We start from the raw sequence: 71,367 nt of genomic DNA on the forward strand, positions 1-71,367 counted from the left end.
AAAGGAATGGGTTGCTGAGAGTGACATCATCGCCCCTGATCTAATTAAAAAATTCAATCAAAAGCCCGCCGCGGGTGGGGTGGAGGCGGCTTAGGGGGGGCAGTATGTCAAGTCTGTGCATAACTCTGGCTCAGGCAGAGCATTCTGGGAAAGAATCAAAGTATATTCAAGTGCTGCTAGCTAAACTCTGACCGACCCCCTCCCTTTTGTTATGTAGTATTGCTTTGGGAAATGGGAGTGTGAAGCGATAATCGGTGCCTTCTCAGGCTAGAGGCAATGTAGGAGTCAGGAGTCTGCCTTGTTCAAGGCCAAAGAGCCTGAGAATGAAATTGTAACATCTATGTGTGAATGTGCCCTGCATAGTGCCCCTCCCTCAGGAATCCTTTTGATGTATCCCTTATAGCTTGATACCTACTGTATGAACTTCAGTCTTTCAATACTGGCATTGCCACAAGTACCAGACTTTAATAAACTAGTTACTTTTATCAACAAGGACTCGTTATTGAATCTGCAGACTTGACAGGTCCCTTGCACCTGGGGATGCCAACAGCCTCCAGGAGGGGCCTGGTGATCCTTCAGAATCACAGCTCATCTCTGTACTAGAGAGATCAGCCCTCCCCAACCCCGGAGAAAATGGAGGCTTTGTGGGGGAGCTCGATGGCTTTGGACAGCTCTGAGGTCCCTGCCCTCCTTCTGCTTCATCCCCAAATCCCCAGGAGTTTCCCCACCCAAACCTGGCAGCCCTACTTGACCCCCCTGGGGGGAACCCCTGGCAGCCCTACAGGATGTGCTGGGGGGGGGCTCCCCTGCCTGCTGTGGAGCTTGTTCCTTGGAGAGGCTGCTTGGTCTTCTGAGAGGGGAGGAGGCCTTTGGGCTCCCCCCCCACAGAGGAACACCCCCAAGCTGCCTTCTGCTGAATCAGGCCATCAAGGTCAGTTGGGTCTAGGCTCTCGGGGGGGGGGAGGAGGGGAGGTCTCCAGCAGAGAAAGGCCTTTCCCATCCCCTCTTCCCTGGCCCTTTAAACTGGAGGGGCTGCTGCAGATTGAACCGGGGACCTTCGGCCCCTCAGCCACGACCTTCTTGCTAGGTTTTCCCATTTCTAAACTACACACACACACACACACACCCAGCTTGCCCCTTTCTGTGGCTCCATGGATTGAAGGATCCTGTGACTCAGGACAGATGTGGAGCTGGAGAAAGGCACTACGAGGCTCCCCTTTGTGGGTCTTTCAGCTTACAAGACAAATAGCCCCAAAGGAAGGCCTGATTCCCCTCCCTCCTGAGCCCCCTCTCTGAGCAAGGAAGCCCTTCAGCAGGGGAGGTGCCAGCTAGGCCAGGGCCCTTTACATGACTCATGCCAGACCTTCCATAGAATCAGAGAACCATAGAGTTGGAAGGGACCTCCAGGTCATCTAGTCCAACCCCCTGCACAATGCAGGAAATTCACAAACAACTCCCCCTAAATTCACAGGATCATCATTGCTGTCAGATGGCCATCTAGCCTCTGTTTCAAAACCTCCAAGGAAGGAGAGCCCACCACCTCCCCAGGAGGAAGGCTGTAACACTGAGGAACTGTTCTAATGGTCAGGAAATTCTTCCTAATATTGAGTCGGAACCTCTTTTGATTTAATTTCAACCCATTGGTTCTGGTCCTACCTTCTGGGGCCGCAGAAAACAATTCCACACCATCCTCTAGATGACAGCCTTTCAAGTCCTTGAAGATGGTGATCATATCACCTCTCAGCTGCCTCCTTTCCAGACTAAACATCCCCAGCTCCTTCAACCTTTCCTCATAAGACTTGGTCTCCAGACCCCTCACCATCTTCGTTGCCCTCCTCTGGACCCATTCCAGCTTGTCTATATCCTTCTTAAAATTTGATGCCCAAAACTGAACACAATACTCCTGGTGAGGTCTTACTTCACATGATCTGGACACTACGGTTGATACAGCCCAAAATTGCATTTGCCTTTTTAGCCACCACATCACACTGTTGACAACTCATGTTTAGCGTATGATCCACTAAGACTTCTAGATCCTTTTTGTACATACTACTGCTAAGACAAGTCTCCCCCATCCTATAACCATGCATTGGATTTTTCCTACCTAAATGAAGAACTTTACATTTATCCCTGTTAAAATTCATTGTATTGGTTTTAGCCCAGTTTTCCAGCCTGTCAAGGTCATCCTGTTTCTGTCTTCAACTGTATTTGCAACCCCTCCCAATTTAGTATCATCGGCAAATTTAATAAGCATTCCCTCTATTCCTTCATCCAAATCATTGATAAAGATGTTGAACAAAACAGGTCCCAGGACAGATCCTTGAGGCACTCCACTTGTCACTCCTCTCCAAGAGGATGAGGAACTATTCACAAGCACTCTTTGGGTGTGATCTGTCAACCAGTTACAGATCTACCTAATGGTAACAGGATCAAAACCACATTTTACCAACTTGTCAACAAGGATAGTATGTGGAACCTTATCAAAAGCCTTACTAAAAACAAGATAAACTATGTTTACAGTATTCCCCTGATCCAGCAAGGTAGTCACTTTCTCAAAAAAGATCAGGTTAGTCTGACATGACTTATTCTTGAGAAACCCATGCTTGCTCTTAGTAATCACAGGCATCCTTTCTAAATGTTCCAGGACTGACTGAATGATGATTTGTTCTAAAACTTTTCCAGGTATAGGCATCAAGCTGACAGGTCGGTAGTTACCCGGATCCTCCTTTTACCCCTTCTTAAAGATGGGGACAACATTCACCCACCTCCAGTCTTCCAGCATCTCTTTTGCTCTTCAAGAATCCTCAAAAATAATACCCAGAGGCTCAGAAATTACATCCGCAAGCTCTTTTAGAACCCTTGGATGCAGTCCATCTGGCCCTGAGGACTTCGTTTCATTTAAATCCAATATCTTCTTCTTCTTCTTAACGAAACTAGGTGTTTATGTATTACCCCTATGCTGATCCTAGGTTGGAACTTCATACCCTCCTTATATGTTCTGTTTTTGCCATGTTGAGCACCATTTCCCTCAGAAGAGAAGACTGAGGAAAAGTCGGAATTGAGCAGTTCCGTCTTCTTTTCATTACCTGTTACAATTTCACTTTCTTACCATGTCCTACCATGTCCTTGCTCTTTTTCTTACTCTGAACCCTTTTTTTGTTTTTAGCATCTTTGGCCAGCCTAAGCTCATACTGAGCTTTAGCTTTCCTAACTATTTCTCTAAAAGCACTGATGATTTATTTATATTCATCCTTGGTTATAAGACCCTCCTTCCAATTCCTAAAGAAGTCTTTTTTATTTCTCAAGGCTTTAGAGAGCTGTTTATGGAGCCACTTCGGCTTCTTTAGGCTTTTTCCATTTTTTCTTCTCATAGGAATCATCTGTGATTGTGCTTTCAGAATTTCCCTTTTAAGAAGCTCTCACCCCTCTTGAATCCCCTTTTTCCTAAGTATTTCTGACCATGCGATTTTACTCAGCTTAGTTCTAAGTTTATCTAAGTTTGCCTTTCTGAAGTCCAACCTATAAGTCTGACTACGTATAGCTTTTCCCTTCCCTAAAACTGTAAATGGTCGAGGACCTGCCTACCTGAAGGACCATCTCTCCCCATATGAACCACAGAGAGCACTGAGGTCAGCTGGGAAGAACCAGCTAACTATCCCCGGGCCAAAGGAGGCAAAATTAAAGAATACCCGTACACGAGCCTTCTCCATTGCAGCTCCACACCTATGGAACCAGCTCCCGGAAGAAGTGCGGGCCCTGCGAAGCCTTGAACAGTTCCGCAGGGCCTGCAAGACCTTCCTTTTAAAGATGGCCTTTACCTGACTGAACAACTGATGATTCGCCTTAAGTGATTCCGCCATAGTATTTACACCTAATAGAGTAGCACTAGGAATGTTAATTTTAATTGGAATGTTTTTAAGTGAATGTGATTTTAAAACCTGTTGTATAATTTATTGTATGGATTGAGATGTTGTTAGCCGCCCTGAGCCTGCTTCGGCGTGGAGGGCGGGATAGAAATAAAATTATTATTATTATTATTATTAATTCGAAAATCACATGTCACTACTGCCCAGCATGCCCACTATTTCCACTTCTTCAATCAATTCTTTCTTGTTGGTGAGAATCAAATCCAAGATAGCAGATCCCCTTGTTTGCTTCTTCACTTTCTGGAAAAAGAAATTGTCAGCAATACAAATCAGGAATCTATTAAACTTTTCATTTTTAGCAGAGTTGGACTTCCAACAAATGTCTGCGTAATTGAAATCTCCCATGATCACTGTATCCCTTCTCTTGAAGAACTGTTGTTGTTGTAGGAGTATCTGTTGTAGGAGTATCTCATCCAAGTCCTCTGCCTGGCTTGGTGGTCTATAGCAAACCCCCACAATAATAGCACTGTTTTTTCTTACTCCTTTTATTTTTACCCAGAGACTCTCAGCTGCACTGCCATGCTCAGATTCACATATTTCCTCACAAGTATATACCTCCTTCACATATACTGCTACGTCTCCGCCCTTTCTCATTTGCCTGTCCCTTTTAAATAAGTTGTACCCCTGAATCCTAATATTCCAGTTGTGAGTGTAATTCCACCAAGTTTCAGTAAGGCCTACTATGTCATAGTCTCCTTCCTGTATTAGGACTTCCAGTTCCTCCTGTTTGTTTCCCATTCTCTGTGCATTAGTGTAGAGACATCGGAGTCCATGTTTTATGCATCCTGAGGGTTTAGTTTCCATACATACCTACAAGTTAACATTACCTAGCGTATGCGCTACTCTCTGCAAGTCTTTAGTGTTCTTATCCCCAGTTTCTGGCATCATACGAGGCTTTGAATTATTGTCTCGCTCCCACATACAATTTAGTTTAAAGCCCTCCTTGTTAGGTTAGCAAGGCTGTTACCAAACACCCTTTTTTCTACCGCTGTAAGGTGCAAACCATCCAGTTCTGCCAGGACCCTGGGCTTCGAGGCCACAAGAAAGCCAGGCAGGAAGGGCAGGATTGGTAGGAAGAGCTGCAAAGCCACCACCACCCCTGTCCACCACCCCGGGCCACCCGCACTGTGTCTCGCGGAGCAGGACAGGCACCAGCACACTTGAAGCCTTCTCCTCCGCCCCGCCCCCCCCCCCCACCAGCATGTCTTTTAGCTCAGTCAATGAGTTGCCACAAGGGGGAGTTTAGCTTCAAAGCTTTATTAAAGATCATGAGAGATGGTTCCAGCAAGAATCATTTCATGCCCTCTGAGTCACAAGGTTGACACCTGACAGGGAAGCCATGATGTGGGGTATCCTGGACTCGGTTCGCACCTTTCGACTGTTGCAGGACTAGATGGGAAGACAAGAGCAAAGGATTACTTTAGGAGCACAAAACATGAACAAGCAATGAAGCCCTTGGAGAAGAGACCTTGCAGGGGGACTTCAGAGGGCACAGAGGTGGGCCGATGTGGGGAAGGGAGGGAGGGATGGAAGGTTCCCACTTCAGCCCCGGGAGAAGAGAGCTTTGGCGGGGGGACTTTGGAGGGCACAGAGGTGGGCTGATGTGGGGGAGGCAAGGAGGGACAGAGGGTTCCCACTGCAATCCTGGGAGAAGAGAGCTTGGGGGGCACCTTGGAGGGCACAGAGGTGGGCAGATGTGGGGGAGGCAGAGAGGAAGGAAGGGACAGAGGGTCCCCAGTGCAGCCCTGGGAGAAGAGAGCTGGGGGAGGGACTTTGGAGGTCACAGAGGTGGGCCAATGAGGGGGAGGGACAGAGGGTTCCCACTGCAGCCCTGGGAGATGAGAGCTTGGGGGGGACTTTGGAGGGCACAGAGGTGGGCCGATGTGGGGGAGGCAGGGAGGAATGGAGGGTTCCCACTGCAGCCCTGGGAGAAGAGAGCTTGGGGGGGGGACCTTGGAGGGCACAGAGGTGGGCTGATGAGGGGGAGGCAGTGTCAAGTAATGTTTTATCTTAGTATGACTGTCTATGTTTATCAGACTATAACTGCCATACTGTAACTGTTACTAAACCAAAGCTGAGGCACATCAAAGTAGAGAATTAGCCGGCGCCTCTTTCACACCTCTTCGCTTTTACTAACAAATACAGGAATGCGCTCTTTGAAGATAAAGCCTCCAGGGACAATTTCCCAGGCAGAGCCTGGACCCAGGAAGAATAACCACAGAGGAGATAAAGAAGGGAACCATGTGAACTTTCACACATGAATACAGAAATGTTTAGTAATTGTAGCAATGTTTAGGGAACCTTTGATGTGCCACCTTTAAGCATGCATTTTACTGTTACTCTGTATCAGTTCCAATTCTTGGCTCAATAGAAGCACATGGATTATCAATAAAACCATACTTTGTTTCAACTCAAGGATTGGTTACTTTGAGAACTGCTTGCTTGACATTTTGGAACTGATCCATTAATAGAGTTTATCTGCACTGGCAACTTTTAAGCCAGATGGCTGAAAAAGTTCCGGATAACAGAGAACCTACTGATCCCTTTGAAGGAGTAGAAGTAAAGACTCCCACCTGGCACATCGTCGGGGCTCGGAGAGTTGGGGGCCATGGGTCCCCACTACACATCCAGGAGCTGTTCATCACCCCTCGGAAGTGGGAGCCCCGCACCTCCACCACCCTGATGGATGAAGCTCCAGCACACCACGAGACCTTCCTGATGAGGCCCATGAAAGGAGGGAAGAGAGGGAACCCTGGAGAACACGGGGACAAATGCCCCATCCGAGACAAGGAAGAACGGGGAGGACCGCGATCCGACGAGGGGGATGGGTTGGACTCAGAGGAGGAAGACGGGGGTCCCCCGAAAGAAAAGGGAGTCCTAAAGACCGTAAGGGGAGAGATGGCAGCCATGGCCCGAGAACTGCGGGATGAGATCCAAGTGAACGCCACCTTCATGGCGCGAGAGATGCAGAGGCAAATCAACCGGCTGTTACTGCATGACTCCTCCAGCACCACCAGCTCTGCCAGCGGCACCAGCAGCTTCAGCCCACCAGCGGTTCCAGTGATCCCAGCCCCAACCGGGGTTCCAGCGCCAGCACCAGCATTCCCCGGGCCACGAGACAATGGGAGAGGCCGGGAGCTAGACGCCACCTTCGACAGTGACCTGGAGAAGGTGGAATATTTCACCATCCAAGCCAATAGCTACATGCACTATTGGGGGAACACGTTCCCATATGACTTCAGCCGAGTGGACTATCTCAGCTCCAAGTTAAAGGGAGCTGACATATGTTGGTATGTGAGCCTTTACGAGACATGGGGTCCCGAACTCGACAGTGTGGCTGGGTTCCTACAAGCCCTACTAGTCCAGAATGAGGACCCCCTCCAAGAGACTCGGGCCATCACGGCCCTAAGAGATATGCACCAGGGGTCGAAATCAGTGCGCGAATACACGGCCAACTTCTGAGCACAATGCGCCAAAATTCGAGGCTGGAGTGAGATGATGAAGATCGAGGCTTACCAGCGGGGCTTGAATGCCAGCCTCCTGGATCGGGCCCTTCAGCAAGCCTGCCCCACAACTCTCGTGGGATGGGTGCAACTAGCCGGTGAGGTGGACACCAACATGAAGCGAATGGCCCTCCAGCGCCAACTGCAGCAAGGGAGAAAGGGGGGACGTGAGGCTCGGTCAGGGGGCAAAGCAGAGCCGAAGAAAGGATCGGTCCCAGGGGGGAACCACCAAGCCCCCCACGGGTCGTAAGTGCTTTTGCTTTTTACTTTTTGATGTAGTACTGGGAGTCGGATGGTTAGCCAAGCACCAGCCGGACATACAATGGGGGGATCAAACCATAGACTTTACTGACAAAAGGTGCACACAACATCATTGGCTGGGGGACTGGGGACCTAATCTGCCCCCCCAGGAATGAAAGAATGTGTGTATCCATGGAAGAGGTTCAATCCATCCCCAGGGAGTACCAGGACTTGCGCAGGGTGTTTAGCGAGGAGGAGGCGAATGAGCTCCCCCCACACCGGAACACCGAACTTATCCCTGGCCAGGACCTACCCAAACTGTACTCTATGGGGTGGGCAGAAAAAGCGGAACTAAGGAAATTCATAGACAAGAATTTAAAAAGAGGCTTCATTAGACCGGCCACCGCCCCACATGCTGCCCCCATCCTGTTCAGGAAAAAGAAGGATGGGAGCCTTAGACTTTGCACCATCTTTCGGGGGATAAATGGGATCTTGATGTCCAATGCCTACCCCATCCCCCTGATCAAAGATCTGTTAAGCACGGTGTCGGAGGGGTCCATATTCACGAAACTGGACCTGAGGGACGCCCACTTTAGAGTACGAATCAAAGAGGGGGACAAGTGGAAGACGGCGTTTAACACTCCCATGGGACAGTTTGAGTTCTTAGTGATGCCTTTTGGACTACAAAGGGCCCTGGGAGTATTCATGAACTTTATAAATGAGGTCTTGAGAGAGTACTTGTACAAGGGGGTGGTCATGTACCTGGATGACACCATTATTTATTCAAAAGACCTAGACTCCCACGTACAACTGGTGAGAAAGGTGCTCACTACCTTGTATGAACATAAACTGTATGCCAAACTGTCGAAGTGTGAGTTCCACCAATCAGAACTCAACTATTTGGGGTTTTGTGTCTCTGGGAAGGGGTTGGCGATGGACCCTGCCAAGATACAAGCCGTGCTAGATTGGGAACCCCCAAGGACACGTAGACAGCTACAATCTTTCATCGGGTTCGCCAATTTCTATAGGGGCTTCATTCAGGGGTTCGCCCAGGTGATGTTGCCCCTAACAGACTTGCTAAAGACTAAAGGAAAGGGGCCCGAAGCGAAAAAAACCGGGGGCAAAATTAGTTTGGACCCCTACTTGCCAAAAAGCCTTCGAACGACTCAAACGCTTATTTACAAGTGAACCGGTGTTAGCTCATCCCGACGAGCTTAAACCCTTTGTGGTCCAATGTGATGCTTCTGACATGGCTGTAGGAGCCATATTAATGCAAAAAGACTCAGTGGGGAGGTTAAGACTGTGCGGCTATATCTCTAAAAAATTCTCGCAGGAACAGCGCAACTGGTCAGTGTGGGACAAGGAAGCGTTTGCAGTGACTTTTGCATTGAAAACATGGCGGTCCTGGCTCGAAGGAGCAAGGGTGCCATTTGAAATCTGGACTGACCACAAGAACCTAGAAGCGCTTACCAGGCATAGGGAATTGACCAAAAAACAGATTCGGTGGGCCGGGTTCTTTGCAAAGTTTGACTTTACTCTCAAGCATATTCCCAGGTCGAAAAACTTTTTAGCTGATGCGGTATCAAGGCTGCTCCAGCACGAGAGTCAAAAGGAGGAGGTGGTGGACTCTATCATCCCCCCTAGCGCCATAGCAGGCGCGGTGACCACACGATCGGAGAAAAAGTCTAGAGCGCCTGAGCCATGGGGGGCAATAGATTGATGAAGGAAACGGAGCACAAGGGCGAAGGGAGACCAGAAGGACTTACAAAAGGGGCAGGAGGGTTTTGGTATTATGATGATAAACTGTATGTCCCAAAACTCTGCGCAGGGAGGTTTTACAGCACTGCCACTGTAACAAACTGTCCGCCCACTTTGGATACGTAAAAACCCTGCACTTAGCCAACAGGCAGTTCTGGTGGAAACACATGAAAAAGGACATTTCAGAATTCGTGGCTACCTGCCTGGTGTGCATAATGGCAAAGAAAAGGGGGGGGGGGACACCAGGTCTCCTCCAGCCAACCCCCATGGCTGAACGCCCTTGGTCACTAGTCTCTATGGATTTCATAGTGGAATTACCGGTGTCCCAGGGACGAACTGTGATATTAGTAGTGGTGGACACCTTTTCAAAGCAAGCCCACTTTATCCCCTGCAAAAAACTGCCCACTGCAAAGAAGCTGGCCTATTTGTTCTTTCAAGACATTGTTAAAGTACACTCATTCCTGGACAAGGTGATTAGCGACCGTGGGCCACAGTTCGTTGCCAACTTCTGGCGGGAGTTTTGCAAGCTAACAGGCATGGAACAAGGGCTAAGCTCTGCATATCACCCCCAAACGGACAGACAGACGGAACAAGTGAACGCCCTTCTAGAACAATATTTACGGTGCTATGTTAACTACCAGCAGTCCAACTGGGTGGAGTTACTGCCATTTACTGAATATGGGTACAATAATAGCCTCCACAGCTCCACCAAAACAACACCATTTAAAATTGTAAATGGCTATGAGGGGGAACCCTTTCCACTGTTACCCAGCAACAGTGGAGCCCAACCCCCCACTTCTTGCCAGCAGTGGTGGGAGACGTTGGGAAAAGGATAGGCTGTAATCCAAGACAACCCGGAAATGGCAAAAAGGGATTACAAAGCACACTTTGACAAAAAGCACTCTCCGGAGTGGGAATTCAAAGTGGGAGAGACAGTATTTTTATCTACCAAGAACTTACCGTTGCCACAAACATCCAAAAAGCTAGCCTACAAATACTTGGGGCCATGCAAGATAAAACAGGTGATCAATAAAGTGACAGTGGAGTTAGAGCTGCCTAAACTGTTTAGTAAAATTCACCCTGTTTTTCATTGCAGCCTTCTTCAGAAAGATCCGGGGGCTACGAGCTGGCACTCCCGTCCTCCAGAGCCCAAACCTATTCAAGTGAAGGGTCAGAGTCACCATGAGGTCCAGGAGGTGTTGGATGCCAAGAAGAAGAGGGGGTACTATATTACTTAGTCTGTTGGAAATATTTCCCCCCTAGCTGTGATGAATGGGTAAAATCCTTAGGGCCCCCAGTTTGGTGTAGTGGTTAAGTGTGCGGACTCTTATCTGGGAGAACCGGGTTTGATTCCCCACTCCTCCACTTGCACCTGCTGGAATGGCCTTGGGTCAGCCATAGCTCTGGCAGGGGTTGTCCTTGAAAGGGCAGCTGCTGTGAGAGCCCTCTCCAGCCCCACCCACCTCACAGGGTGTCTGTTGTGGGGGAGGAAGGTAAAGGAGATTGTGAGCCGCTCTGAGACTCTTCGGAGTGGAGGGCGGGATATAAATCCAATATCTTCTTCTTCTCAAAAGATTTTATCTACTGCACCCAGACAAACCCCGAGCAGGAGCTTAGGGGGGGCAGTATGTCAAGCAATGTTTTATCTTACTATGACTGTCTACGTTTATCAGAATATAACTGCCATACAGTAAATGTTACTAACCCTAAACCAAAGCTGAGGCACATCAAAGTAGAGAATTAGCCGGCGCCTCTTTCGCACATCTTTTGCTTTTACTAACAAATGCAGGAATGCGCTCTTTGAAGATAAAGCCTCCAGGGACAATTTCCCAGGCAGAGCCTGGACCCAGGAAGGCTAACCACAGAGGAGATAAAGAAGGGAACCGTGTGAACTGTCACACATGAATAGAGAAATGTTTAGTAATTGTAGCAATGTTTAGGGAACCTTTGATGTGCCACCTTTAAGCATGCATTTTACTGTTACTCTGTATCAGTTCCAATTCTTGGCTCAATAGAAGCACATGGATTATCAATAAAACCATACTTTGTTTCAACTCAAGGACTGGTTACTTTGAGATCTGCTTGCTTGACAGGCAGAGAGGAAGGAAGGAACGGAGGGTTCCCACTGCAGCCCTGGGAGAAGAGAGCTGCGGGGGGGGGACTTTGGAGGTCACAGAGGTGGGCCGATGAGGGGGAGGGACAGAGGGTTCCCACAGCAGCCCTAGGAGATGAGCGCTTGGGTGGGACTTCGGGGGGCACAGAGGTGGGCCGATGTGGAGGAGGCAGGGAGGGACGGAGGGTTCCCACTGCAGCCCTGAGAGATAAGATTTTTGGGGGGACTTCAAGGCGCACAGAGGTGGGCCGATGTGGGGGAGGCAGGGAGGGACAGAGGGTTCCCACTGCAGCCCTGGGAGATAAGATTTTTGGGGGGACTTCGAGGGGCACAGAGGTGGGCCGATGTGGGGGAGGCAGCTATGGACGGTGGGTTCCCACTGCAGCCCTGGGAGATAAGAGCTTGGGGGGGACTTCGGGGGGCACAGAGGTGGGCCAATGTGGGGGATGGAGGGTTCCCACTGCAGCCCTGGGAGAAGAGAGTTTGGGGGGGGGGACTTAAGAGGGCACAGAGGTGGGCCAATATGGGGGAGGCAGGGAGGGATGGAGGGTTCCCACTGCAGCCCTGGGAGAAGAGAGCTTGGGGGGGACTTCGATGCGCACAGAGGTGGGCCAATGTGGGGGAGGCAGGGAGGGACGGAGGGTTCCTACTACAGCCCTGGGAGATGAGAGTTTGGGGGGGGCTTCGGGGGGTCACAGAGATAGGCCGATGTGGGGGAGGGAGGGACGGAGGTTTCCCACTGCAGACCTGCGAGAAGAGAGCTTGGGGGGGACTTCATAAGAACATAAGAGAAGCCATGTTGGATCAGGCCAATTGCCCATCCAGTCCAACACTCTGTGTCACACAGTGACCAAAAAAATTATATACATATATATACACACACACACTGTGGCTAATAGCCACTGATGGACCTCTGCACCATATTTTTATCTAACCTCCTCTTGAAGCTGGCTATGCTTGTAGCCGCCACCATCTCCTGTGGCAGTGAATTCCACACGTTAATCACCCTTTGGGTGAAGAAGCACTTCCTTTTATACGTTTTAACCTGACTGCTCAGCAATTTCATTGAATGCTCATAAGTTCTTGTATTGTGAGAAAGGGAGAAAAGTACTTCTTTCTCTACTTTCTCCATCCCATGCATTATCTTGTAAACCTCTATCATGTCACCCCGCAGTCGACGTTTCTCCAAGCTAAAGAGCCACAAGCGTTTTAACCTTTCTTCATAGGGAAAGTGTTCTAACCCTTTAATCATTCTAGTTGCCCTTTTCTGCACTTTTTCCAATGCTATAATATCCTTTTTGAGGTGTGGTGACCAGAATTGTACATAGTATTCCAAATGAGACTGCACCATCGATTTATACAGGGGCATTATGATACTGGCTAATTTGTTTTCAATTCCCTTCCTAATAATTCCCAGCATGGCGTTCGCCTTTTTTATTGCAATCGCACACTGTCTTGACATTTTCAGTGAGTTATCTACCACGACCCCAAAATCTCTCTCTCAGTCAGTCTCCGCCAGTGCACAACCCATCAACTTGTATTTGTAGCTGGGATTCTTGGCCCCAATGTGCATTACTTTGCACTTGGCCACATTGAACGTCATCCGCCATGTTGACGCCCACTCACCCAGCCTCAACAGATCCCTTTGGAGTGCCTCACAATCCTCCCTGGTTCTCACCACCCTGAACAATTTAGTGTCATCTGCAAACGTGGCCACTTCACTGCTTACTCCCAACTCCAAATCATTTATGAACAAGTTAAAGAGCATGGGGCCCAGTACTGAGCCCTGCGGCGCCCCACTGCTTCGTCCTCCACTGCGAAGACTGCCCATTTATACTCATTCTCTGCTTCCTATTAATTAGCCAGTTTTTGATCTACAAGAGGACCGGTCCTTTTACTCCATGACTCTCGAGCTTTCTAAGAAGTCTTTGATGAGGAACTTTATCAAAAGCTTTCTGGAAGTCAAGGTAAACAACATCTATCGGGTCTCCTTTGTCCACATGTTTGTTCACCCCCTCAAAGAAATGTAACAGGTTAGTGAGGCAAGATCTCTCCTTACAGAACTCATGCTGAATCTTCCTCAATAACTCGTGTTCATCAATGTGCCTACTCATTCTGTCCTTGATAATGGTTTCTACCAACTTTCCCGGTATTGAAGTCAGACTGACTGGTCTGTAATTTCCTGGATCTCCTCTGGAACCATTTTTAAAGATGGGGGTGACATTTGCTACCTTCCAGTCCTCAGGAACGGAGGCAGATTTCAATGAAAGATTACATATTTTTGTCAGAAGATCCACAAGTTCAACTTTGAGTTCTTTCAGAACTCTTGGATGTATGCCATCCAGACCTGGTGACTTCAGATGGCACAAAGGTGAGCTGATGTTGGGGAGGCAGTGAGGAACAGAGGGAGGGAGGGTTCCCACTGCTGCCCTGGGAAAAGAGATCTTGGGGGGGACTTCAGAGGGCACAGAGGTGGGCCGTTGTGGGGGAGGCAGGGAGGGAGAGTTCCCACTGCAGCCCTGGGAGAAGAGAGCTTGGGGGGGGGGACTTCAGGGGACACAGAGGTGGGCCAATGTGGGGGAGGCAGGGAGGGACGGAGGGTTCATACTGTAGCCCTGGGAGAAGAAAGCTTGGGGGGGGGACTTCAGAGGGCACAGAAGTGGGCCAATGTGGGGGAGGCTGGGAGGGACAGAGGGTTCACACTGTAGCCCTGGGAGAAGAAAGCTTGGGGAGGGGGACTTCAGAGGGCACAGAGGTGGGCCAATGTGGGGGAGGCAGAGAGGGCTCCCACTGCAGCCCTGGGAGAAAAGAGCTTGGGGGGGGGGACTTCAGAGGGCACAGAGATGGGATGGAGGGTTCCCACTGCAGCTTGGGGGGGGGGACTTTTGAGGGCACAGAGATGGGCCGATGTGGGGGTGGGAGGTATGGAGGGTTCCCACTGCAGCCCTGGGAGGTCCTCCCCTGCTGCTCCAGCATCTGGCATGTTCCCGTCCCACCCAAGGGGAGGGGTCCAGGGTTCAGGCCAATTAACCCCACATTTCTGAGTCAGGGATTTTTGAGAAGCTGCAGAACTGGGAGATGTGACATAAAACCCCAATACTCCGCTCCCTGTTGCCCAACAACAATGTTAAGTGAGGCTCTGTCAGTATCTCTCCAGCCATACAGGAGAAGATCATCTGGGATGATACAAACAGATCACTGACTGCTTGAATGAACAACTTTCAGGCTAAAAACACACTATTAAAATGTGTTCCTATTAAGATCCTGTTAATTAAGAGCCATGCAATCAGTCAGTCCTAAGGGAAATCAACCCAGACTGTTCCCTGGAAGGTCAGATGCTGAAGCTCAAATCCTTTGGCCACCAAATGAGAAGGGAGCACTCCCTGGAGAAGCCCCTGATGCTGGGAAAAACAGAAGGCAAAAGAAGAAGGGGACGGCAAAAGATGAGATGGCTGGACATCGTTACTGATGCAACTAACATGAACTTGAGCAGACTTCGGAGGATGGTGGAAGACAGGAGGGCCTGGCGGTCTTGGTCCAGGGGGTCGCAAAGAGTGCAACTGAACAATAATAAATTAAGAGCCTAGGTGAACAGAAACATTTTGGCCTGGTGCCAAGAGAAAGCAACCTCAGCACCAAGAGAGCCTGAAGGGGAAGGGCATTCCACAGGCGAGGGGCCACTGCTGAAAAGGCCCTTCTCTAACTGTCACCTGCCTCCCCTCTGAAGGGAGGGGCACAGAGAGCAGAACTGGAGAGGCAGCTCTGAGCTGGCGGGATGTTCACCTGAATTCCCAACTTCTTTAAAATAGGGGAAGTATTTATCCAGCCCTTCGATCTCTGCAATTAAAAGGCTTACTTTTTAAATATGAGCACTGGTAATTCCAAGGAGCACGGAGGTCATGGCACTAGACTGGCACAGTGCCGGAATGGCCTCACATCCTAACAAGTCCCAGGGGTTTCGCTAGCAAGTCCCAAGGGGGGAGGGGGGAGGGGCCAGGCACAACCAGGTGTTGTTTTTCAGCTGACCTTTTCAGCTCAGAGCAGCTTGACTCCGTTCAACCAGTTTGGGACCCTAAAAGAAAAGACACTAAGTAAGTAAAAGGTTTACTAAGTAAAACGTTAGCCAGACACATCTCTTCAGCTGATAATTCAGTCATGCCAATTCTAGTCACTTTTATGATTTTCAGTTACCTGCAAGCAGGGGTCGTTTTGTAGAAAAATAGGTGGTGGAGCAGGCATCCAAGTCACTTGGTGCCGATCCCTGAAGAGAGCCAGGGAGCGGCTCACTCCGCACAAGGCAAGTTGAGGTGTCAAATGCTCAGTCCTCATGTTCGCAATCATGCTAATCCCATTCTCACCAGGCAGAGCCACAGCCACTTACTCCAGTGTATTTCTCTTTTAGAAGAGTGTATCAGGATAATGTCTTTTTTGTATTGACAAACTGGAACAAGGGATACTGGCTGTTTATCTCATTACATGCTAAACCCATCTTCCACTGTCTTCTAATGCATTTTTTTTGTATGGGCAAACTGGGGTGATATTTATAATGCTACACTGCATGTTAAAAAGTATATTGGTTGTTGGGTGGGTAGAAACACCTCGGAGAAAAAGATGGTCTCAGTTTAGCCCAGGATTGAGGAGAAACAGTGTAATTAACATTGATGGCCATTCTCCAATTCCGACATGGTTGTTGCCTTTTGCTGCTTTCCCAGGCAACTTTACTATCCAGACCAAACTGTTATTCCTTCAGTTTGTTAATTTCACTATCTTGCCAGTGGATTCTAACTTTGTACTATTTAGAATGCTTAACCACAAGCTATATGTAGCACTGCTATAACCGTACCCCATTTCATTGTCTGGTGAAGTGGGCTTTTAGCACACAAAAGCTCACAGCCTGAATAGAACTGTTGGTCTTCAAGGTGCTCCTGGACTCCAACTTTGTTCTATTGCCTCAGACCAACACAGCGGCCTGCCTGGGCCTGTGTACATGGGATAGGTGGGGGTTTTGTTTTCTAAAGCGTACCTCTTCATGAAAGCACTGCTCATGATTTTCAGCTTGGCAACATTTATCCTTTACTCCATTAAAATCAGCGAGAGTAGTATTCAGTTGTTCAGCTGTGATGTTAGGCTTGCATTTAACCAAGTTGACAAGCAGCCTGCAGGGAGACCAAAAGTTAGTTGCAGGTTCAGTAATGAGGCAAAGGTGCCCCTTGAAGCCAAACCCCCTTTGTGGGATTAGAGAGAGGGAAGATTTTCTGTGCTGATTCTCAACACTGAGGTCTGCTGGCAAAGCCATTAATACGGCAAGGGTGCACAGCCCGACTAAATAGTAGATAAAAATTTACTCAGAAACTAACATACTTGACAGACAAGAGGAGAGACAAAGATAAGAGGCCAGACTGTATCTCTGGCTGGGAGAGAGAGGAAACTGAGTGTGGAACTTCCCGAGAAGGAAGAGGAAACTGCCCTAAAAGTAGCAATCTGGAGACAGACAAGGAATTACCCTGAACATCCTAATTGTCTTCTTGCCACCCCCTTCAGGGTCTTCTTGTCTTCCTCTTTGTCTTTTCCAACAAAGTCAATAAAAGCTGTTTAAAAACTGCTTTAAAAAGATGCAAAAACCCTTCCCCCAAAAGTAATCCAAGGATTTGCCAAACCCACAAGGGGAAGGACAAGAAGAGAAAATGTGCTGTGGTGTTCTCCCCCCTTCCCCCTCCCCAGAGCCTGTGGAACTCCTCCTTTCAGTGCCTGCCCTTCAGGTGTGCTGGCCTCTCAGCAGGTGAGCTGGAGCCTCTGAAGCCCAAGGTAGATCTTTCATCTTCTGAGGTCCTGCTGGAGATCATGGGAAGGAGGGGATGAGGGCTTGAATCAGGTGACCATCTTGGAAGGCCGACTCTGAGGTGGCCTTCACAAGGAAGATTCCTCCACTCACCAGCAATGCCTCTGTCCAGGGCCACGGGGCACAAACTGCACAAACTGCTACTCTTCACTGGAAAGTAAAGCCCACTGGGTTTCTTGAGCTGATTTTCAGCTAAGCTGCTCTAGGATAACAGCTAAGAGATTTAAAAAACCTCCACTCCTCAAATTGCTAGAATTGTGTTGGGATTTACTAGTGAAGATTTCACCGTTGGGGGAGGAGGGGGGAACTATAGAATTCAAACTTGGATGCAGCATTACTTTCAAGTTCTCAGCTTGGATCTCTGTTAGACTTTGCCAATCACTATTGCAGTAGTTAGTTTCAATTGATTTCACATGAAGAATTCTAGGAGATGCGTGGGGAAGTCTGCCATACCATGCCGTTTTCCTAGAACTAGCGGCAAGGGGTAGCTCTAGAAATTGTCAAGAACTCTGGTCAGACCTTCCTGTGAGTAGATAAGGCCTTGTTCTCCTTTCTGTCATTTTCTCCCTGGGATGACCACACCCTTCTCTTGGCCCCCCATTTCTGCTGGCCAGCCCAGTGAGCATCGGGGGCAAGGTCTGCAATTGCCTGAAGGTCTTCCACTACAGGCAAACAAACGGGAGCCTTGTCTCTTGAGCTCCTCTGGGTATTGCCAGATGTGAGGGAGTGTGAGGCTGGGTGTGAAGCTGGGGCTGCTGCCAGGACACAGGCTGGGGGGGGGAGGGGTGTACCAGCAGGCCCTGGCCAGTGGGAAGGACTGCAGAAAACATTGCATTGCTCAATACGAGAACACTCTGCTGTGGCCTGGAGTTCTTCCCGTGACCACAGCTCCTTGAAGGAGCTTCCAGCTTCCTTCTTTCCTGACAGCCCTCTGGGTCGCCAGCCAGGGTTCCTTGGCCTCAACCAGGCATCAGACAGCCTGGCCCATCTCTTCCTCCTGGCCTCCCATGCCCAGGCCCTTTCCAGGGTGCAGCATGCAGCGTGCAGGAGCAAAACCAGTTCTGTTCACCCCTTCCAGACCGTCTGTCCCCATCCATGCATGAAGCAGTTGCATAAGGCTCAAATAAGCAGTTATCCTATTTTCACTCAACTATGTATAAGATTTCCTTCCTTGTGCTTGAGGACAAGTCTTATAATATCACTGATTTAGTGTAATCTTACACCTCTTTCAAAAGAGGTCTTCAAACAAAATGCTAAGGATTCTGGTGAGCAACATGACACAACTTTGCAGAGAAGTGTGGCAAATTGCCTCAGCCTCCCCCCTCCGAAATAAAGTAGCAAAGTTCCCATTCCAGAAGAAGAAGAAGCCCCCCCACCCCCCCTGCCCCGATGCAGGCCTGTTCCAAAGCTGTCTTTGGGAGCCCAAGTATTTCAGAGCTGCAGCAGATCAAGTGAATTCTCTGGATTCACTTGATCGGGGTTGAGAGTCAGATCCAATATGGGCCTGAAGAAGCAACAGCCCAGGAGGGGGGCGGGCAAAAGGGAGACAGCAGGCTGAGGGAAACAGAGGGCCTCTGCTGCCATGTGTTGGGGTTGCCACAATGTAAACGGGACCACGGAAGAGACACATGGCCACAACAAAAAGAAAAAACTCTCCCTGGAAAATGCAATTTTAACTTGTTGTGAATAATAAATATCAAAATACAAAACGAATATTATCAGTACATATCACCAAGTTATACATATCACCTCATAAGTTAATCAATGCTCCTACTGTCCTTATGTGGCTGAAAGCCACTAAATTACATTCAGTCCAATATTAAAAGTAGGTGGTCCAATGGAGAACCGGTCCACTTTGCAAGCCTTTTCGGATCTCAAATCCATCTTCCAGGCGCCTGCATTGCTGATGATAGTACTTACTATGGTGTTCCCACTATTATGCGTGCTAATTAGAGAAAGCTAGGAATTCTTTTGTTACTACTGGACCTGGGAAACTGTACAATACTTATAAGAATGGTCCCTGGAAGAAGGATTTGATATCCGAAAAGGCTTGCAAAGCGGACCAGTTCTCCATTGGACCACCTACTTTTAATACTGGACTGAATGTAATTTAGTGGCTTTCAGCCATATAAGGGCAGTAGGAGCATTGAGTAACTTGAGGTTTTAACTTGGTGATATGTACTGATATTATTCGTTTTCGTATTGTATTTTGATACTTTTATTCACAACAAGTTAAAATTGCATTTTCCACGGAGAGTTTTCCCTTTTTGTGTTGGGGTGGCAAATGAGGCTCCATGCCTGCATGCTGTGGCCATTCAGCCACACCACCAGCCCAGTCCCTGGCTGCAGCCCTTACTTGCGCTTTGTTGTTTCCGTATCAGAGTTATCTGTGCATAGATCTTCATGGAAGGAGAATAATTCCGGGCTGTAGGGGGCAGGAGAGTATCCGTCATCTACGCCGATGGCACTGAAGCACTCCCGCAAGAAAGCGTAGCTGCTGCTGCAGCACTGGCAGATTTTGCTGTTTATGGGGTGTTCTCCATGCCGCATACAGATATTTACCAACACAGTGACCGTCTTGATGGAAAGAGGGAGACATTTTGGTTGCAAAACTGACAAATAGATTCAAATGCAAATAGCATAACGCGTTTCGAGGAAGAGTTCTTAACCTTATCACAGGCAATATTGGTAGCATGTCTCCTGTTAGCTTTTGTTTTATAAAGTCCCCCCCCACCAGAGCGAATCAAGAGAAGCTCCTTCACACTCCCTAGAAGTGGGGGGGGGGCTGATGGACCAGGAGGCTTCCGTGGGGGCCGGGCGGGGCTGAGCAATTCCTATGCCTCATCCCAGGAGGCCAGAGTGTGACTTGCCTGCCCAGCCCTCCGAGGACCTATGTGGAGGGTGATTAGCCAGTCCCCTTCAGAACTGAGTGGGGATGGCAGGGCCTCCCATTCTGGGCTTTCAGCTGTTCCACACTGCTAGTAGAACTGGGTGAGGCACCCTCTAGGGAGGGAGGGAGGGCAGGAGTTGTGGGTGGGTGGCTGGCAGAGAGGCAGGCCTCTGTGGAGAGCGCCCTGGGCCTGGGGCAACATTGGGAGGTTTCCCTGTGGTGGGACCATTGTGCAGCCGGGGGGGGGGGGGGTTGAGGAGGAGATCCCCCCCCCCAAAGCTCAGTTGTCTGAATAGCAAAGGGCAGGAGTACTCAGCAGCTCTTGCATCGTTTCCTGTGCTCAGGCGGTCCAGGTGGAATGGCCTAAATATCAGCTGTTCCTAGTAACCTGTACTGGGATCCAGATGTCTTTGTAGCAACATAGGCAGGGCTGCTCAGTCCCCTCATTGCACTGGTGGGGGGTGGGGGGGAAGTTCCAGGAGTGGGTGGGGCAATGCATGATGTGCTGATGTCACCCAGAAGAGTCATCATCATGTCAGTGATGTCAGGAGCGACAACCTGGTTTTTGGGCATGTCCCTATAGTAAAACTGGCCTCAACCCCTAGAGTTTGCCCCATCACCAGAGAGGTACCACATGATGTCCCCAACGTGATGACCTCCCTTACATGTGATGTCATCACTTCAGAGACATTGTGCAGCAACATCACTGTAGAAGCCCCCCAAAGCAGGGGATTCCCCACCTGGAGCTGGGGACCACCAGCCCGGAATGCCGACCCTTTCAGAGGGCAGCCCTCTTGCTCGAGTTCAGGAGCCCCTCGGAGACGACACAGCCATGCAGGGGCCCTGAACCCATCACTGGAGGGCTGGGTGCTCCTTCTGGGGGACAAGAGGGGCAATGCAAGGAGAAGTCTCGCTTGTGTCCCGTGGGACCAGGCAGTGCTACTGCAGGGGACATTAAACCTGCCTTCTCATTGCTTCACAATGAGAGAAGTGCACATCCCTAGGATTTCTCGTCCTGCTTTCCAGGAAAAAACATTTCTCCCCAAAGGGCAAGTGCAGGGTGTTGCTTCAGGCATCCATCTTCCAGCAGAAAGCATTCCTGCCGTTGTTCCTTAGCACAGGCACCCTCCCCTTCAGGACCCTGTCCCTGAACTCTGCAGTGCTGGCTGTGCGCCCCCCCCCCCCCCGGCATTCTGCACTGCCCACTCCTTCCTCTTCCCCCTGCAGTGTCATATCCCAGTGCTGTCGGTTCATGCAACTCCGCCCCCCACCCAGGAGGACCCAGCTGCCCAGTGCCTCCCCCCACCAGGGCCACATGCAGGGGTCAGAAAACAGCAGGAAAGGCTCTACTCACATGGCTCTCAGCACAGGTCATCTTTTTGTCCTCCCCAAGCGAGCAACACTTGGCAGCCACGGCCAGCAGCTGGCTCGTGTAGTGCACCAGTTCTTCAGAGGACAGCTGCGGGGCTTTCTTGGTGTAGTGGACGAGAAGCCTACAAAGGGAGGGCTTGGTGAGTTCCCGGCAGAAGGGCTTTGGGATGAGCTCTAGGCCAGAGGGAGACAGCCGCCACAGCTAGCAGCTCTCAGGTCAGGTCTGGGGGGTGGAGTGCCACATGAGCATTGGGGCTTGCCACAAGGTCGTGCCACAAGAGTGGCCACACTTCTGTCACGGCCCTTCAGGAGCTCCTCCCATTCCATTTCTCTCCCCGAGGAAATGTGCCTGCCTCTAAGGGCTCCCCTGAATCCGGGACATTCACCGTGGAGCTTCATCTGCCCCAGCACTGGAAGTGGCAGCCCTCCACAGCCCCCATGTCAGAAACAGAGAAGGGCAACATACATAGTTTGGAACGCATAGTCTCCCATTTTTGCATAAAGTTCACAGTTGGTCCTTATCACGTCCATGGTGTCAGCAACGTGTTTTCTGAGAAGAGGTTCCTGCAAGAAAGTGGAACTATTGAGGACAACTGGAAATGGCTCTTCCTGGAGAGGAAGCATTAGAGAATCTCCAAGAGCAGCAGGACTCCTCTGCAATAAAGACAGGCAGCATTGTTCCTTTTGTAAAAAGCCGGGTCTGGGATGACGAAGGCCTCTCCCGTGTTCAAGTCCTTCTGTAGGGTGGCCACCCCTTTGCTAGCAACTGGCAGGAGCTTGGGAGCAGGCTGAGACTAGCAAAGGTGGCGTCACACAATGTTGCAGGCCAGCAAGTGACAGGAGGAGGAGGCCACAAGACCTTGCAGAAGACCCCCTCCCCACCTCCCCTGCCTCTTCGGGCAGGGAGCTGCAGCAGAAGGCCATCTGCAAGAGCAGAGCAGGCAGGGGGCAGCCCTATGCTTCTGCTGCTGCCAGATGACATTGGGGTTTCTGCTGCCGCCAGATGACATCGGTCCACAGCACAATCCAAATCCAAAGGGCAACCCAAATAACATGGCATGAGATGCTCACGTCAGAACTCTTCCGCAAACTGGATTTAAAACCGAAAAAAACCAGGGTTGTGGGTTGGTCTTGCTATTTCCAGCCAGGACATGCCTTGTCTCTTTATTTCCCAGCCCCCTCCCTCTCCATGCCAACCTCCCAGGCCACGGGCTGAGAGCAGCCCCCATCAGCTCCACCCTGCCCAGGACACGATGCCATGTTTGGTTCTCTAGGGACAAGAAGCCCATGAAACTCTTGGTCCGGAAACAACACATGTACATGTCTAGGCGTCACAAGGACACCATTTTGTCTTGCAGGAACCAGGGCCAGAACGGCTCCTCTGAGAGCACCTGCAGGACCGGATCTACATGCTTTTTGAGGGGGGGGGGCAAAATTAAAAAATGATGCCCCCTTATGGGCCCATTCTATCTAATGGGCCCACAGATAGGATGGACTCCATACCCAGTTTGCCACCCCGCACACTCCTGTAGCAGCACCCAGGGCAAGCACCCCCCTCTGCTCTGCCCCCTAGATCCGGCCCTGGGCACCTGGAAGCAAAAGTCCCATAGCCATGGACCTCTGACCTGGGCCGCTTCCCCCTTCCAGCTTCCCCGTGCAGAGGCTGAGGCTGCCACTTTCTTCACACCCAGGAAAGGGAACTGCAGTTCGGTGGAAAGGAGAGGGAGGGAGTTGCTCCAAGAGAGTTTGCAGTTCCACATGTGGTGGCAGCTCCACCCTGCCTGGAGCAACCCGATCGCATCAGACCTGAGGAGGAAACCCTGCACTGCCCAAACAGCCCGGAAGGGCTTTTCATCACTCCACTCTCTTTCAGGCCTCCTGCAAACCCTGCTTAAAGGGAACTGGACTGCATTTTCCCTGTTTGTGCCCACCCCTAATCGTGACATGGGTCATTTCTCTGCCTTTGCTGTGGAGCACGGCTTGTCACCACAGGGGGCACAGAAATACAGTGCGGCAGCTGGATCTGACAATGGGGCTGGATTTTGGATTTGGGGGCCCTGTGATTCTATAGCGTCTAGTTTCATCCTCTGGGAAAGCATTTGGAACCTGCTTGCGACTACAATCCCCTCCTCCCCCCGCCCATTGCATGAAACCCACCCCTTCCAAGAGGCAGTTCTCCGGGGTCTCTGGCTGGCAGCACTTCTCCAGCAAATCGTGATACCCCTTCTGGATTCTTAGGAGAGACTGAGCTGACAACTCTGGGTGCCTCCGGGCATACTCGTACAGAAACCTAGAAATGTTAGAGAATAAAACCAAGAATAAACATTTCCCAGTGTTCCCAGTGCTTACAACACCAGCACTGGAGTTCATGCACAACTTCAGGGCAATGGTCCCCAGGGCTGAATAAGGACATGGGATTTTTTTTTATCTCACTACAGATACTGATGTTCTGCCTCTCAGCATTTCTGCCCTTGCTCTAGTCAAGCTGATCACAGCAGTCTGCCTTGGCCCTCTGGGTCTGGAATCCCTTCTTTGCAAGAGCCCTCCCACCTTCAAGGCTCAGAGAGCTCCAGTCTGGCTCATAGCTGAAGAAGGGACTGCTGGGATTCTTGATAGTTCATCCTCCCCCCTCAAAAGAAACCCCTGCTGGTCTCAAGGGGGCTGCTGGACTCCAGTCTCACTCCTCTTCTGCAGCCAAACAGGGATAGACCACCTTCCTCTGGAACTCAAGAGGCCTCTCATCTTCGTGAAACTCTGCCAGGGAGGGAAAGAGGGCCTTTCCCCAGGCTGAAATCTCAGAAGGAGGTGCAAGAACTGAAATCTAAAACCAGGGTTGCAAAAGTAGTTATGTGACCACCGAGCACATTCTGAATAAAACTAATTGGTCAAAGGTGCAATTAACTCTGGTTTTGTTCTACTACTTCAGACCAACACGGCTGCCTATTTGGATCTATCTCACCTGTGCCTGGGGACAAAACCCTTGAGGGTCCAGGGTGTAGGAAGGAGCCTGGCTCTGTGCCCTCTCTCTGCCCCCCTCCCAGTGGGCCACCTCCCTTGGCCTGTGGATGGGCAGAAAGGCGCCTGCCAATACCGTTCCACGTGGCCGCCAGGATTCTCCACGTAGTGCTGGCACACTTCCTCTTTGTTATCCACAAACTCCCGGACGGTTGGAGACAGATCTGCAGGTAGGTCATCATTCTCCATCATCACAAGGCAGAATGGCTGATGCAGCACCATCTTCTCACAGCAGCCTTTCATTTTTGGAGAGAGAATGTCTTGGTGTCCACAGGCGAACTTGGCCAGGGCTATCTGTGAGAAGGGAGGTGCACAAAACTAAGTGTCAAGATCGACTAATAATGACTTAAGACTGGGGGATCATGGCCTAAGCATGATCCTGTTAAAATCATAATGGATCCACTGCTGCTAATGTTCTACCTTAGTTGCTCCCCTTCCCCCCTTTTCTTATTTTGATTTGTAACTGGGGTGAAGGAACTAGCCGGCGCCTTCTCGGGGCCTGAGGTGGGAGGAAGCCTTGCATAACAATTCAAGAGCATTTGCTAGCTATTGTCTGAGGAAGTATCTAGTAGTTGTTTGTGAATGTTTTCTCCTGTAAACCCCGCCTTCCGTAGGAATGTTTTTGAAGTGTACCTTAAAACCCATGTATCAATGTATTGGTTTCATTCTTAGCAAGCTAAAGGCTTGCGCCAGAGTACCAGTTATCAATAAATGAAGACTTAGTATCAACTTTGACTCATTCTTGAATCCGTCAACTTGACATTTTGCGAAGAATCAACTTTGAAGCTTAACCACCCCAGCCACTTTGCAGCAAAATGGCTGAAAAGATACCAGAAGGCGGCGAGCTTCCTGACGCTGAATAAGGACTGTCCATTCCCTGGCATGTCCTGGATGCCTGGGGAGTAGCGGCATCTCCACAGTTCCAGCAGCTGCTCGTCACCCCGAGGCAGTGGCAGCCCCGGACCTCCACCAGCACCATGGATGAGGCCCTGGCTAGACGCGAAGCCATCCTGACCCGACACATGCGAAGGGCGAATGTGGAAGGGCCCAATCCGGGACCCATGGAGCCGGGGGAGATCAACACTATTATGGTGGTCCCATTACACGAGGAGTGGCCGCAACCAGACGAGGGAGAACTGGGGGCAACGGCCCCAAGGGACGAGGAGGACAAAACAGCCAGGGAGTTTCGAGCCATGGTCCGCAAGGAAGTGGAGAGCATGGTCAAGGGCCTGAAGATGGAGATGCAGGCCATGACCAACCGCATGGTGGGAGAGATCACAAGGGAGATCTCTCGCTCTCTAGGGCTGCCTGGGCCAAGAAGGATTATTCAACACACACCCCCCCCAATCCGGCAGCCATCAGCACCAGTGATTCACATGCCAGCGGCACCGGTCGTGGCCCCAGCGCCACCCGCAGCACCTCGGCCGGCGGGCCCCTCTCCTGCTCCTCCCGACGGAGGGAGAGGAAGGGAGCTCGACACTACCTTCGACGGGGACCCAGACGAGGTTGAATACTTTACAATCCAGGCGAACAGCTATATGCATTATTGGGGAAATAGCTTCCCGGATGAGTTCAGCCGAGTGGATTACCTGGGGTCGAAACTGAAAGGGGCGGCCAAAAGGTGGTACGTAAGCCTGTACGAAGCCATGAGCCCGGAACTGGACTATGTAGCAATGTTCCTACAGGCTCTGTTGGCCCAGTACGAAGACCCCCTCCAGGAGATCCGGGCGCTGGCGGCCCTGCGCGACATGCAACAGGGGCAGAAGTCGATCCGGGAGTATGCTGTGGACTTCCGAGCCAACGCAGCCAAGGTGCGAGGATGGAGCGAGCTGATGAAGATCGAGCATTTCACCCGGGGGCTGAATGCGGGCATATTGGATCGGGCCCCCACCCAAGCCCAACCTACCATGTTGGTCAATTAGATCCAGCTAGCAGGTGAGGTTGAGGCCAATATGAAACGCGTTGCCCTGCAACGCCAGCAACAGAGCGGAAAGGGGGGACGGGACCTGAAAGCAACCCCGAAAGCAGAGGTGAAGAAGCCGGCCGGTGGGGGTAAACCAAACGGAACCCGCAAGTGCTTTCGGTGTGGAGACCCAGGGCACCTGGCAAGCAGCTGCACAAACCCGCCGTGAGCACCACCAAGTGCCCCGAAGCAGAGCACTCCCGTCCCGAAGAAGGATCCCGGCCGCCCTAAGGAAGTGGCGAAAAGCAACGTGGCAGCCATCGAAGAGGGGGAAGAGGAACCGTTCCTGAGCGACGAGCTGGGCAAATTGGTCTGGATGGAGGAGCTGTCGGGAAACGAGAACGACCTGCTCTGAAGGGTGCCCACCAGCAGGTCGCAGAGGAGCCAGCACCAGTGAGGGTGAGAGTGACTGGATCACTATGTTTTGTACCAGTGAGACTGTTGAACCCCAAACTCAAGAGGTTCTTGCAAGTGAGGGCGTTAATTGACTCAGGGTGCAACAGGGAATTAATAACGCCTAAGATAGAAGAGGCCTTAGGCCTGACTACCAACCCCCTCCCCTGCCCCATACAGTTCAAGCAGATGGATGGGTCAGTGATGCAGGGGGAGCCCTGTGCTTCAGAGACTCAATTTCTGCCGATGGGGATTGAGGAGCATTGGGAGTAGGAGTCTTTTGTAATCGCCCCCTCCTGCTCTTACCCGGTAGTGTTGGGGGTGGGGTGGCTGGCCAGGCATGAACCGGACATTCGGTGGGGGAGGCAAACCATAAGGTTCATAGACCTGCTGTGCAAAGATCACCTATGGAACTTGGAGTGGGGGCCTCGCCCTCCGCCCTCCACCGAGAGGGTGTGCCTGACACTGGAAGAAGTCCTGGAAATTCCCTGGGTATACTGGGACTTGATGGGGGTGTTCAGCGAGCAGTGCGCCGATGAACTGCCGCCCCATAGGGACACAGACTGTGCTATCGCGTTAATACCTGGCGAATTGCTCCCCAAAGCCAAACTGTACCCGATGGGATGGGCGGAGAAGGCGGAGCTGCGCAAATTTCTGGACAAGAACTTAAAACAGGGGTTTATTAGGCCGGCCACGGCTCCCCACGCAGCCCCGGTCCTGTTCCGGAAAAAGAAGGTCAACTCGCTTAGACTTTGCACAGATTTTCGCGGGATAAACGCGATTTCAAATTCCAACGCCTACCCCATCCCCCTCATTAAAGATTTATTGAGTACTGTGTCGGAGGGGAAAATTTTTACAGAGTTGGACTTGAGAGATGCGTATTTCAGAGTGCGCATTAAAGAGGGGGATGAGTGGAAAATGGCGTTCAACACACCACTGGGGCAGTTCGAATACCTGGTGATGCCGTTTGGACTGCAAGGGGCCCCCAGGGTGTTCATGAGTTTTATAAACAATGTATTAAGAAAGTTTTTGTTTAAGGGGGTGGTGGTGTATCTGGATGACATCATTATTTATTCACAAGACTAACTGTCTCATGTGAAATTGGTGCAGGAGGTGTTAAGCACCCTGTTGAGTCACACATTGTATGCTAAGCTGTCCAAATGTGAATTTCACAAAACAGAGCTGGACTACTTAGGTTTCCGAGTGCCCGCTAGGGGGCTGGCAATGGACCCAGCGAAAGTGCAAGCCGTACTAGATTGGGCTCCCCCGAGAACGCGTAGACAACTCCAATTGTTCCTCGGGTTCGCAAATTTCTATAGGGAGTTCATACCAGGGTTCGCACAAATCATGCTCCCCTTAACTTAATTGTTAAAGATGAAGGGGAAGGGCCCGGAAGCCAAGCGACCGGGAGCCCAGTTAAATTGGACATCAAACTGCCAGTGGGCGTTCAATAAATTGAAGCGGCTGTTCACAACTGAGCCGGTCCTGAGCCACCACAACGAACTTAAACCCTTCATTGTACAATGCGATGCCTCCGATGTAGCTGTCGGGGCCATTCTCATGCAGAAGGATGAGGAAGGGAAACTGAGGCCGTGTGCTTACATCTCAAAAAAGTTCACGGCAGAGCAAAGGAATTGGTCAGTGTGGGATAAGGAGGCGTTTGCAGTAATGTTTGCCTTAAAAACATGGCGGTCTTGGTTAGAAGGGGCAAAAGTGCTGTTCAAAATATGGACCGACCACAAAAACCTTCAGGCCCTCACAGGGAAGAGGAAATTGAGTGAAAAACAAATCAGGTGGACCGGTTTCTTCTCTAAATTCGATTTTGTGCTGAAGCACATCCCCGGCACGAAGAATTTTCTAGCAGACACTTTGTCTCGCTTGCCCCAGCACAACAGTCAAAGGGAGGAGATAGTGGACTCTTTCGTTCCGCCCACCCAAGTGGCCGCTGTTGTAACTACACTGTCACAAAAGAAACACCAACTGCAGGGGTGGGGAATGGAAAGAATGGCAGCAGAGATCGAAAAGGAGGGGAAGTCCAGGAAAGAGGATGGGCTATGGTACAAGGGAGAAAAACTATACGTTCCTAAGGCCATGAGATTAGAAGTATTGCAGTTCTGTCACTCCAACAAACTGTCTGGGCATTCTGGGTACATCAAGACCTTGCATCTGGTCAACAGGCAGTTTTGGTGACCCTCCATGAAAAGGGATATATCCGAATTTGTATCTACCTGCCCTATTTGCATAATGGCTAAAAGAAGGGGAGGGAAACCCCCTGGACTACTCAAACCACTGGAGACCGCCTCTAGACCCTGGTCGATAGTCTCCATGGACTTAATTGTGGAGCTACCGCCCTCTCATGGCAAAATCGTAATATTGGTGGTAGTAGATACTTTTTCCAAGGAAGCCCACTTTATTCCTTGTGCCCAACTCCCCACAGCAAGGAAGCTGGCTTATTTATTCTTCAACCATGTAGCCAAGCTACACTCAATCCTCGACAAGGTGATTAGTGACCGCAGCCCACAATTCATTGCCAACTTCTGGCGGGAGTTCTGTAAACTGATGGGCATGGAGCAGGGGTTAAGTTCCGCCTACCACCCACAGACGGACGGACAGACTGAGCGTGTGAACGGGCTTCTAGAGCAGTACTTAAGGCGCTATATAAACCATCAGCAATCCAACTAGGTGGATCTATTGCCCTTTGCAGAGTACTGCTATAACAACAGTGCCCACAGCTCCACCAAAGCCTCCCCCTTTCAGACCGTGAGTGGGTATGAGGGAAAGCCCCTCCCGCTGCTACCAGGGGGGGAAGTAAAGAAAGAGGCGAGCCCTTTTGATCAGTGGTGGGGCACGCTGACTAAGAGTTGGAAGGAAATACAGGAGAACTTGGAAGTAGCCAAAGAAGCTTACAAAAAGCAATATGACAAAAGCCATGTCCCTGCCTGGGATTTCAAAGTAGGAGACTCAGTATTTGTGTCTACAAAAAACCTTCCACTCACTCAACCATCCAAAAAGTTGTCTTACAAATACCTGGGTCCTTTTAAAATCAAGAGGGTGATAAATAAAGTTACAGTAGAGCTGGAGTTGCCAAAGATGTTCAGTAAAGTGCACCCTGTCTTTCATTGCAGTCTTCTTCGGAAAGACCCTGGTTGTTCCCCTGGGCATCCTCGGCCAGAAGCACCCCAACCTATCCAGGTGGGGAGCTAGAGTCACCATGAGATCCAGGAAATCTTGGACTCAAAGCTTAAACATGGGAAGCTGTATTATCTAATTAGATGGAAATATTTCCCTCCTAGTGAAAATGAGTGGGTAGCAGAAAAAGATGTGTCAGCCCCTGACCTGATCAAGAAATTTCTATCTAAACACCCTCAGAGGCCGAGAGGGTCAGCTTGAGGGGGGCAGTATGTCAAGATTGACTAATAATGACTTAAGACTCGGGGATCATGGCCTAAGCAATAGACCCTGTTAAAATCATAATGGATCCACTGCTGCTAATGTTCTACCTTAGTTGCTCTCCTTCCCCCCTTTTCTTATTTTGATTTGTAACTGGTGTAAAGGAACTAGCCGGCACCTTCTCAGGGCCTGGAGGTGGGAGGAGTCCTTGCATAACAATTCAAGAGCATTTGCTAGCTATCGTCTGAGAAAGTATCTAGTAGTTGTATGTGAATGTTTCCTCCTGTAACATATGAACATATGAACATATGAAGCTGCCTTATACTGAATCAGACCTTTGGTCCATCAACGTCAGTATTGTCTTCTCAGACTGGCAGCGGCTCTCCAGGGTCTCAAGCTGAGGTTTTTCACACCTATTTGCCTGGACCCTTTTTTGGAGATGCCAGGGATTGAACCTGGGACCTTCTGCTTCCCAAGCAGATGCTCTACCACTGAGCCACTGTCCCTCCCCCCCGTAGGAATGTTTTTGAAGTGTACCTTAAAACCCATGTATCAATGTATTGGTTTCATTCTTAGCAAGCTAGAGGCTTGCGCCAGAGTACCGGTTATCAATAAATGAAGACTTAGTATCAACTTTGACTCATTCTTGAATCCATCGACTTGACACTAAGTTGTTTCCCAAACTGGATCTGGGGTGCTGGGAAGCACGTGTGGGCTGGCAGTTGGGCGTCCCCCGCAAAGCAAGGCCATTGGGCTGCCCATTTCAAAGCTCACGTCCTGGGAGGGGGGAGGAAAGAATGACTCAGGAGGTTTCTGATGGACAGACGTCTTCCCCTCTGCTATCTTAAAGTGAATCACACACAGCTCAAGCCTCCAGGGTTGCCAGCCTTCAGGTGGGGCCTGGAGTTCTCCTGCTATTACTGTTGGTCTCCAGATGACCACCATCAGTTCCCCTGGAGAAAATGGCTGCTTTGGAGGGTGGGCTCTGGAGCACTGCGCCCCACTGAGCTCCCTCCTCTCCTCTCCCCTCCTAGAGTTGCCAGGTCCAATTCAAGAAATATTTGGGGACTTTGGGGGTGGAGTCAGGAGACATGTGGGGGGGGGGGGGAACCGGCAGCAAGGTTCTGACAAGCACAATTGAACTCCAAAGGGAGTTCTGACCATCACATTTAAAGGGACTGCACACCTTTGAAATGCCTTCCCACCATTGGAAATAATGAAGGATAGGGGCACTATCTGACAGCAATGAAGATCTTGAGAATTTAGGGGGAGGTGTTTGTGAGTTTCCTGCATTGTGCAGGGGGTTGGACTAGATGACCCTGGAGATCCCTTCCAACTCTATGATTCTATGAACAACTAAAGCTACACTGGCTTCTGGTCAGATTAAAGGTTCTGGTCATGACCTTTAAGGGCTTGAGCAGCCTGAGACCGAGGAATCTATGAGACCACCTCCTCCTGGAAAGGAGGGAGGGTGGCTCAGTGGTAGATCATCTGCTTGAGAAGCAGAAGGTCCCAGGCTCAATCCCTGGCATCTCCAAAAAAGGGTCCAGGCAAATAGGTGTGAAAAACCTCAGCTTGAGACCCTAGAGAGCCGCTGCCAGTCTGAGAAGACAATACTGACTTTGATGGACCAAAGGTCTGATTCAGTATAAGGCAGCTTCATATGTTCATATGTTCCACCAGTCGGAACCTGCTGGTGATGCCCAGCCTTAAAGAGATCCTGCTGTCCTGGCCCTGATTGGTAGAAAGCTCTGCTGGAAGATATCAGGGCCCTGGGGGATCTTTTACAGGTTCCCAGGGACTGGAAGGCAGAGGTGTTCCACCAAGCCTTTGCATAAGGACAGCGACATTTTTTTTCTAAAATACAATACAGCTTTATTAAAAGAATCAACACCAAAATATACATATCTTTCTTCATATACCAAACATTGGCAAATGTAAGAGTAAAGTACAGAATACATTTCCAAAATCGCAAACAAAATGAATATTATCAATTCTGGTGATCATATAGATAGTGCTAGGTGCCCTCACTAAAAAACAAACACACACACAAAACAAAACAAAAAAACAGAGACGAACAAACATAATTTTAAAAGAAAAAGAAAGGGGGGAGGGGGTTAAGAAGAGAGGGAAACAGAATGAAAGGACAGAGGAGATCAGTGCAATGCTAGTAGAGAAAGACAGTCCGTAGACGATATCAAACCACATTGAACTGGAGAGCCCATATTCCATGAAAAGAAAGGTTCCCACTTGCAGAGAAAGGACAGTGACAGCTGCCGTGCTGGCACCTTTCTCCCCGCCCCCCCTTGAGGGGATTCCCTCATCACCAATGTAATGACTGGGAATCTGAACAATAGCACGTTAAATGAGACACCATCAAGGTTTATAACTTCCTTTTAATGTAACTGGTTTTATTGACTTAAATGCACATTTTATTCTTGTATTGTACATCACCCAGAGCCTGATACTAGCTGAGATGGGGCATTCCATTAAGTTGAATAAATCATAATAATGGATGACCTCCTGAGACATCTGGATGAAGGCGACTCAGCAGTACTGCTCCTATTAGACCTGTCAGCTGCATTTGATACAACTGACCACCAGCTGCTGTCCAGCTGTCTTGCCGACATGGGGATATAGGGGTCTGCCTTACAGTGGCTCTCCTCTTTCCTCCAAGGTTGGGGACAAAGGGTGGCGACTGGGGAAATGTTGTCCCAGAGACACCCACTTAGGTATGGGCTGGGTTGTCATCAGTATGCAGATGGGTGGCCTGTCTGGCTGTGCCCCAGAGAACTTGGGATAGGTTCTCTATCTAAGTTGCAGCAGCCCAGGAAGGGTGATCCCTTTACCAGCCTTCGATGGGATGCCACTGACACCAGCGTCAAGGGTTAAGAGCTTGGGAGTGCTCCTGGAGTCCTCCTTAACAATGGAGGCCCAGGTAGCAGCCACTGCCAGAGCCGCTTTTTTCCACCTTTGAGGAACATGGCAGTTGGTCCCCTACCTTGAGCGCGGCAACTTAGCAATGGTGATCCACGCCTCAGTCACCTCAAGAATTGATTACTGTAACGCTCTCTACATGGGGCTGCCCTTGACTCAGATTTGGAAGCTGCAGTAGGTGCCGAATGCTGCAGCCAGGCTACTAATGGGGTTTCCCCAGCAGGAGCACTTTCAGCCTGTGCTGAGAGCACTGCACTGGCTGCCTGTTGCATACCGAATCCGTTTCAAGGTCCTGGTATTAACCTTCAAAGCCCTATATGGCCTAGGGCCTACCTATCTGCGGGACTGCCTTGCCCCACATGTTCCCCAGAGAGCAGTACGACCAAGCTCTCAAAATCTTCTGGCTGTCTCTGGGCTAAAAGAGGCTAGGCTTAATTCCACCAGAGCAAGAGCCTTCTCGGTTGCAGCCCCAGTACTCTGGAACACCCTCCCAGAGGCCATCATAGCCCTGCGGGGCTTTTCACTGTTCCACGGGGCCTGCAAGACTGAACTGTTTCAGATGGCATATGACATCTAATGGGAGAGGGCTGCCACCCCACCTGGATCTATCGCACTTTAGTACTAACTGCCTAGGATCTGTACGCGTGAGAAAGGTAATATTATATGCCTGAAGTAACACCATTGCAATTTATCTGATTGTTTTATTGTTTTACTGTTTGATTGTTTTAATATTGCTTATTGTTTATTGTGTATTGCTTATTGTTTATTGTTAGCCGCCTTGAGTCTGCATAGAATAGGTGGGATATAAATATAACGTAAATAAAAATAATTGGGGTGGGATTCTAGCAGGAGCTCCTTTGCATATTAGGCCACACACCCCTGATGTAGCCAATCCTCCAAGAGCTTACAGGGAGGATTGACTACATCAGGGGTGTGTGGCCTAATATGCAAAGGAGCTCCTGCTAGAATCCCACCCCTGATGATAATAAATTGAATAGCTTTACTTTAACAAAAATCAGCTGATGTATTTAAAAAATAAAGTAAATGTTCTCTCTTTCTCTGTCTCTCTTGTAAAGTGCAGATGTCAGGAGGCAAGCCAAAGCAGCAAAACAAAGTAATTCTCAAAAGAGAGCCACATTTCAAGAAGGATCATACATTTCAGGCATATGGAGGGTTTGTAAATGACTTGGTGGTACCTTATCCAAGTGACTCTCCACGATGTCGCCTTTGCACCGCTCTGCGTGAATATGGACAATCTCTTGAGTGATGTTGTGCAGGACAGAATGCTCAGCTTTGGGGAATTTCTGGGCTACCAGAGCAAGTTTCCTGTGAATTTTTAAAAATTAGTGTCCTTAAACACTGATTCTTTATAATATCTAGACTTTATTCTCATTAAGACATTCTACTCACTGACCTAGCAGAAAGGAAGACGGGTGTATCAATGAAACGTTGCCCAGAATGAAACGCGGACTGGGCTGGGTGGTTTTTCCTCAGCTGGGAAGGAGTCGGGTGGCCCACTCTGGGTCAGGAAAGACCTGGAGGTTTTGGGGGTGCAGCCCGGGGGGGGCTTCAGTGCGGTCTCATGCCATGCAGCCCACCTCTCAAAACTGCCACTTTCTCCAGGGGAAGTGCTCTGTGGCCGGGAGATGAGTTGTGATCCCAGGAGATTTCCAGCCACCACCTGGAGGCTGCTGCCATCTGCATGGACTCTGAGCTAACCCTGTGAGGGGCTGGATTCCTCGCACTCTGTAATGTTTCAGCTCGGCTCCTGTGGATTCCTCAGACAGGACAGGGTTTGGGCGATGCTAATTCCTTATGTCCAGCTCTTTGTTTTCCACATTGTTACTTAAATGGTGGGCAGTATGGGAATAATGCACTAAACATAAAAGACTATTGCTGTCTATTTTATTGCAAGCCCTATTAGAGTAGTGGTTTCTTATGCAGTGATGCTTCTGAGCTGTAATCCTTTATAGGTTGTGTCACCACCTGAAGGCTGGAAACCATCAGGACGAGCAAAATGAAAGGGCGACAGGGCCGGATTAAACCCCGTGGAGGCTCCTAGGCAATCAAAATCTTGGGGGTCCCACTGCCCATGGCCCCTGCTGCAGCCTGCAGGCCCCTTCTCAAAAGCCCCTTTGACTAAGCTGCAGAGGAGAGGCAGGGAAAGGCAAACGGTCAGTTAGGCACTTGGGGAAGACTCTCGGGGGCGTATTAGATGAGCCCCGCTCTGAACGTAGCAGCCCCATTGCTGCCAGAGAGCGTGAGGGTCGAGAGGGAACAGGGCACCGTGCTGAGGATAAGGGAAATGCGCCCTCAGAAGGGACCTCTTCTTCGGTTGATGAGAGGGAATCCTTTCGCACCAAGGAACCATCCCTGGGCAGGGGGAGAGGGAGGGTTTTGGTAGTTGGTGATTCGATCCTTAGACAAGTAGACAGCTGGGTGGCGAAACCGCGTACTGACCGTATGGTGACTTGCCTGCCTGGTGCGAAGGTAGCGGATATTACGCATGTAGTAGATAGGCTGATAGACAGTGTTGGGGAGGAGCCTGTGGTCGTGGTGCATGTTGGCACCAACGATGTGGGGAAATGCAGTTGTGAGGTCCTGGAGGAAAAATTTAGGCTGCTAGGCAGGAGACTTAAGGCCAGGACCTCCAAGGTAGCCTTCTCAGAAGTGCTACCTGTTCCACGTGCAGGGCAGGAGAGACAGGCACAAATTAGAAGTCTCAATGTGTGGATGAGACGATGGTGTAAGGAGGAAGGGTTTAAGTTTGTTAGGCACTGGGATGCTTTCTGGAACAAACGGGAGCTGTACAAAAGAGACGGTCTCCACTTGTCCCCGGATGGAACCAGGCTGCTGGCGCTTAAAATCAAAAAGGTGGCAGAGCAAAGATTTCAGGTTTTCACGGCTGGTAACATCATTAGGGTTTGTAGAATCTTTCAGGCTCAAGTGCTGTGTTCTACTGGAGAAAGTTTTCCTTCCAGACGTTTCATTCTCAGCTGCGGAGAACATCCTTAGTGGTGTTGCAGCCGGAGCAGGCGCTCTGACCTTCTTGGCTGCTGTGCATCTGCTCAATGCACAGCAGCCAAGAAGGTCAGAGTGCCTGCTCCGGCTGTAACGCCACTGAGGATGTTCTCCGCACCTAAGAATGAAACGTCTGGAAGGAAAACTTTCTCCAGTAGAAGATGGCACTTGAGCCCGAAAGATTCTACAAACCCTAATGGTGGCAGAGCAGTTTTTAAACTAAATCTTGGGGGAAAGCCAACAGGAGATGAAATGTCTCTGGTTCGGGAGGACTCGTCTCAAAGAGATGAAGGGTTGGCTGCTATTTTTCTACCGGGTAATGGACCAGAGTTGTCCACTGTGATGGTGACAAACAGTATGGACTGTCTGCCAGAGTCTTGAGGCGGCAGGAGGAAGGTGGCGGGCCTAGCTTGCCTGGGAAATTATAGATGTTTGTATGCAAATGCTAGAAGTGTTCGAAGTAAAATTGGTGAATTGGAATGTTTAGTGTTGGGAGAAAACATAGACATTGTGGGAATTTCAGAAACTTGGTGGAATGAGGAGAATCAGTGGGACATGGTGATTCCTGGATATAAGTTATATCGGAAGGATGGGGAGGGAAGGGTTGGAGGTGGGGTGGCTCTGTATGTCAGAGAGGGTATACAGTCCAGAAAGACTGAGGTCAGAGAATTAGATTCACTTTTAGAAATTCTTTGGGTTGAAATAGAGGGCCCAAAAGGAAATTTAACTATGGGAGTTTGCTATCGCCCACCAAATCAAAAGAGAGAGGACGATTATAATATGATGGAAGGCTTAAAGATTTTTATTTATTTATTTATCTTTATTTATTTATGATTTATATCCCGCCCTTCCCACAAGTGGCTCAGATAGCAGCTAAATGTAAAAACTGTGTCGTAATAGGTGATTAACTACCCGCAGATTGATTGGGTCAATATGTGTTCTGGTCGACAGAAAGAGATTGAGTTTCTTGATGCTCTCAATGACTGTGCTATGGAGCAGATGGTCTCAGAACCTACCAGGGGTGGGGCGATCCTGGATTTGGTCCTAAGTAATGCCCAAGACTTGGTGAGAGATGTAAAAGTGATTGCACCGCTTGGGAGCAGTGACCATAATGTTATTGATCTCACCGTTTGTATAAATAGGGAGTTGCCCAAAAAGACCGCCACAACCACGTTTAACTTTAAAAGAGGTAAATACACTGAGATGAGGAGGCATGTGAGGAGGAAACTGAAAGGAAAGGTAAATATGGTCAAAACCCTTGTGGAAGCTTGGAGACTATTTAAAACTATAATCCTAGAAGCTCGGATAAAATACATACCACGAGTTAGGAAAGGCACAAACAGGCATAAGAAAAGGCCTGCATGGTTAACAAACAAAGTAATGGAATCTGTAAAAGGAAAGAAGGACTCCTTTAAGCGGTGGAAAAACAGTCCAAGTGAGATTAGTAAAAGGGAACACAGGCTGTGGCAAATCAAATGCAAGACTGTGATCAGGCAGGCAAAAAGGGACTATGAGGAGCATATTGCAAAAAACATAAAGACCAACAATAAACATTTCTTCAAATATATTAGAAGTAGGAAACCAGCCAAAGAGGCAGTGGGGCCCTTGGATGACCATGGAGTAAAAGGATTACTGAAGGAGGATAGGGAAATGGCTGAGAAGCTGAATGAATTTTTTGCCTCCATCTTCACTGTGGAAGATGAGAACTTTTTGCCCGCCTCAGAACCACTAATTTTGGAAGGGGTGTTGAAAGACCTGAGTCAGATTGAGGTGACAAAAGAGGAGGTCCTACAACTGATAGACAACTTAAAAACTAATAAGTCACCGAGTCCAGATGGCATACATCCAAGAGTTCTGAAAGAACTCAAAGTTGAACTTGTGGATCTTCTAACAAAAATCTGTAATCGTTCATTGAAATCTGCCTCTGTTCCTGAGGACTGGAAGGTAGCAAACGTCACCCCCATCTTTTAAAAGGGTTCCAGAAGCGATCGGGGAAATTACAGGCCAGTCAGTCTGACTTCAATACCGGGAAAGTTGGTAGAAACCATTATCAAGGACAGAATGAGCAGGCACATTGATGAACACGGGTTATTGAGGAAGACTCAGCATGAGTTCTGTAAGGGAAGATCTTGCCTCACTAACCTGTTACATTTCTTTGAGGGGGTGAACAAACATGTGGACAAAGGAGACCAGATAGATGTTGTTTACCTTGACTTCCAGAAAGCTTTTGATAAAGTTCCTCATCAAAGGCTCCTTAGAAAGTTTGAGAGTCATGGAGTAAAAGGACAGGTCCTCTTGTGGATCAAAAACTGGCTGAGTAATAGGAAGCAGAGAGTGAGTATAAATGGGCAGTCTTCGCAGTTGAGGATGGTAAGCAGTGGGGTGCCGCAGGGCTCAGTACTGGGTCCCATGCTCTTTAACTTGTTCATAAATGATTTAGAGTTGGGAGTGAGCAGTGAAGTGGCCAAGTTTGCGGATGACACTAAATTGTTCAGGGTGGTGAGAACCAGAGAGGATTGTGAGGAACTCTAAAGGGATCTCTTGAGGCTGGGTGAGTGGGCGTCAACGTGGCAGATGCGGTTCAATGTGGCCAAGTGCAAAGTAATGCACATTGGGGCCAAGAATCCCAGCTACAAATACAAGTTGATGGGGTGTGAACTGGCAGAGACTGACCAAGAAAGAGATCTTGGGGTCATGGTAGATAACTCACTGAAAATGTCAAGACAGTGTGCGTTTGCAATAAAAAAAGGCCAACGCCATGCTGGGAATTATTAGGAAGGGAATTGAAAACAAATCAGCCAGTATCATAATGCCCCTGTATAAATCGATGGTGCGGTCTCATTTGGAGTACTGTGTGCAGTTCTGGTCACCGCACCTCAACAAGGATATTATAGCATTGGAGAAAGTCCAGAAAAGGGCAACTAGAATGATTAAAGGGATGGAACACTTTCCCTATGAAGAAAGGTTGAAACGTTTAGGGCTCTTTAGCTTGGAGAAACGTCGACTGCGGGGTGACATGATAGAGGTTTACAAGATAATGCATGGTATGGAGAAAGTAGAGAAAGAAGTACGGTACTTTTCTCCCTTTCTCACAATACAAGAACTCGTGGGCATTCGATGAAATTGCTGAGCAGACAGTTTAAAACGGATACGGATAAAAGGAAGTACCGTACTTCTTCACCCAAAGGGTGATTAACATGTGGAATTCACTGCCATAGGAGGTGGTGGCGGCCACAAGCATAGCCACCTTCAAGAGGGGATTAGATAAAAATATGGAGCAGAGGTCCATCAGTGGCTATTAGCCACAGTGTGTGTGTGTATATATAAAAAAAATTTGCCACTGTGTGACACAGAGTGTTGGACTGGATGGGCCATTGGCCTGATCTAACATGGCTTCTCTTATGTTCTTAAACTTAGCAATGATGCCAGCATCAGCTGCACCAGGCAAGTCGGGCAAAGAGCGGCTCAGTTGCTGGCTGGGTGTGCAGGCAGGGAGGGCAGCAAGCAGGGGGGAAACTGGGGGAGAAGCCACCCCGGGGTCCCTAAAGGCAATCTATAAAGAATTACAGCTCAGAAGCACCACTGCATAAGAAACCACTACTCTAATAGGGCTTGCAATAAAATAGACAGCAATTGTCTTTTAAGTTTAGTGCATTATTCCCATACTGCCCACCATTTAAGTAACAATTAGGCCTACTTGGCCTAATTGTTAGTCCAGCCCTGAAGGACGAGCAACATGTCTTACTTGGTCGTCCTTTTCTGGCCCATAGCCAAAGTGATAAAGCTGTGCAGAAGGCCCCTCCCCCCCCAGCTCCGATCCAGTCAAACAGAACTCAGGTCATGTGGTTAGATACAGCCTCACTGTGCCAGTCAGAACCAATCTGATTGACCTAAACCAGACAAGTCTATAGAAGGGAGGATTTTCATACCCAGTTGTACTTAAGAATTCGAAATGGGGAGGAGGGGGAGGAGGAGATCGGTTTCACTACCTGAAGGAGTTTCGGAGCAGCTGGCAACCCTCCCTCTCCCCACAACAGTCACCTTCCTTGTGAAATAGTTCGAGCTGAGAGAGCTCTGAGAAAACTGTGACTGACCCAAGGCCACCCAGCTGCTGCATGTGGAGGAGGAGGAGGGGGGAATCAAACTCGGTTCTCCAGGTTAGAGCCCACCACTCTTAAGTGCCACACGACACTGATGTAAATTGTAACCAGGCTTGTTGTGCATCGTATGAGGCGCATCCAGCCGCAAGTAGCTACAATGTGCATCACCCAGAGCCCTGCAGCAGCAAGGACTGAGCTATGGAAAAATTGATAAATATAACAACCAGGGGTCATTTTGTAGGGGAAAAGGTGCAGGAGCTCAGTAGCATATCTCATTTGCATACACCCCAGGCTGCAGACCCTGGCTGGAGGTTCAGGGGCTGTGCTCCCATGAGCGCCTGCTGAAGCCAAGACCTGATAACCACAACAACAACACAGGAACAGCACCTCTTAATGTTAAGAGAAAACTTCTTGTTAAAGGGGGCGGGGTCTTTGTCCAATATGGATTTCTACAATAAATGTCCTTTCCCACCAGATGGCCACAATAGTGTTTGGCCCTCAGCCCAAATTCTGCCTCACCTGAGACAGAGGCCACATCAGAGTTTGATGGATATCTCCTGAGATCACCACTGATCTCCAGGCTGCAAAGAGCAGGTCCCCTCTCTTCGGCCTTATGCCCTGCTGAGATCCCCCTCCCCTCCACTCCCCTCCCCCAAAGCTCACCCAGGGCTGGTGCCCTAGCCCCCCCTGCCCCCGCGCCCATGCCGCAGCAGCCCTTCTGCCAGCCGGCCCTGCCCAGCCTTCCTTCCCGGGTGGGTGCTCCACTGGAAGGCGGAGGGGGCTTGCCAGGGCAGCAGGTGTGCTCAGAGGTGCTCAAGCACACCCACCACCGTGCCCCCCTCTCCCCAGTATTCCTTCTCTGGAGCTGCCCGCCAGTAGGTGGCGAGGTGGATGAGGGTGGTGGAGAGGTGGGTGGCAAGGCTGTGCCCCCTAGCAGCACTGGGGCATGCACAAAGGGGGGAGGGGGCACTTGCCAGCTGCCCCTGAGGCCAGGTAGTGCCCTAGGCAGACACCTACCTGGCCTACTGGGACGCTCTGGCCCTGGCCCCCCCTAGGCTCCACCCCTTCCCCAATCTCCAGGTCTTTCCCAGCCCAGAGCTGGCAAGCCGGGGGAGGGGGCTCACTCCACAGTGGCTCTGCTTACTGTACCTCATTCCTCGTCTGAAGAAATGTGCATGCACACGAAAGCTTACATTCTGAATACAACTAAGTTGGTCTTAAAGGTGCAATTGACTCCTATCTTGTTCTACTACTTCAGACCAACACGGCTGCCTGTTTGGATCTAGAGGCAACCAATGTCACTTGGGAATGGCCTCTTTTAAATGGGGGGGGGGGGGGACAGCATTGAGAATTGTCCCCTGGGTTTATATGGGGCAGACAAGCCTTCCATTTTGGGGTGCAGCAAGAGAAATCATGCAGAGATTTGCCCACCTCGGGTCTCTCTGGACGGGAAGAGGGAAGGGCTTCATGATTTGAGTAAACTAACAAGAAAACAGGCTTCCTCGGGAGATGGTGGGCTCTCCTTCCTTGGAAGTTTTTAAACAGAGGCTGGATGGTGATCTGACAGCAGTGAGGATCCTCTGAATTTAGGGGGAGGTGTTTGTGAGTTTCCTGCATTGTGCAGGGGGCTGGACTAGATGACCCTGGAGGTCCCTTCCAACTCTAGCATTCTATGAATAGGCCCTGAGCACCCTAGCCAGTTTCGTCAGATCTTGGAAGCCAAGCAGGGTCTGGGTGGGAGGGAGAGCTCCATGGACATTTGGGGCTGGCATGCAGAGGCAGACCACGGCCCACCCACCTCTGAACATCTCTGGCCTTGGAGACCCCCTGGAGGGAGGGAAGGTTTGCCAGAAACAGGCTGTGCCTTGACAGTGAACAACAACAAGGAATAATGTGCACAGCAAAATTTGCTCACGAATGAAATTTCAAGCTGATCCTCTCGGGGTGCTCCAAAGGAGACAGAATGAAACGCCGGGCATCTTCTCGTGTGTGCCAAAGTCTTCCTGACCTTGACCTCAAGTGCTCCTGCCCAGACTTCCACCTTTCTCCCTCGGGAGCAGGGGGAAATTGGGGGCTTGTTATTTTATTTTTGGTTTTAAACGAAGAATATGTTCAACTATTATTGCAAGCAAAATATTATTTCAGTATTATTTTAACTATGAGTGCAAGTCAACTATTGTTGTGAAAGGCCTTGAACTCCACAGAAAGGTGGGACACAGAAGTGGACAAACACAGGAAAGGAAAGGTCCCCTGTGCAAGCACCAGTCGTTTCCGACTCTGGGGTGACGTTGCTTTCACAACGTTTTCATGGCAGACTTTTTAGGGATGGTTTGCCATTGCCTTCGTCATCTACACTTTCCCCACAGCAAGCTGGGGACTCATTTTACCGACCTTGGAAGGATGGAAGGCTGAGTCGACCTCAAGCCAGCTCCCTGAAAACCCAGCTTCCACCAGGGATTGAACTCAGGTCGTGAGCAGAGCTTAGGACTGCAGGACTGCAGCTTTAACCCTCTGTGCCACGGGGCCCAAATTGCAGAAGCAGGACTTGAGAATAGGCTTTTGGTTCACTTATTTCCTTCCTCAGACTCTGGTTCTAAGACTCTCTCAGTTTAAATGTGGCCTCAGATCACCTGGGAGGGTAGAGAAGTCGGGCAGTAGGGCTGCCAAGCTCTCACTGGGGGCCACGGATCCCCTAGCTTGGGGGCCCCCAACCCACCGGCCTGGAGGGGGTCACCAGGGGGGTCCCCGCCCCAAGGAACTTCCTTGTTGCACACTGTGCCTGGCACAATGCCACCACCCGGAAGAGACGTCAGTACGCTGGGAACGTCATGCCAGGGACACTCTAGCCTTTGGGTAAAAACTTTATGGTACCTGAGAATCATCCCCCCCCCCCAAAAAAAAAGCCACATAGCAAAATCTCCCCCCTAGCTGAGCAGGTGATCTTTGTACCAACCCTGCTGCTTTTGCAACTCATACTCAAAGTTCTCTTCTCTTCTTTAGAAGAGTTTGACCATGTTTGTAACTTATAATTTTTAAAGCTGAAGACTTACAAATTGTGCACGGGTTTTGGTCCAAACTTCTTCAGGAGGAAACAGTTCTGCTTCTCCATCATCACAAACTGCTTCATTTGCTTTTTGACAGGTGGTGCCTGAATGTTAGCAAGAAGAGAGGTCAGAAAGCGGTCATGTTCTGGATGGGTTGCAATCTCCAGGACAAAGACTTAACTGAATGGGGGTGGGGGTGGGGACAAGATAAACTCCTTCTGACCCTGCCTCAGAAATGGGACATGATCCAGTCAAGGTAATGCCAAAAGAGGGGAAGCTTCACAATGTCCCACTGGGGAAACAGGAAGGGTTAACTTTGACTGGGGCGTGGCTGTCGGCTGCAGTGGTGGGGCAGGAAAGATTGGCCGAGATATAACCTTGTCCCAGCAGACTCTGGGCCTGGCTGCTCTCAAGAGAGTCCGTCTCTTCCTGCCAGGAGCAACCAAGGCTGTCAGCACCCCACCCCCAGAGCTGCCTTCTACTGACCCCGCCCCCATAGCCCACCCCTTGCTCCCCGGAGGCCAGTGGGCTTCCCATTCAGGCTGGCCTCATCAGGAGGAGGACAGAGGATGGAGGAGAGGAGGTCTTTCCCCTCAACTCTCCTGCCTGCTCCTTTTCCCTGGAGATGCTGCCGGGGAGGCAGGGACTGAACTGGGATGGTCCTTCTGCAGGCCAGGCAGAGGCTTTGTCACTGACCCACAGCCCCTCCCCACGGAGTGTTTCCAGGGAAGTAACCCCAGAGGAAACCTTGGCTCTGGGGTACATCTGTCAGATCCAAAAGTCCTCTACTGGTGGTAGCTAAACATCTAGGTCCACTACTCTACAGCAGTGTTCCCTCTAGGCTGAGTTAGTATGAGCTAGCTCACAGTTCTTTAGCCTCTGGCTCACATTTTTTTGTCTCAGCTCAGGAAAAATGGCCCCAAGCAACTAATTGATGCAGGAGCTCACAAGTCGAATGCCAGTAGCTCACAAAGTAGAATTTTTGCTCACAAGACTCCACAGCTTAGAGGGAGAATTGCTCTACAGTTCAATTATATTTTCCAGCCACTCTGTTTCAGCAGGGCAACTGCTTCACTGAAACAAATGTATGGTTTTCCATGAATGCTGTATATATCTATTACAATGAACAAAAAGACCTCATGTCTGCCCATCTTCTGATGATCAGCCTGGCACAGGAGCTCAAAGGCAGCCTAGATGTGACTTGAGTGAATCTCTCATGGTGGTCCCCAGAGAAAGGAGCAGCCCCCCTCCTGCCCCAGGGAGGGGCTCTCATTCAGTCTGAAGGGGTGGCACAGGAGGAGAACTCCCTCTTCCTCTCTCAGCCCCAGTGGCTCCAACTCATGGGGCAAATAGCTGCTCTCGGTGGGGGGCGGGGAGGAACAGGGGTTTGGGAAATAGCCAAAAGAAAGGGCTAGCCCATCTCTCCCTTTGCTGCTGCTCCCATTGAATTTGCGGACTAAGTGGTTGCTGTTTACTTGTTTAAAGATGGCAGGAAGGCCATCCATAAATCTCCTGGAAGTCCAGAAAGTCCAGAAAAACCCTCACTCTTGTTCCACCCCCTAAGCTGTGAGGGGGGTTCTGGTGTGCTGAAGGACGGCAATAGAGGGGAGTTTGCTGCGCTCCTTCCTATGTCAGTCTCCAGAAATAGAAAACATTGCTATTGCACTATAGCGCCATAATGTTATAATAATTTATTCCCACGGTGGTGTTCTTATTCTGCTAAATCCTCAGCTCTGATTCTTTAGAAGCAAGTCTTTACTCTAGGGCCGTTTTCGCACTCACGTTTTACTGGCGCCACGACCCTCCTGACGCCGGCGAATCTGCATGGATTTCGCACCAGAAGCGCCGGCGCACCCAGAAGCGCCGGCTACTTCCGTCGCTAAGCCAGCGCAAACGCAAATCGCAAAGATGCAGGAAAACGTTTGCGCTGGCTTAGCGACGGAAGTAGCCAGCGCTTCTGGGTGCGCCGGCGCTTCTGGTGCGAAATCCATGCAGATTCGCCGGCGTCAGGAGGGTCGTGGCGCCAGTAAAACGTGAGTGCGAAAACACCCTGCGCCTTTTCGTTCTGAAAATGTGATGAAGGGATGGGATGCAGGAAAAAGCGCAAGAAGCTGAAGACATGACAGCAATGACTGACTGGGAAACCCATCAGTGGCACACAAGGAAGGGAGACTGAGGCAAGGAAAATGGCACCAATAGGAATGCACACCTTCCTTTTCACATGGTATGCAAATGTACTTCACCGGTGATTTTTCCAAAAAGATTGTGTCAAATCAAGTTTAAGAAAGATCAGAGCCCAGCAGTGCAAAACCCAGAAAGTGGGTAATGAAGAAGGGACAACATTATATTGATGCCCTCAAAACAAAAAAACACTGTTGGAATGCCAAACCGGAGCAATCTCTCCACATGCAACAGAAATGTCTAATGTGTGTGATAGGGTTAAAAGACTAAAGAAAATGTTTTATTTTGTGATATAAACCACCTGGACGCACATACATGACAGGATATGTGACAGGATGCGACAGTTAATTAGGCATGCAGTAGGGAGCACCACTTGAGCTGTCAATGAAGGAAGGCATACCAGCCAACAGATAAAAGCTACATCCTTTGCTTAAGAACAAAGGAATAGGATTTAATGAGGAAAGTGAGCCAAAGTTTCACAGCCAAAGAAAAAACACCAAAATGTATCTTAAGGGGAACAGGGAAGGGGGAGAGAAACATGCGTGTTAGAAGTGTACATGTATAGGTTGAATAGATTGTAAGCTTGTTAGCCAATTGGTTGACAAGACAGAGAAGGCGGAACTAGGGAGGCTTAATAATGAGCTGTGTTTCACCACAGACTTTGAAGATCTTTGGGTAGGCGTTGCTGCCCTGGTCTTCCCACATTTGCAAACGTGAAATAAACTGCTTGCTTCTTTGATCCCTGTTTGGAACTTCTTTTGTGGTCGTAACATGTGTACATTGTTACATACCTCTTTTTGAACAAACACTCCAAGCAACATTAGGACATGAGGTTCGTACACATTTCCATTGGCTGGTACATTTTTTGCAAGTTGTGTCCCAGCCCATGTCTGCCCTATTGACAACATACAGACAATAGGACTTATTATACAAAGGATCACAGAAACGAGGCTTGGGAAGCCCTGGGATGACTCCCCCAAGGGCCAAACGAGTGGCTCTGTGGTTAGAAGGCATCCGTCCAGTGTTGCCCTGGGGGCCTCAATCACAGCTGCTGGGGAGGAGGCAACGGCGGCCCTGGTGCTGTTTCCTCTTGGCCTGCTTTAACTCGCAAGAAGGAATAAAAATGAGTATTGCCCTCCTCTTATCCTGGGGCCTTTGTGTGCTCACAATGGGTACTTTTCTGTGCCCCCAAATCTGTCTGGTATTGCAGCTACATGTGTACTTTGCACCTAAAGAGCTCTATAAATCCCCTGCCTTTTGATCTTCAATTCACCTTTGAAAACTGCAGCACAACTGCAGTAGCTGAAATGCTCAGCAGTGCTGTCTTGGAAACAGCACTGGCCCAGCTGGGTTCAATACTTTTCCCATTGCTATTGCCAAAGGGCAGCCCTCTCTCTCCTTCTAGGCCTTATGGGTGAGAAGGACTGCCTGCCTGCCCTCCAGAAAGGATGGGGGAAGAGAGGGGGGTACCTTTTCTTTGAAGCAGGCAGGCTTGTCCTCTGCCTGGCAGCAGGCTTGCAGCACCTCGTCATACTTGGCCGCAGTGTGGAAAAGAACGAGGATACTTGCACCACGGTTCCTCCTGGCAACCTCAAAGAGGAATCTAGAAGGGAGACGCCAGGCTTTAGTATGTCACAGAAACTCTGCCTGTGAAAACTGTCCTGCAGCAACAATCCACAATGACCAGAGTGTATCATGGGAGTCAGGCTAATTTAGACTAACACAATTGAGCTCTACAAGGAGAACCAGGAGCTCTTCCAGGAAGAACACGAAGCCCATTCATTCATTCGTTTGTTCGTTCATTTGTTCATTCGTTCACTTACCCGCCTAGAACTTTGTGTCTGTTTTCCTGAAATGCTTTGCAGGCCGCTTCAGGCTCTGGGCGTTCATAGGGGGGGAAGGAGTCTGGAGTTGCATTTCGATGGGACAACAAACATTCGTGTATCTCATGATCAACTTTACTGCAACACTCAGAATATCCATAATGTTCAGCAACACTTTGTTCATGACAAAGTTCTTCCGGGATAAGAATGTTCTAGTGGACAGAAGCAGCATATTACTTTAATTTGTTAGCTGTGTTGTCTTATTGCACCAAACATTTGGCTTTAGTGGATTCTGAAGCTGGACTGCAGCCAGAGGAGGGTCCACTCAAAGCCACAGAAGGTCTGGCATGTGGCCAAAACCACCTGAAAGAATGGCTACACAGTTCTGTAGGGCAGTAGCAGTGCACACAGGAAGTGTCTAATGGGTGTCCCAGAGACAGCACTTTCTGGATCCCACTGCTCAGTTGTGCCCAAGAGGGGCCTAGCTTCATGCTGCCCAGCACAGGGGCGAGGGGGATTCTACTAGGCCATGGGAGGCAGCAGCCATCATGGGAAATGCCTCCCGGTCCCTACACACTGCTGCGTTCTGGTGTGGAGGATCCTGAGGGACACATCGGTAGCTTCCTTGTTCCCCGAGGAGTCCCAGGGGCAGGCCTGAGGGGTCTCTCCGCCTCGCCTTCCTTCCTCCTTCCTCCAGAGGGCGTGAGGGCAAGCCGGGCTGCTCCCCGGGGACAGGAGGCTCTGGGCCCACCAGACTTTTAGGGGCCCATGGAAATGTTTGAATTTCTTTTAAAAATCAGAATTTAAAAATTTAGCATCAAATAAAATGTTTTAATTTTTTTTCTCACATCAGAAAAAATTAAATGTTTAGGGCCCATGAAAATGTATTAAATTTTACCTAAACCAGAAAAAAGTAAAACGTTGAAGTATTTAAAGTTATATCAAAATAATTTTTAATACTATGGTGAGAGGGGGTCACAACCCAGAGTGCCCCCAGGTGTGTCCATCCTGGGCGAGGGGAGAACTGGCTGGCGCTGAAGACAGTCCCTGGAGGGAGGGGGGAAGCGACAGAACCAAGTCAGAGTCCAGTCAGGCACCTTTAAGACCAACAAAGTTTTATTCAAGATGTGAGCTTTCATGTGCCTGCACACATCCTCAGACAGCTCACACCCTGAATAAAACTTTGTTGGGCTGAAACAGGGGTGGCCAAACTGCAGCTCAGGAGCCACATGTGGCTCTTTCACACACATGGTGTGGCTCTCAAAGCCCCCATTGCCCCGTCAGCCAGCTTGGAGATCGAATTTGTCTCTTTAAATCACTTCTCCAGGCCAGCCAGTGGCTTAGATAATGTATTTAAAGCTGCTTTCTTTCCACCTTTCCCTCCCCTCCCCCCTTCCTTCCTTCCTTCTCTCAAACATCTGAAATTTATTCTGTGTGGCTCTTACATTAAGCAAGTCCCCCCCCCCCTTGAACTCTAACTTTGTTTCCTGGATTAACATATGGATTGGTTGGGGGAAACTTCACCCACAGGAGTTTTGATTTCTCCTAGTGATGTTAGCAAAGAAACCAACACCACACCCAGAAGGAAAGACCAATAACAGAATCAAACTATTAGTAAACTACTAATTTACTTAACTACTACCTCTTGCAAATGTATGCACACTTATCTAACTGAATTTATAGGAACATAGGAATAAACACGCATATGCTTGCATTCACTGGGTGTAGGTATTTTGATACAAAAAGGAAATCTGAGTGAGAAATCCAGATGTTTGCCATTTCTCCATGTCAACGACAGGTGCTCTTTAATTAAGAGGTACAATATCTGTTAAAGGCGCACGGAATCCAGAGTTCTATTTCCAGATGTTTCCCTCCCCACTTGGCAGCCATGGGATGGAGGCTTCTGTGAGAGAGTGAGCGAGCACCCCTGGATAGAGCTGCTGTACTCCCTCACCCTCTCACTGTCCCCAGAACAGCACATTCCTATGCACGTCTACTCAGAATTAAGTTCTTTGTTCAATGGGACTTACTCCCAATTAAATGCACTGTACATAAGATAAACTCTTATTTAACTACTTCCTACTTCTGCTGCTGCACAGCGTTCTTGGATCCTGTCCCTTCTTCTGTTGTCTAATGGCCTTGGGTGGATGTTTGTGTGAGTGTCTAATTCTCCAGGTGGCCCCATCTGTGGATACTCAAATCCAGAAACTCGGGCCATGGACAAACAAGACGAATCTTTCTACAAACCTGAGAAAAGCCCCAGGCTTGCAAAAAATAAAAAAAATAAAAATCTGAAATCTCTCTCTGTGTGTAAAGTGCCTTTAGGTTACAGCCAATTTATGGCAACTCCATGGGATTTTAATTTCAAGGCAAGTGAGAAGCAGAGGTGGTCTGCCCTGGCCTTCCTCTGCAAAGCCCTCCTTGGTGGCTTCCCTTCCAAATACTGAGCCTGCATAGCTTCCCAGATCTGACAAGACTGGGCTGTACCCTGCTGCCTTCCCTCCCAAAATCTATTCCTATATCTAGAGAGAGAGGGGGAGGAGGGGGGGAGGGAGGTAGGCTGCTCCCCCCCCCCAATAATATAAGCAGCATCTGCAGCTTTAAGAAATGAATGCCCTCTCTGTGGCTGTTGCAAGGCAACCACAACAGTTATCAGCAGACTTCAAGCCTTGATTTCTGTCAGGTTAAAGAGAAGGGATGGAGCAGAGGGGGCCCTTTCTAGAGCTGATGTGGCCTTTAGAGTTGCCAAGTCCAATTCAAGAAATATCTGGGGACTTTGGGGGTGGAGCCAGGAGCTAGGGTGTGACAAGCATAATTGTACTCCAAGGGAGTTCTGGCCATCACATTTAAAGGGACAGCACACTTTTTTAAATGCCTTCCTTCCATAGGAAATAATGAAGGATAGGGGCACCTTCTTTTGGGGCTCATAAAATTGGACCCCCTGGTCCAATCATTTTGAAACCTGGGGGGTATTTTGGGGAGAGACACTAGATGCTATACTGAAATTTTGGTGCCTCTACCTCAAAAAATAGCCCGATACCTCCAGATCAATTCCCCATTATACCCTATGAGAATCGATCTCCACACAGGGAACAATGAAGTGCCCAGCAGACATTTCCCTCCCCTCCCCCCCACCCCATTTCTGGCGACTCTGAAGGGGGGATTGGCCTCTCTTCTCACAAGTTGCTGCCAACTTCTTCAAAGTAACACAGACACCCCATCCCAAGAGGAAGCCGATCCAAGCGGAGACTGAAGCCTTCAGAGGTGGAAAGGCAAATGGGGGCTGTGGGGGAGGGGCTTCCCCCCCACACCAGTCAGCTGACTGGGGGCGGGAAGGAGCCTGGGAAAGCGGAAGAACCCCCACTGGGACCTGGGGATTGGCAAACCTAGTGGCCTTTGAGAGAGGACACTAGAGCCAGGCCCGGCAGTAACCATTGGTGCCTACTTTCACTCAATCTGCAGAACTTACCCAGGTCAGCCATACCAGGAAAGCTGGTATGACTTAGGTGTTACAGTTTCAGACTAGGATCTGGAAGACCTAGGCTTGAATCCCCGCTTTCGTGTAGAAGCTCATTGTGTGATCTTGGGCCAGTCACACATTCTCTGCCTAACCCAGAGTTGCCAGCCTTCGGTGGGCCTGCAGATCTCTTGGTATGACGACCACTCTCCCAATCTCAGCTCTCCTGGGGCAAGTGGCTTTCCTGGAAGAGGGACTGCCCTCCCTTGGATGAGGCACAAGTTCTTTCGGCTGCCTCTACTTCATAAACTACGGTTTTAATAAAGTAACATCACAATGCTATTATTTTGAAATCTAAACAGGGTGTTATGATAACTATAAATAATCGACAGCATCCAGATATAGAAATCTCCACCCTCCGACACCTGCTTAGCCCTCAGGCATGTTCATCTGACTCTGCGGGAGGGAGCAAGGCTTAGCAGGAGCAAAGGTCTTCACCTGGAGCCACAATAGGAGAAGGGCCGCCTACGGTTGGCCACGGACCCCCAGGGTCCATCCAGACGGCTTCTCCGGGGCTTTGTGCCTCAGGCTGTTTGGTCAGGGTGAAACACAACTGTGTGCTGATTGGACTTCTGTTGATAAATGGAGTTATGGGTTTTATGAGGCATAAAAAGGGAAATAGCCACAATAAATGCTCATTGCTTCATGTCCTGAAGTGGTTGAAACTTTCCATAAGTCACCCTCCTCCAAAACTCTGGACCATTCCTCCTGCTGGACCATTCCACTGGGCCCTCACTCTGAGACCAGCATCCTCCATTGATCACAGGGTTTTGAAAGCCATTTCCTCAACATGCACATCTACCTAGGGACTGGGAAATACAGGTTTTAACCGTTATATTGCTGTACTCTTAAAACAGACCTGCCTCCTGGTTGGGGCACGGCATTGATGTCTGAACACGTTGAAGGAGATGCTATTTCCCTTTGATCTACATTGATCTGCTCCTGGTTCAGTCACTTTATCCAGTAAAGAGCCAAAGGATGCCATGATGGGCCAGGATAACAAAATGTACATTATAAAAATATTTCAACTATATTCCAAAAATCTAGTCCCCAGCAACTTACAAGAGACTTTTCACATTCTGGGACTGCGTGTCCATCAGCTGAACATTTCTTTCCAAGCTCTGTGATGTCATTTACCATTTTCTCCGCATCTTCATAGGTGATATTTGGCACATAGTTCACAAATGCGATAAGGGCGCTGCAAAGGAGCATATGTAATTAAGAAACCAATGGCCTCTATGCCAGGGACACTTTGGACTGACAGGAGGGTTTTGGTAGGCCTGGCAATGGGTGAGAAGCGCAGAGTGCAGGAGCCCAATGGTGCTTGAGGATAGGAGAGATTGTCAAGAAACAGTCAGAGCTGTCTTGTTGAAACATGGACCTCCTTTGCTGGAGAGCACAGCCTCCAGAGGAGTTTTGTGCCAGTCTTCCATCTACATACCAAAAGAGCTAGGGCCAATATTCTTTAGAAGGACACAACCAAAGGCGCTAAAACTGTCACCGAAGGTTACCTCTTAGAATGACTCATGACTTTGAGGACTGAAGTCAATTCAAAACATTTGCTCAAGCCTGAGACTCCAATAAAGGACTAATCAAGGATGTGTTAATTAACTAATCTGCACTGATATGCATGTTAACAAAAACATAGCTCACAGGAATGTTGTCTTATTGCACCAAACATTTGGCTTTGGTGGATTCTTTGCTTTTCGAAGATGGGAACCAGTTTTGCAGCCTGCACCTTTCAGGAGTGCCCCAGAGAAGATGGCAAATATCACGCCAACTGCTTTTTAAAATCATTTCTAAAAACGGGTTGCCTGGGGAAGGAGACATCTTAGCTAAGCTACAGGCTTTCATTGCTCCAAGAGTCCCCTTTAATCTGCTAACAGTCCCTTAGCCAAATATTGCAGCCTGTCGCATCTGACTTCACTGGATGGCTCCTTTGTATTGCTAACCTGTCCCAAGAGGGATACTGCTGCTAATTGGTCGTCCTACTCAGTTGTCCTTGGGATGATTTTTACCTCCAGCCTGGTTTTGTCAATCCGGTTAACTGAATCAAATCAAGCAAGTGACGACTGAGACTTACATGCCTTGAAAATCCTCATCTGGTATTTCAGAGTAACTGTGCCCAATGGTGTCACTTGGACCTGTAAAGCAGACAGTTAGCAAATAGGCAGTCAGTGCTTTTCATGACAATATATTGCTTTGTGCTTTCAAAAGGAAAGGCCATGGAGCAGCTGGTGCCTCCGTGTGCACGTGGCTAGGGCTCTGGCTGGCGTGGTGTCAGGAGAGTAGCCTAATATGCAAATGAGTTCCTGCTGGGCTTTTACTACCCAAAAGCCCTGATTAGGACTGAGATTAGTGGCTGTTGGCCCAAATTAATAGGATTTACACAAAACCACATCACAGGGATCACTCTATGATTATATTGCTTCATTCCTCCTCGTCCAGAAAGGAAGATCCAGCCTTTTCCTGGGATCCTGAGTCCCTTCCAGCTCCCTGGCCTCACATGGTCTTCAATCTGGCCCCACTGGTATTTTAACCTGCTCCACACAGATCACAGGATTCTCTCCAGGGTTCACAAGTTACCAGGGCTGCTTTCATAGAATCAGAGAGTGGGAAGGGACCTCCAGGGTCATCTAGTCCAACCCCCTGCACAATGCAGGGAATTCACAAATACCTCCCCCTCCCACACACATACATACATCCCCAGTGACCCCTACAGGCTTCATGCCCAGAAGATGGCAAAAACCTCCAGGATCCCTGGCCAAAGTGACCTGGAGAAGAAATGCTGACTGACCCCAAAGTGGCAACCAGCATTTCCCTGGGTGTGTAAGAAGGGACCAGGAGAATTCAGCACTGGTGCAACCCTTCCTGCCCTCCCTCTCATGATCTGTCTCAGTTCACAGAATCAGCATTGCTGTCCGATGGTCATCTAGCCTCTGTTTAAAAACTTCCAAGGAAGGAGAGCCCACCACCTCCCAAGGAGGAAGCCTGTTCCCCAATGCAGAGTTTTGTCCCTGCCTGCATCTCTTCTTGGCTGGTTGAGAAAGTGCTGATAGTCATAGAAATCACTGCCAAATGCTACCAGCTCACACTCTGTCTTTACTATTTGCCCACATCATGGGAACAGAAGGAAATGTTCCTTTGTGCAGAAGATGCATTGCTTAGAAACACAGGATCGCAGAGCTGGAAGGGGCCAAACAGGCCATCTAGTCCAACCCCCTGCTCTGTGAAGGAAGCGTTAGAAGCTGAGGCTGCGACTCGGAAAAGTTAGCTGGACTGAGTCTAAAGGAAACGTTGCATATTAAAACAGCCCTAAGGTCTTACTAACTAGAGCAAAAAAAAGGGGGTGGGAATGGGACAAGACTAAACTCAAAAGAGCCAGTGCGGATCAAAAAGAAGAGACAGGATGGAAAGTCCCCAAATATAACAGACAAGTTGCACAATTTATTGTGTAACAACAACATATCACATTTTGGAGTTTATTCATCTAGTGTGAGAAGGAAAAGTTACAATGCACTTGCCCTTTGCAGTATCTAGCCGCCCATGTTGCCTGTGTCTGGCCTCTCCATGTTGTGCATTCCCCCCTCCCCCTGCTGCCTGTTTGGAAACAGAGATGACCTGTTTGTAGCAGATGGGTGAATTGTACTAAAAACATGGCTGCTGCTTTCAACAGTAGCTGCTTGTCTATTATAACATGAAGAACCAACGCCCTCGGCCATTCCCTCTTTGAGCCCCCGCTTCTCAAATAGCCCCGCAAAACCCACCATTCGAGTCTCATGAAGTCACCATGGATGCTTTGAAAGTACTTCTTACCTGCATCCCGGGACCTTCTGGGCAGGTGTTTTGATGCAGTAGAACTTACCAAGACAATAAAAGAAATGAATGTTACCCACTTCATGATTCCAAATTGTATGGGGGCTGGAAGGTGCCAGGCAGAAAGAGCAAAGGAGCCAACAGAGCTTTTATACTCTGCTGGGATCCATGTTGGGTTAATCACAAACCGTGTTGCTGTCGTAGGTCTTGAGAGAGATACCTGCTAATAATTAAATGGATAAATATTTGCTCCTTGTGTTTGTTAAGTGGACATCTTGTCACAGAAAGACCTTGCAGACTTATTATGCTTTCAGAATCTGGACAAATAGACACTGGTACGTTCTTTTATCGTACTGCAAATAACAGAGTTAAGCAAAAGTTTTCTTCATGCCCCTAATCTGTATCCCAGCCTTCCTGCCAAAAGAGACTTGTCCAAAGGTGAAGGGAGCTGCTGTGCGTGGAGTCTGGGCACTTGCTTCGGCCAGCTGGAAAACCTCAAGTTCAGGGAGGGAGCCAAGGCTACTGGGGAGGAAGCAGCTGAGCCTTCCTTGGCCACTTAAATCAGGCTAGTCCAACACCACCACAACCCAGCTGCTTCTGCTGAAGATGCCCCTGATCTCTGGGCCACGACCTCTCCAGAAAGCCCAGCCACTCTCTGGTCGGCTCAAAGCCATGCCAGACCTGGGACAGGGAGGCACGTCATTGGCTCTGCACTCCTGCCGCTTGACCCTTTTGCTCTTGGCTTGACTGTGAGGCTGATCTCCTTCCCAGGTGGGGTGGCAGAGATAAGGAAACCCCCCTCCCTCCAGGGACTTCCAGTTTATCCCCCCACTCCCCTGTCTCCCCAGAAGTAGACGTGGCAGCACCAGAAATGATGGGAGAGCACTGCTGCCAAATCTGGTGGGTGGGAAATTAAAGATGCAAGGGAGATGGGAGGGACCTCCAGGGTCATCTAGTCCAACCCCCTGCACAATGCAGGGAATTCACAAACACCTCCTCCATGCATACACCCAGTGACACCTGCCTGCTCCATGCCCAGAAGGTGGCTAATAATAATAGCTGCCTGACCCCGAAGTGGCAAGCAGCATTCCCCTGGGCGCAGAAGAAAACTGAGTCCATCGAGGGCTTCCCCGGCTTGGGGGTGGGGGGGGGGGGGGCGGGGGGATGTGCAGAGGCCCTGAATGTGCAGTCAAACAGGGGGCTCCTTGGGACCCCTTCTCTGCCACCACTTCTTCTCTGCCTGATCTGTGCCAGCGGGTGGGTATGAGGGGCACCAATGCCCCATCGCTCCTGAAGGGAAAGATGCTGAGATGGGGCAGTTAACTGAAAGGAAGTCCGTCTCTGCCTCATACCTGGGCAGAGAAACCACAGACCAGGTGGGCAACTGTGCTCAGGTGAGCACATTCCTCTCTCAGATGATCCTGTCATGAAAGCTGTTCAATCAGCCCCCACACCCCCCCCCAGGCCCTGCTCTGAGGCTGCCACAAGCCGCAGGCAGGCAAGCAGGCAGGCAGACAGACCTCTTGCATGGCGCACCAGGAAGAACAGGACAGGTTTGACTTGGCTAAGGCCTGATCCCCCAATCAGCTGGGAGCTGGTTTCTGAATGAGCCAGGCTGGCATTTCCCAGCTTCTGTGGCTTGGTGCAAGCCAGATATGTCTCATGTGCAGATTGTCAGTGTGTGTGGCTGCTAAGGGCTGTCTGCAGCATCCTGAATTCCTTGCTGCACAAGACGGCCAGAAGACTCCTCATTGGCTGTTCTTGCTGGACCTCGTCCCTTCTTCCCTGCCACCAGCTCCAGATGTTCTGGGACTGGAGGGAAGTTGTAACTTACTTCTGGCACCCCCGCCTGGGGTTTTCAAGGCAAGAGATATTTAGAGGTGGTTTGCTGTGGCCTGCCTCTGCCTAGAGAGAGACCCTGGGTTTCCTGGGGGGCCTCCCTCCCAAGTACTGAGAATGCCACACCCCCACCACCGCTTAGCTTCCAGGATCTGATGAGATCAGGCTAGCATGGACAGGATCAACGTCTGCCCAGCTCTGAGCATGCCCGCTGCCTTCTGGACTTCGCCGAGGCCTCCCAAGGCTCAGGATGTCTCGGCAAAGTTGGGGGGCATGGCAGCAAGCACGCTGAGAGCTGGCTCTGAGCACACCCGCTGCCTTCCAGACTTTGCCAAAGGTCCGGGAGGCGTGACAGTGACGAATATACCGATGGGGGGGAGGAGCGGGGTTCGGCCTAGGGGCGCAGGCAGCCCCAGCACCAGGCCTGACAGGAAGATGAGTTGCTTTCTAGCAGAGGCCATCACAGTGCATGGAAGGTTCCCCTCACGTTTCTTGCCTTAGATCTCCGTGACTGCTGTTCCCCCCTGACATGTCCTTAAGGCAATAGCTATAAGTATTATATAATAGTGTTATAACATTGCAATAGCTTTTGTTTTTTAAAAAAATGACCAGCCCTTTTGGTTGCAGTGTTAGAAGCAGAAATGTGCAGCCAGTCTCTGGCTTGTCCTCACCCCTTCTGTGCACTTGCCCTCCTGTCCGGGAGGTGGGGGTGACAGCCCTAGCCCTTCACTCACCCGCTCCAAAGGAAAGGCGGGCAGGGAATGGCCTTGCCCAGGCACAGCAGGCCAAGGGCTGTGTAGAAAGATGCAAAAGCAAGGCCATGCCTGGAAATGCACCCAGGTCACCCAGCATGTGCCTTCAAAGGGAGGGAGGGAGGCAGGTCTCAAAAACAATGACTTTGGTAGCTGCAGCCAATGGAGGGCAAAGTACTGGATTTAGATTGAAGCTCCCAAACCCAGGATGTATTAATTATATTTTTTAAAATAAACCTTTAAAGAAATCTGCAAAAATATTACAATATAAAAGCAAGTGCACAGCTAAAAAATAATAATAACATAGCTAACCCACAATACTTGTATTGTGGTTCTCTAATCTTGGTTCTCTAATCTTTGGTTCTGTTTAGTCAGTCGATCCGTGTTTATTACAATCCAAGATCAGAAGCCAAAGTCAGGATCATCAACAGGCATCCACACTGAATACAGGTCATAAACATAAAATATAATTCTCAATTGAAATTGGTTCAAAACAGAGCCGTGTTTTTCTGCCTAAGTAAACATGTCAGGGCACAGAATCTGGCTACCTTAAAAGTGATTTCATCACAACGATCACCAAGAAGGAGTGAAATATAAAACTGATTAGCTCTACCAGGATAACTTTGAATGAATAGAGTGGTGCATGAATTCCAGAAGTTCTGTTAAAATTGACAGTATCAGAGGACATGCTCAATTGTTTCTACCATACCAGAATGACATGGACAGAGGTGTTTCTCATATGAGATATGAGCATATCTCCCATCAAAAATGGCAGGTGGAAGGATATTAAATTGGCAAGGGCAAAGTTCTTTGATGTTTGGGGAATTCCAACGTATGCAGGTGGAACAAAGTTTTGGTTGTAATTCCCCACTACTGGAATGAGATTAGCTCAAGAGCTGTCTAGCTAGAGAGAAATGTCCCACAGTCTCTATTTAATTATTGTTTTAGCTAATTTTGTTTGATTTCATTTTTCAGATTTACAGTCCTCCCTCCGCACAAGAGGGCTCAGGGTGGATCACAGACAGTAATTAGGATGTTCGGAGAACATAAGCAATTAATACATTATTAAAATACATGACATAAAAATTTAAAACAATTGCACCATTTGTTCTAAGTACAATCTCTGAAACTGGCGTCACTGGACTCCAACATTTGTTTAATCCGGGCCTCGTAGAAGTGGTATCTTTAACAGGGGAGGCTGACTTTTTTATTGGACGCCTGCTGGCTCAGCCAAAGGCCTGGTGGAAGAGCTCCATCTTACATGCCCTGCAGAATGGTAAAAGTCTCCCCACGGGGCCCTGATCTCATGTGGGAGCCTGTTCCACCAGCCCAGGGCCAGGGCAGAAAAAGCCTTGATCCTGGTGGAGGCTAAGTGGACATTCCTTGGGCTGGGGACAGCCAGCAGGTTTGGCTCAACAAGGTCTCCAGGGCACATTTGGAGAGAGGCGGTCCCTCTCTAGGTATGTCAGTCCCAGGCCTCGCAAGGTTTGAAAGTCAAGACCAGCACCTTGAAGTCGATCTGTCAAATTCCCCCCCTGGTTCTCTTGAATAAAAAGTCTTTTGATCTTTATAAAGTTCCTTTTATTGTAAGATCCAGAGATATAGGTACAGACATCTTGTCCAAGTCAGATCTGGGGCATCCCAGATCTTCCTTCAGTATATAGGGTAACATTCTAAACCATGCGCCCCTTCCCCCTTGAAATGAAAGCATTTTTCCCAAGCATGTTTGAGCAGAAGATAAAACCTCTCAAGGCTAGCATGTTATACGAAAAGTTACTTTTGCAGCAATAGACAAAACAACAGATGAGGTACCATAGTATCGAGAGGCTGAGAACTAAGGGAGTGGAGAGGATACATGGGAACTGAAGAGACAAGGAGCAACTGACCAAAACTTTCAGGGTAAGCAACACTTTCAGTATTCAGCACAAGAAATGATTTCACTCTTCATGGGACATACATTTGACATTCTGCCCCCCTTAAGATCCCCCCTAGGTCCCGGGCAGTTTGGATTCTGAGTGTGAAATTTCTTTATTAATCTAGGCGCCCATACATGTTCAGCTCTTACCCATTCCCTTTGAGACACAGGAAAATGTAACCACTTTATTAGTAGTACAACACCCCCTGCTTGAGTTTAGAGTCCAAAATAGATTTAATCTCCCGGTGAGGCTGGTTCTTGATCATCTGCAGAGGAGGAACTGGTGTCTGGTATCGTCCTTTGGGGCAGGTTTAACCAGCTACAGTGAAAAACAGGATGGAGATTACGGTAAGTTTTAGGTAAATCAAGTTCTACAGACACTTGATTAATTAGTCTTTTTACTTTAAATGGTCCAAGATACTTGGGGCTCAGTTTTCTAGATGGTTGCAGATTGGGTAAGTTTTTGGTAGACAGGTACACCCATTTCCCACATTGTACATCTCAGAAAGGTTGCCGTTTCTTGTCATAAGCTTTTTTATAAGTCTGTTTTGCCTTTTCTAGCTGGTGTTGGGTGAGTTGCCAAATAATTTCTAGGTTGGACCCCCAGGTTTGAAAGTCTGTGGGGTTTTTGGTGGTGCCTCCTGGCAATGTAGGCAGGGGTTTGCTTTCAAAGCCGTGAACAATCTGAAAAGATGAATACTTGGTGGAGCTGTGAATTGAATTATTGTACGCGTGTTCTGCAAACGGCAATAATTCACACCAGTTGGATTGTTGGAAGTTTATAAAGCAACGTAAATATTGTTCAAGTACGGCATGTGTATGTTCTGCCTGTCCGTCTGTCTGCGGGTGGTAGCTGGAGCTAAGTCCCTGTTAGGAGAGCCAGTTTGGTGTAGTGGTTAAGTGTGCGGACTCTTATCTGGGAGAACCGGGTTTGATTCCCCACTCCTCCACTTGCACCTGCTGGAATGGCCTTGGGTCAGCCATAGCTCTGGCAGAGGTTGTCCTTGAAAGGGCAGCTGCTGTGAGAGCCCTCTCCAGCCCCGCCCACCTCACAGGGTGTCTGTTGTGGGGGAGGAAGGTAAAGGAGATTGTGAGCCGCTCTGAGACTCTTCGGAGTGGAGGGCGGGATATAAATCCAATATCTTCTTCTTCTTCTTCTTCTTCTGTTCCGTTTTTGTTAATTGACAGAACTCCTTCAAAAATTTGGCACAGAACTGGGTTCCCCTATCTGATATTACCTTGTCAGGGGATGTATGTTGACCAGGGGTGGGGAATGTGAGGCCCAAGGGCCATTTGCGGCCTCGAGAGCACTTGGTCTGGCCCTTGGGGAGCCTGTGTGGTGGGCATTCTGAAGGACTGCTGCTGGGGTATGTGGGTGCCTTTAAAGGTCTGCTGGGAGCAGCTGCAGTTTCCACATGAAGGGAGGGGTGGCAGGGGTGGGGCAGTGGGAGGCAGCTACCATCAGTTCAGTTTGCACTTGATTATCCCAGATGATGTTGGCTAATATGCTAATATTAGGGGATTTGGTCTAATATTGCTAATGAGTTCCTGCTGGGCTTTTTCTACAAAAAAAGGCTTAGATCTAGGCATTTGCCTAGGGTGGCAGGCCAGGGGGATGCATCAAATTAGGTTCGCCCCACATAACTTCAAATAGAAAGACAATTATTTGCATTAATTTTGCTAGCCTGAATCGTTCTCCCTTGGCGGAGCAATGTTTTTTAAGTTGATAATTTTGCATGGCCCACGAATGACGTTATAAATATTCAAATTGACCTTGCCAGAAAAAGGGTTCCCCATCCCTGATGTAGACGGGCCACGTGACTAAAAAACAGCTTGGCCAGTTTTTAACAGATGGTATTTTTGTGCATGGAATGAAATGAGCTTGTTTAGAAAATGTGTCCACCACCACCACCATCTTCCCTTCACTCTCCAGTAATCAGTAATAAAATCCATGGAAACAATGTACCATGGTCTAGCAGCTGTTTCTAAAGGTTGCAGCAACCCAGGGGGTTTCCCACTGCACTTCTTTGCCATAATGCATATGGGGCATGAAGCCACATATTCAGACACATCCTTCTTCATACCCAGCCACCAAAACTGTCGTTACAGTAGATGCATGATTTTTATAAATCCAAAATGTCCTGATAATTTACAATTGTGGCACTGCTGCAAGATCTCCTTATGCAGAGATTTAGGCATGTATAATTTTTCATTTTTAAACCCCAGTTTCTCGGTATTTACTACCATCGAGGGAGGTAATTTATCATTCCTTTCTTCCAAGGTGGCTTGTTTAATTTTGGTTTGTAAGTCCACTGGAATCTGTCCCTTCCTGACTACGCTGTGGGTTTGCACTACCCCTCCCCCCGCAGCTGAGCTGGAGTGAACATGGAAGTTATAGTTGGTTCTCGTTTGCTCTCATGTTGAGGCAGCCTTGAGAGAGCATCAGCCAAAAAGTTCTTCTTTCCCAACACATGTTTTAACTTAAAGTCAAACCAGGAGAAGAACCCTGCCCATCATACTTGTATGAGGGACAGTTTCTTACTGGTACAGAGGGCTTCCAGATTTTTACGATCGGTCTATACATCAAATGGGACTCTGGACCCCCTCCAACCAGTACCTCCAAACTTCCAAGGCATGTTTAATTACAAAAGCTTCTTTGTCCCAAACTGACCATTGTCTTACTGTCTCGTTAAATTTCCGTGAAATTCCGGGTGCAAGTGCTCCTCATTATCTTGTTGCAAAGCACACAGCCAATGGCCACATCTCAGGCATTGCATTGAACCCAGAATTTCTTTGTCTCATCTGGGTGAATTAAAATGGGTTCAGAAGTGAACAAGCATTTCAGTTTGTCGAACGCTTCCTGGCATTGTTTTGTCCAATTCAGTGGGGCTCCTGGTCTGGTTGCCCCTGGACTTTTGCCCTTCGTCTTTAAAGGGTCCGTGATAGGTAACATGACTTGTGCAAAATCAGGGATAAAATTTCTATAAAAATTGCAGAAGCCTAGCAGTTGTTGTAGTTGGTGGCAAGTTCGAGGTGCCTGCCAATCTACTACTTCTTGTACTTTAAATGGGGCCATTGCTAATCCTTAGCCTGAGACCCTATAGCCTAGAACAGTGTTTCCCATGTGCAGGGTCATGACCTGGTACCACGCCATGGAAGCCTCAATACCGGGTCACAGGAAAAGCCAAAGCTAGCCCCACCCCCAGCAAAGAAAAGCTCTCTGTTGTGCAGAGAAAAGTTAGGCTTGAAGACTGACACAGGCTGCAAAGCCTGAGCTCCGTTTTCCTTCCTTCCATTCCCCAATGTCTCTGTGTTGTGCAGATAAAAGCTAGGCTTAAAGACTGACACAGGCTGCAAAGCCTGAGCTCCGTTTGGCTTCCTTCCATCCCTCAACGTCTCTGTGTTGCGCAGAGAGGAGCTTGGTTGTCTCTCCTTCCTCCTCCCCTCCTCCCAGTGTTTGAGAGAAAAGCCGGAATCCACTGGCACTTTAGATCCATGAAGTGTTCTTCAAGGTATGAGCTTTCAGTATGTTCTTTTGGGGAGATTTCCCCAGGAGGCCTGGGCGGCAAAGAAGGGGGGGATGTTTTTTTCAGCCAAGAGGAGTGGGGAGTAGGCATTTCAGTAGCTATTTTTTTTAATACCAAATGACCCCTGGACAGAATTGTTGCTGGCTGGGGTCATCTAATGGTGAGTAAGGCTTTTTTTTTCTTTCTCCCCCCTTCTTTCTTTCTTTCCCTGCAAGTGATGCTTAAATCATGTTATTAAATCTAAGCGCATTCTTCAGTAATTAAAGCATTCTGGGGCTAATCTTATTTTTTTACAGGAAACAAATTTTGGAATGACTCTAACCCTGTACTGCAATCTAATTATTTTTCGCAATGATTCTTAGCTTCTGGTTTCTGTCAGACCCAGAGACAAGGACAAGACAAGTAGAGTTCAAGATCTTTAATTCAGTGTCATGGGCATATACACATGTTGTTGGAAATAGCCTTCCCGCCAGTTTCTAGTGCTTATAAACCTTTGCCCTGACCATTAGAATTCAAGCCAAAGCGCGCCAAGCTAAAGCGGGGGTTTGTGCAGGGTTTCTATTAAGCTCTCATCACCCCAGGTGGGGTTATCAGTTCTTGGGTTGCATCTCCTCCAGTTCTCGACCTTGGTTGCTTAGTAGCTAGCCAATTCCCAGACATGCCATCCTCCCTCCTGATAAGCCACAGCAATGGGATGCTTCAAAGGCAGCATAGCAAAGCTTATGCATAGCATTATATGAATTAGATACATATGGCAAGAAGAACAAACTGGAATAAAACAAAATGGAATGACTCTTTACAGTTCCTCTCATTTAAGGGGTGTGGCTATCCTAATCTCAAGATCTCTTCAACTCTCTGAATTTGAGGTATTAATAGATCCTCATGGAAGGTATGTTTTTGTGATATGGTTCGATACGCTCAACCATCAGTTACTGACCTGCCGCCTCGCTGACGCAGGGATTCAGGGGTTGGCCCTACAATGGCTTTCCTCTTTCCTTGAAGGTCGGGGACAAAGGGTCGCGATTGGGGGTGAGCTATCCCGGAGGCGCACGCTTGATTTCGGAGTGCCTCAAGGGGCGGTTCTCTCCCCGATGTTATTTAACATCTATATGCGTCCCCTTGCCCAGATTGCCCGAAGGTACGGGCTGGGTTGTCACCAGTATGCTGATGACACCCAGCTCTATCTGCTTATGGACGGCTGGCCAGCCTGTGCCCCAGAAAATTTGGACTGGGCGTTACAGGCCGTGGCTGGGTGGTTCAGACTGAGCAGGCTGAGGCTAAATCCGGCGAAAACAGAGGTCCTTTGCTTGGGTCGTTGGGGTCCGGGGGGGGGGGAAATCCCCCTGCCAGTCTTTGACGGTGCGCCGTTGATAGCAGCGAACAGGGTCAAAAGCCTGGGGGTACTATTGGAGCCTTCCTTAAAGATGGAGGCTCAAATAGCAGCCACTGCCAAGTCCGCATTTTTTCATCTTAGGCGGGCAAGGCAGTTGGCTCCCTTCCTGGAGCGCGACAATCTAGCAACGGTGATCCATGCTACGGTCACCTCGAGGTTGGACTACTGCAATGCCCTCTACATGGGGCTGCCCTTGTGCCGAACCCGGAAGTTGCAGTTAGTGCAGAATGCCGCTGCCCGGCTGTTATTGGGGCTCCCAAGATGGGAGCACATTCAGCCGGGGCTCCGGGTTCTGCACTGGCTGCCAATAATATACTGAGTCTGGTACAAGGTGCTGGTCATTACCTTTAAAGCCCTATATGGCCTAGGACCTGCTTACCTGAGGGACCGTCTCTCCCCACATGTTCCCCAGAGAGTACTGAGATCGGGAACCCAAAATCTTCTCGTTGTCCCCGGGCCAAAGGAAGCCCGCCTGAAATCTACCAGGGACAGGGCTTTCTCTGTAATGGCCCCTTCCTGGTGGAACCAGCTGCCGGAGGAGGTGAGGGCCCTGCGGGACCTTGCTCAGTTCCGCAGGGCCTGTAAGACAACCCTCTTCCGGCTGGCTTATAACTAACCGGCATAGGGAACTGAGCGTAGTTCTCTAAGATTTCTGCTATGTTTTTATGTTTTTAACTGTGTAAAATGTTTAAACTTAAACTGTGAGCCGCCCTGAGCCACCTTGGTGGGAAGGGCAGGATATAAATCGTAAATAAACTAAACTGTCAGCTATGTGCATTGAAGCTTGCCTTTATTACCTGAAATGTTTATCTAATGCTAACTAACACCCTAGCGCCTTGCCTCACTAACCCTGAAACTGTAACGAAGTGTGAAAAATAGCTGGGAGAGACAGTCCAGGTGCCAAAGAGCTTTGAAGTGTTAAACATCTAGCTGGTTCTCAGACCGGGCCAGCAAGGCCACAGCGGGGAGGAGAGACAGGCCATGCCGGGGAGATAACAGATAAGGGAAATGCTCACTGTCAACGAGACAACCCAGCTTTTATTATGGGAAGCAATTTAAAACTCCTTGCTTTGATGTGTATCCATAAATGCTTATGCTTGAACCCCTTTCGTCATTAGTATCAATGACTCTGTGCAGTGCAACATTGTTGTAATCAATAAATAACAGCCACGTGCTGTTTATCACCCCGAAGGCCTCCTGGAAGCCCCGAACTTCCACTACCCTGATGGACGAGGCAGCGGCGAGGCATGCCAACCTCCTCCGCACCGCCGGGGAGACAGAGGACCGCGGGAGCCCAGACCGGTGGAATGGCACGGCTGGAGAGGGGGGAGCCTGAGAGCATACGCCGCTGGGCATCCACCAACCCGATTCGGAGGGCGAGGATGGGTGCGATTCGAGGGCCTCCTCCCCGAGGCGCGACCCCACCGAGGATCTGCGGAGAGAGATGGAGATCCTGGGGTGCGACCTGAGACAAGAAATGAAGGCAAACTTTTCCCTGATGCTGCGAGAGGTGCAGAAGCAAATCGAGCGGGCCCTGCCCCGAGCCCCGGGAGCAACTGGTGGGCTGCCACTGCCAATCCTCGCGCAACCGATGCAACCGGGGGGCGCCGGGGGGGGCCCCGGCCCCGGCTGGACCAGCTGCCCCAAAAGTGAAGACCTGGGAGCTGGACATCACTTTCGACGACACCCCTGACAAAGCGGAGTACTTCGTCCTTCAAGCCACCAGCTACATGCATTACTGGGGGAACACCTTCCCAGACGAGCACAGCCGAATGGCCTACCTGGGGTCGAGGATGATGGGGGATGCCCAGCTGAGGTACGTGAGCCTCCACGAAATCCGTGGGCCAGCAGTGGCCACGGTCGCAGGTTTCCTGCAGGCCCTCCTATCCCAATTCGAGGACCCGCTGCGGGAGACCCGAGCCATCGCCGCGATAGATGAGATCTGGCAAGGAAGCAGGTCGATCCGGGAGTATGGCCTGGAGTTTCACAACCACTGCCGAAATATCCGAGGCTGGAGCGAGGCCATGAAGATTAGGGCCTTCAAGAAAGGGCTGAACGCCGGTATCCTGGATCGGGTCCTCCAGCAGGCGAGGCCAGCCGACCTAGTTGGATGGATCCAACTAGCCTGAGAGGTTGAAACGAATATGAAGGAGGTGGCCATCCAACACCAGGGCACCAGGGCAAGCCCAGCCGAGAGAGCTGATCAACCCCAAAGGCGGAGGCTAAGAAGACACCCGGGGGGGACCGCCAAACCCTTCCCTGGGCCCCGCAAGTGCTACCAGTGCGGGGACCCAAACCACTTGGCCGCCAACTGCCCGGAGCGTGCCCAAACCACCACCCCAGCCGCGAAGGGGCCCACAGGGGGGGCCAAAAAGCCGACCAAACCGAAGGAGTCCAGGCGCAGCAGCACCGCTTTGTCAATGGTGCTTGACGAGGATTCTATAATGTTGGAGGAGTTGGGGGAAGACCCATGGGAGCCGGAGCCGGCGGGAAACGGGGCCGACCTGCATTAGAGGGTGCCAGCAGCAGGTCCCGGAGAAAGCGGCACCACTATGGGTGAGAATTTCTAGAGAAGTAATGTTTGTCCTTTTGACTTTACTAAATGTAAAACTGAAGAGATTCGTGCACGCCCTCATCAACTCAGGGTGCACCAGAGAGATTATAACCCCCCGGTTTGTAGAAATGCTGGAGCTCACGACAGAGCTCCTACCACGGCCCCTAGAGTTCGAGCAGATGGACGGGACTAGAATGAGGGGAAAACCCTGTACTGAGCAGACACAAGAGGTCCCTATGGGCATAATCGACCACTGGGACCTAGAAGCATTCGTGATTGCCCCATCGTGCTCCTTCGATATAGTGTTAGGAGTGGGGTGGCTGGCTCGGCACCAGCCAATAATAGATTGGGCGGAACACACGATAGACTTCATCGACCGACGGTGCACCTCGCACCTGTGGAGAGAGGCGTGGGGTCCCAAACCGCCCCCCACGAATGAGAGATTATGTGTAACCATAGAGGAGGTGAAGTCCATCCCACGGGAATACTGGAATCTGAAGGGGGCTTTCAGCGAGATCGAGGCAGACGAGTTACCGCCGCACAGGAGCATGGACTGTGCCATAGAACTGATCCCGGGCCTGGCGCTGCCCAAAGCCAAGCTCTACTCCATGGGGTGGGCTGAAAAGGAAGAACTACGTAAATTTCTAGACAAAAACCTCCGGCGGGGCTTCATCCGGCCGGCCACGGCCCCCCATGCGGCCCTGGTACTTTTCCGGAAGAAAAAGGATGAGAGTCTGAGACTTTGTACTGATTTTCGCGGGATTAACGGGATTTCCATGTCCAACGCGTACCCCCTCCCACTAATTAAAGACCTACTGAGTGAGGTCTCAAAAGGATCCATTTTCACTAAGCTAGACCTTTGAGATGCTTACTTCAGAGTAAGGATTAAGGAGGGGGACGAGTGGAAAACCTCGTTCAACACCCCGATGGGACAGTTTGAATACTTAGTAATGCCGTTTGGACTCCAGGGGGCCCCGGGAGTGTTCATGAACTTTATTAATGATGTACTAAGAAAGTTTTTGTACCAGGGGGTGGTGGTGTATCTGGATGACATCATTATTTATTCAAAGGACCTCCCCTCGCATGTGAAATTGGTCAGGGAAGTCTTAGAAACTCTGTATAAAAATAAGCTGTATGCCAAACTGTCGAAATGCAAGTTCCACCAGAAGGAGTTGGACTACTTGGGGTTCAGGGTGGCCGGTCAGGGATTAGCTATGGACCCGGCGAAGATACAAGCCGTATTAGAATGGGAACCCCCGAGGACACGTAGACAGCTCCAATCGTTCATCGGCTTCGCAAATTTCTACAGGGGGTTCATTCAGGGGTTCGCTAAGGTGGCCCTCCCCCTGACCGACCTTCTGCAAACCAAAGGGAAGGGGCCCGAAGCAAAAAAACCCGGGGCCAAGCTAATTTGGACCAAAAAATGTCAACAGGCGTTCGATACCCTTAAACGCCTGTTCACAAGCGAGCCGGTGCTAGTGCATCCAAACGAGCTCGAACCCTTCATGGTCCAATGCGACGCCTCCGACACGGCCGTGGGGGCAATATTAATGCAGAAAGATAGGGAAGGGCACTTACGGCCGTGCGCCTACATCTCCCGCAAATTCTCGAACGAGCAACGAAACTGGTCAGTGTGGGACAAGGAGGCCTATGCAGTCACGTTCGCATTAAAAACCTGGCAATCGTGGCTAGAAGGCACCCGGGTCCCTTTTGAGATCTGGACGGACCACAGAAACTTGGAAGCTCTCACGGGACGCCAAAAACTAACGGGGAAGCAGATCCGGTGGGCGGGATTTTTTGCTAAATTCAACTTTACGCTCCGGCACATCCCGGGGTCGAAAAACTTCTTAGCCGACGCCCTCTCGAGACTTCCCCAACACGAGAGCGAGCGGGAAGAAGTCATAGACTCATTAATTCCACCCGAAGCCATAGCGGGTGCAGTGCAAACTAGGTCGAAAAAGGCCGGCCAAGAAACAGGTCTGTGGGGGGGGGGTGGAATAAGCTCAAAACCGAAGCTGAGGCTGAGGGGGAAAACCGCCCTGAAGGGATAGAAAAGGGGGAAGGAGGGTTCTGGTACCACGAGGGGAAACTTTACGTTCCAAAATCTCTACGGGTAGAGGTCTTGCAACACTGCCACACTAACAAACTGGCGGGGCACTTTGGCTACGTGAAAACCCTCCACCTAGTCCACCGGCAATTCTGGTGGCCCCAAATGAAGAAGGACATTTCGGAATTCATCCAAACTTGCCCAACTTGCCTAATGGCAAAGCGGAGGGGGGGCAAAGTGCCAGGTTTGCTGCAGCCCCTCCCCTCAGCGGAGCAACCATGGTCGGTAGTATCAATGGACTTTATAGTGGAACTACCGCCATCTCGTGGCCAAACAGTAATATTAGTGGTGGTGGACACTTTCTCGAAGCAAGCACATTTTATTCCTTGCCGCAAACTCCCCACTGCAAAAGAACTGGCCCAATTGTTCTTCCTCCACGTGGTCCGGGTTCACTCGTTCCCCGATAAGGTCATTAGTGACCGCGGGCCGCAGTTCGTTGCCAACTTCTGGCGGAAGTTTTGCAAGTTAACAGGCATGGAACAAGGGCTCAGCTCAGCCTACCACCTGCAAACGGACGGCCAGAGCGAGAGAGTTAATGGGCTTCTGGAGCAGTATCTACGCTGCTACATAAACTTCCAACAGTCAAATTGGGTAGACTTACTGCCCTTTGCAGAATATAGTTACAACAACAGCTTGCACAGCTCCATCAAGGTCTCCCCCTTCCAAGCAGTGAATGGCTACGAGGGCAAGCCGTTCCCTTCTCTCCCAGGAGGGACGGACCCGCCACTATCTAGCGAATGCCAACAGTGGTGGGGGAACCTCGAGAAATCCTGGAAAATGATACAGGACAATTTGGAGGAGGCAAAAAGAGACTACAAGGCTCAGTTCGATAAAAAGCATAGCCCAGGGTGGGACTTTAAAGTAGGGGAGACAGTATTCTTGTCTACCAAAAACCTCCCACTACCTCAGACCTCCAGGAAACTAGCTTATTGCTTCTTGGGACCATTCTGAATAAAGAAGGTGATTAACAAGGTGACAGTCGAACTAGACCTGCCCAAACTGTTCAGTAAGATACACCCTGTTTTCCATTGCAGTCTGATCCGTCGCGATCCGGGTGGGTCGAAGTGGCATCCTCAGAGCCCCGAACCAGAACCTATTCTGGTGAGGGGCCAGAAACATCACGAGGTGAAGGAGATCTTAGATTCTAGGCGGCAGCGAGGTGTCTTACAGTACTTGGTCCGCTGGCGCCACTTCCCACCTAGCTGCGATGAGTGGGTGAAATCCTCCGACCTAAACACACCTCAACTGCTAAAGCAATTTAACCTACTGCACCCAGACAAACCCCGGGCAAGAGCTTAGGGGGGGCAGTATGTCAGCTATGTGCATTGAAGCTTGCCTTTATTACCTGAAATGTTTATCTAATGCTAACTAACACCCTAGCGCCTTGCCTCACTAACCCTGAAACTGTAACGAAATGTGAAAAATAGCTGGGAGAGACAGTCCAGGTGCCAAAGAGCTTTGAAGTGTTAAACATCTAGCTGATTCTCAGACCAGGCCGGCAAGGACACAGCGGGGAGGAGAGACAGGCCATGCCGGGGAGATAACAGATAAGGGAAATGCTCACTGTCAACGAGACAACCCAGCTTTTATTATGGGAAGCAATTTAAAACTCCTTGCTTTGATGTGTATCCATAAATGCTTATGCTTGAACCCCTTTCGTCATTAGTATCAATGACTCTGCGCAGTGCAACATTGTTGTAATCAATAAATGGAAACTTATTTTTAAACCAAAATAAGTCTATTCTTTCTTGGAACTTCAATGCTCCTACGCTGACATAAACTAAATAAACTAAAATAAACTAAGGTGTGATGTCTGGAATTAAATTTACCTTAGCTACTGCATATGTACCTAATTCAAGTAGCAGCAAGACAAGTGATAGCAAGGAATTGGAAAGAAGCTGAGGAATTGTCAATTAATCATTGGAGGGATAAAATGAATACTATAATTATTTTGGAGTATTTAACAATGAAGATACGAAGAATGAACGGATTAAAGGTTAGGGAACAGGAGGAGGGGTGGTTTAGGAAGATGGTGAGATATTTGGAAAAGTTTAAACAATTTAAGATGATTGGTTGGTTAATAAGAAAATGAATGGACAAGATGTTTAAATAGAGTGATGGAGTTGTATTTGGATAAAATGTTAATAGTTATAAATTTATGGAATATTATAATGTATCTATGGCCTGGGCCTCTCACAGAGGTGGAGAGGTGTTGGAATATAAAATAAATTTTTTTAAAAATTAAAAAAAAATGTACCTAATTCAGGCCAATTGAGCTATATTAGTAATCTCCTTCTCAAATTACAAGAATTTCAGGAAGGTCCTCTTATTTTAGGTGCAAATTTAAATTTTTAATAGATCTTTGCATGGATAAGAAGTCAGGCATATGCAAAAGAAAACCAGCTAAACTTAATTCAAACCTAACTAGTCTACATAAGAT

The 71,367-nt window shown here is 49.4% G+C and overlaps 1 protein-coding gene across 1 annotated transcript; it reads right to left on the bottom strand.

The window, feature by feature from the left end:
* Window positions 1–5,167: 5,167 nt before the first annotated feature.
* LOC132578045 (albumin-like) lies at window positions 5,168–55,048 on the bottom strand. Its single transcript, XM_060247869.1, has 15 exons — window positions 54,841–55,048; window positions 53,108–53,168; window positions 52,087–52,222; window positions 47,508–47,719; window positions 47,155–47,287; window positions 43,510–43,607; window positions 34,535–34,664; window positions 24,732–24,949; window positions 23,798–23,930; window positions 22,107–22,204; window positions 21,624–21,762; window positions 19,736–19,956; window positions 16,564–16,696; window positions 15,567–15,612; window positions 5,168–5,315 (listed from the first exon to the last, which is right to left on the bottom strand). Exons 1-14 carry the CDS (start codon window positions 54,923–54,925, stop codon window positions 15,571–15,573), a joined length of 1,839 nt encoding a protein of 612 aa, XP_060103852.1. The 5' UTR covers window positions 54,926–55,048; the 3' UTR covers window positions 5,168–5,315; window positions 15,567–15,570.
* Window positions 55,049–71,367: the final 16,319 nt, after the last annotated feature.

The sequence above is a fragment of the Heteronotia binoei genome, chromosome 10 (assembly GCF_032191835.1).
Source record: "Heteronotia binoei isolate CCM8104 ecotype False Entrance Well chromosome 10, APGP_CSIRO_Hbin_v1, whole genome shotgun sequence".
Lineage (NCBI taxonomy): Eukaryota > Metazoa > Chordata > Lepidosauria > Squamata > Gekkonidae > Heteronotia > Heteronotia binoei.

Bases quoted from the DNA above. Each gene is read 5' to 3' on its own strand.
- LOC132578045 (XM_060247869.1), bottom strand. From the start codon at position 54,925: ATGAAGTGGGTAACATTCATTTCTTTTATTGTCTTGGTAAGTTCTACT. The intron at 43,608-47,154 runs GTACCCCCCTCT...GCTAACATTCAG, and splicing joins CTGCCTGCTTCAAAGAAAAG to GCACCACCTGTCAAAAAGCA. The intron at 21,763-22,106 runs GTATGTTGCCCT...CTCCCTTTGTAG, and splicing joins GACTATGCGTTCCAAACTAT to GCTTCTCGTCCACTACACCA.